Consider the following 72,089-nt stretch of genomic DNA (forward strand, 5'->3'; position numbering starts at 1 on the left):
ATTTCGAATTTGAATTTGAATCTTTTTGAACTAACGCGAGAGTAACAACAGTAATCGAAGTGGCGTGGCATCATTAGCAGAGGGTTACTGTAGCTTAATTATCCGGGCGTCACACGGGGAGAAGTAAGTGCATTTAGTCTTTTTTAACCTTTTGCCTTCATGTTTGTTCAGATTAATATCTAATGTGTTGGCCTTGTCATACTGCAGGGGTTGGATACACGCAGATAAGGTCCGCAGGCCCAACCAGGTCCTTGGTACTCTAGTCCGGCACCACTTCCCGGGGTGGGTCACGTTGCCCGGTGAGGGTGAGCTTCCACAGCTAGCACTGAACTAGGAGCTGTACGAGGCTGCCTCGGCCCCGCCGGGGGAGATGGTCGACAGTGTCGTGTGCAAGACGGTGGCCGACATTGTGAGACGGTGGTTTTGGGTAATTTCTCCTTTACAGAATTAAAAATAACGGTACCTAGTGATTGTACTAATCAGTGTTGCCTTGTTTGATTGCAGACCTTCTACAGGTGTCTTGAGGAACACGAGGCGGACGCGGCTATGGTTCTCGAAGCCGAGTGCAAGCGGCTACTTCAGAACCTACGACACGACGCTCGGGTGCAGTGTGTTCGAGACTACTACGCCTCGACTAACATCAGGAGGTAGAAGAAGAAGTGTCGCGCCAAGTATTTGAGTAAGGACAAGTACATGAAGGTAATTACCTATTCTTAAGGCCTTGTACTAGTTTCCTTGATTTGATTCGTAGGCGTAGCGCTGAAATTTCTCTTTGTCTAACTTAGGCGCCCCCAAGATGGTGTGCGGATAAGATGGACTATTGGGAGAGGTTGGTGGATGAGTGGTGCTCTCCCCAATGGCTAGTCGTCCACAAGAAGAACAGGGACAAGCGTGCCCAGATGCAAGGTGTGCCGCACCATCAAGGGAGCTCCAACCTGTTTGAGTACGGGGATCACTGGGTATGTGGTTCGATCCCTTAACGATTCATGCAATTTCATTCTTCATGCTAGCTTTAATTACTAATTTACCGTGTTCCTCTCTTTCAGGCGTGACACAACAAGAAGGAGGTGCCGCCACTGTATGACCTCTATGCCATGGCCCATAGTGCCCCGTAGAAGAAGGCCAAGGCATTCTCGGAGGATGACCTCGATCATCCAGAGAGCTTCACCAACATCTCCTCCCACGACAAGCTTGTGAGGTACAGAGACTGGGGGAAGAAGATGAAAGGTGAGGAGTTCAACCCGAGCCAGGGTCCTTTTGATCCTGAGCTCGTGATGCTATCTGGTGATGGGAGGAGACATGGCTCACTAGCCATTGGGGATGGACTCATACGTTGTCCTAGAAGTCTCCCGGAGATCAAGAAGCGCCAGACGAAGTCTCTTACCAAGATGAGGCCTCGACCACGGCCAATGGAGCTCGCTATCGAGGCTAGGGCCAAGGAGCTTGTGGCGGAGGCAAGCAGGCAGGCGGAGGAGAAGGTGAGGGAGATGGAGGAGAGGACGGCTATTCTGTTGGAGGCGGAGAGGAACCGAAACGACGCGAGCCACCGGGCCCTATACGAGCTCCTCGTGGTAAGTTTCTCCCGCATACTAGCCAAATCACGCACGTGATGTTCGTTTCATTACTAACTACTATGACTGACTCGTGAAAACAAAATGTGCAGTCCGTGTGCGAGAAAACCGGCCAGACCCCTCCGTCGATGCCCCAGATTGCTACAGCGGACACGGTGAGTTTCATTTCAATGGTCATTAGTTACTAGTATTCACATTTCAGTTGCATCATGCTAACTAAACATTGCAAATGATCTTTCGTGCAGCACGCCTCCCACAAAGGATTGACCGATCCTTCTCTGTCTCACGGTGGCGCAACCCCGACCGGTCCTTCACCTCCCGGATTATGGTAAGTTTTCCCAAGTGTTTTGCTTAACAAATGCTTTGTTAGCTAGAAAATGGCATAACCACCTAGGATAGCTTAATAATGATCTATAGCTAGCTTAGCTAGTTCATTTATGACATAATTAGCTCACTTAGGTAAAAAATGGCATAACAACCTAGGATAGCTCAATAATGATCTATAGCTAGCTTAGCTACTTCGTTTATGACATAATTAGTGCACTTAGGTAAAAATGGCATAACAACCTAGTATAGCTCAATAATGATCTATAATTAGCTTAGCTACTTCATTTTTGACATAAATAGCGCACTTAGGTAAAAAATGGCATAATGACCTTGGTTTAGCTCCAAACTATCATATAATTAGTTTATTTTCCTACCTTAGCTAAAAAATGGCATTTTTACCTACCTTATTTAGAAGAAGAAGAAGAAGACTTCTTCTTCTTCTAGCTAGTCTCTTCTTCTTCTTTTTCTTCTTCTTCTAGCTAGTCTCTTCTTCTTCTTTTTCTTCTTCTTCTTCTTCTTCTTCTTCTTCTTTTTCTTCTTCTTCTTCTTCTTCTTCTTCTTCTTCTTCTTCTTCTTTTTCTTCTAGCTAGTCTTCTTCTTCTAACTTTCATCTTTTCCTAATTTGCCAACTTGCTTGAGATGAGGAAGCAGCTAGCATTGATGGAAACTTGTTGCAAACTTGTTGGAAATGTTGTTGGAAACTTGTATATATATGTTCATGTTGTTGGAAACGTGTATATGTTGTTGGAAACATATTGTTGGTATGATTGTCGAAATTATGTTGAAATGTGTGTGTGTGTGTATGTGAAATTCTGTCAAATTGAATGAATTTAGGAAAAACAGGAAAAACAGGGGCTATATAGCCACTTTGCCGTCGGCTGGCTGACGGCAAAGGTCTTTGCCGTCCGCCAGCAGACGGCAAAGTGACCACGTGGCAGCTATCTGTGCAACTTGGGGTGTAGGCTCGCCTATTTGGCAGATTTGCCGTCGGCCAGCGGACGGCAAAGGCCTTTGCATCATTGCCGTCAGCCAGCTGACGGCAATGATGCAAAGGCCTTTGTCGTCCGCTGGCTGACTGCAAAGCACGCCGTTAAACACTTAATGGACCTGAACTGCCACGTGTGCCGTCCAAGCTCTTTACCGTCGGTCAGCGAATGGCAAAGACCTTTGCTGCTTTGCCGTCAGTCAGCGGGCGGCAAAGAGGCCTTTGTAGCCTATTCAGCCGGACCTGTTGCCTTCTACTGGCTGACGGCAAAGAGTCTTTGCCGTCAGCCATCCATGCCTTTGCCGTCAGCCATGGCTGACGGCAAAGTGCCTGATTCCTGTAGTGACTGCTGCAGGATACAGGGCAGGACTGACTATTAAATGTGTTGTCAAACTGTGATGTGTTTATGAGGGCGTGTGTGATCATGCTGATCTGGTGTATTTGGTCTCTTCGGTCAGATTTGGCACATGGCAAGGAAGTGCCTTCGGTGGCTACAACAGTTTCATATTTGCAGAGTTATATGCAGTCCTTAGATCTCTCCAGGAAATATTCTACAGAGGAGATGATCAAAGGAAAGATGCCTATGTGGCGAGAGGAGCCGGCTGTCGCGCAGAAGGAGGCCATAGTTCACCCATGGCCGAAGCCACCACCGGGGAAGGTGGCCCTTTCTGTTGATGGAGCTTTCCTACAATTTGATGGGTCAGCTGCGGCAGGGATGGCATTGAGGAGACATGATGGGAGTGTGATTTTCTCGGCATACCGATGCACCTTTAACTGCAATGAAGCACTGGAAGCGGAGTTGCATGCGTTAATGCAAGGTATGGTTCTGGCTATCCAGCATTGTGAGCTACCTATCATTGTCCAGTTGGATTCTTCTGTCACCCTTTCCGCCCTGTCTGGTGACAGTTTATCCCGATCTGCCTACGGGCATTTAGTCGCTGAGATTCGTCATCTTATGATAGAGAGAGTCTTTATTCCCTCGAAAATTAGTCGTGTGCAAAAGAGGGTAGCAGATTGTTTGGCTCTGTATAGTCGTACAGAGAGTACTACTGTTGTATGGCTTGGACGAGGTCCACCGTGTGTTGAGGATCTCTTGCCTCGTGATGGTAACCCTATGCCTATGGAATAAAATTCTTCTACCAGCGCAGAAAAAAGGTGCTTAGAAAAAGGCACGACCGCTTTGACAATTGGTGGTCGTGCTCAACCTTGACAATTGGTGGATGTGCCTTTTTTTACCCCGCAAAAGAAAAGGGCACGGCCACCAATTGGTGCTGATATTTTTCCAACATTCGTTAAACCTGTTAAGCTAAAAGAATAATTGAAATAAAATGAAATCCAAGGGCCTGGTGAGTCGTGACATGGGCAGCCCATGGCTTGCTCGACAAATTGTGGGTATCCAATTTATCACGCGGGTCAAAAAATAGCAAGCAAACGCGTCGCTCGCATATGGCCCTAGCCATATTCAGATTTTTCTTTTTCTCCCACCTTGTCTATGTGTTTTCTCTTTTTTATATTTTTTGTTTTTTATTAGTAAGATACCCGTGCATTGCACGGAACACCAAGATTGGGGTGGACGGCGCCGGCAGCAGCCATCACACCAGATTGTTACAAGGCCTTCTGGATGTGATGGGGAAGAGATGAGGCTGATTGTGAGAGATAAGGAGTTGTTTGTAAATATGATAACAAATGCGGGCATCTTTTTGCAAAACTGCATCAGTTTGCTTTGTATGAGTCAGATATAGATCCGACGGCTATTGGTGAAAGATGGCAGGCACACCATCATCACCAACTCAGATTTTTATAGGAATAGAGATTCCTATTATCTTTTCTTTTTCTTTTTCCATTTTAAATTTTGATTTTGTTATAAAACAATATAGATGCAGGCACTCATATAAACACACATACACTCATTCATATGAACTCATGCACGCACACCCTCTAGAAGATTGAGCGGACACATCGCCTTGAGATTGATGAAGTCACCATAGGCGACTTGAAGTCGACGGGAATGTCCCCTCCCGCTGAACGAATATTGCCGGCAATCCTAAATTAAATTCAGAAAAATGAGAGCACCCGTGTCATGATTAGAACTTGAATTCTGATGGCATGGTTCCACCACAAGAAACTTAACCAGCTAAGCTAAGTACAGTTCACATTTTTCTTGAATTCCGGAGCAATTTTGGAAATTTGAGAAGAATTTTGAATTTCTAGAACAATTGTTGATTTTTTTCAAATTTGAATCAGCAAACATCTTATGAATCAATGGATAGGCTTTTTTTGGGAGAAACTGAAATTCGTGAACATTTTTCGAATTCATGATTTTTTATCAATGAACACTTTTAGTTAATTTGGGAACTGAAATTCTTGAACACTTTTTGAATCGGCAGACATTTTTGAAATTTGGGAAGAACTTTCAAAATTCCTGAGCGTTTTTTTAATGTGTTAACAGTTTTTGGTCAATGAATATTTTTTTAAATGCATGAATATTTTTAATCGACAAACATCTTTTAAAATTTAGGAAGAATTTTTGAAATTCAGGAAAAATTTCTGAATTGACGAACATGTTTTGAACTCATGAACATTTTCTGTAAATTCGTGAGCATTTTTCAAATTTATAACATTTTTAATTTTTATGTTTTTTAATATTTGTACATTTTTAAAATTGCTAAGGTAGTGGTTTGTCTCCTTCCTCCTCCCGCCGGCACCGATCCGCCCCACCTCTGATGGCCTTTGGCCCGTGGAGGTGCGGAGGATCTCGTCCCGCCGCCGGCGGTGTGTGTGGGGGGGGGGGGGGGGGGGGGGGCATTCTCGTTTTTGTTAGGTTAATCGTCTTGCTTGGGGCCGTGTGGCGGTGAAGATGTCTCTCTGTAGGAATATAATTGTCTCCCACATCCTATCCTCATCCCAATGGTACGAATAGTGTCGGAGGTGGATGTGTGGCGGTGTGTCTCCGGTAGATCTCGCAAAAAAAGTAAAACAGACACATAACTAGTCTAATTTTTTCGTGGAATAAAAAACCAGTATATTTGCCTCATTTCATGGCAGAATAAAAAACAAGGAATCAAGTAAGTGAGCCGCCCCACTAGCATGCACCAGCCTGTGCGTTTGCTCAATACCCAGCGCGCTACACAATGTCAGCAAAATTGGAGAGCAACTAAGCAGTGGGGCGCCCTCCGCAATGGGCAGCTAATGCGCGCGGAAGTGCCCCGAGGACACCACATTACGCTCGATGGGCACACCTCACGGGAGCATGTGTGTTTTTTTTCATTTTTTGCGCCCGTTTCTAGAAGTTTTGTCTTGTGTTTTTTTCTGCTTTTGCCTCACATCCCTTAGGTTTTGGTGATTTTTTTTGTGAAGCGCAAACTATGATTTCCCGAAAAAAGAAAAAGCGCAGTCCGTGCTTTCCCAAAGAAAGTGAAAACTGCAATAGTGCATCCAAGCTTTGGTTTTTCTTCTTCTTGTTCTCTTTGTTGTTGTTGTTGTTGTTGTTGTTGTTGTTGTTGTTGTTGTTGTTGTTGTTTCTTCTTTATCCGATTTTTTGTGACAAAATGTTCATCGAAACATTTTTTTTATTAACGTCCTCCTCCTTTATTCAATCGTCACAAGGGTTGTGTCATTTACAATCATAGGTATCACCTCAGCAGGAGGTGATTCCAACCAAACACTAGGAGGAGAGAATCTAGCTATTCTAGGCAATGCATGAGCCACCATATTGTTCTCTCTATTTACAATGCTCATATATGACATGATTAAAATCTAAGGACATAAAGTAGAAGTCGTCAAAAATGCACTTGCCATTAAAGAACAATACCCTCCTTCAACGCTGAGACCACCTCCAAACTGTCCGAGTTGATCTTGATCTTGCTGTACCAATTGTACGGGCCATATTTATACCAAATCTTGTTGCTATTGTTTCACCAGTAAAAGAATCAGGACATATTTTGTCGAAACCCATTTACATGGGATCTAGTTCAAAGATCTCGACGCATGAAACTAAACGGTGAAAACGGTTTGGTGTTTGGATGCATGGTTTAATAAGAGATAAAACTTTTAAAATAAACGAATCTAAAAAAACTCTCAGGTTACCACAAGTCAGCACATCATACAAGGTGAGGAGTGATATGTTCTTCTACTAACTATACCAGACCAGTTAAGCCTAGACCCGCTATGCTTACTTTACCTCAAAAAAGAAAATAAAAACTCACAGCTTTACAAACCGATGAAAAACCTTTTTTGCGAATTAACTCATGAATAACCTATATCTTTGACCATTCTTCTTGAAGTAAAAAAGTAACTTTCAGCCATGCCAACCAGCTATACCCCTCTTCAATCCCTGAAAAATAAAAACGATACCATATTCAACCGCAATTGCGCCCGCTTATATCTGTAGTGCATTGGCCATTTATCGTCGGCCACTTCGAATGAAGACCAAACGCAAAAAATAAAAGTTTGAATGAAGACAAAATACACAATGGACCATCAATTAATCTTGTGGTTGCTTCCACTAGTGAGCACGCGGAAACTTTCAAAATACACACCGGATCATCAACAGATCTTGTGGTGGATTCCGTTTTTTTTATTTGAGAACAATTATGAATTTCTAGAACAATTGTTGATATTTTCATATTTGAATCAGCAAACATATTTTGAATCAGTACATATTTGTTGTTTTTTGGGGGGCGGGGGACTGAAATTCGTGAACATTTTTAGAATTCATGATTTTTTTTATCAATGAACATTTTTAGTAAATTCGGGAAAATTTAAAATTCTTGAACTTTTTTGAATCGTCGAACATTTTTTGACATTTGGGAAAAACTATCAAAATTCCTGAGCTTTTTTTTGAATATATTAACATTTTTTGAATTATTGAATATTTTTTTAAATTTGGGATTTTTGTTGAAATGCATGAATACATTTTTAATCAATAAACACATTTTACAATTTAGGAAGAACTGAAATTCGTGAATATTTTCTTAATTGATGAACATGTTTTGAACTCGTCAACATTTTTTGTAAATTCATGAGCATTTTCCAAATTTACAACATTTTTAACTTTTTTTATTTGTGTATATTTTATAAATTGCTAATAAAGTACTGGTTTATGGTAAAACAGACTCCGGACCAGTCTATTTTCGTCGTTGAATAAAAAAAAACCCAGTCTATTTGCCTCATTTCATGGCAGAAGAAAAAACAACAAATCAGGTAAGTGGGCCGCCCTACTAGCATGCACCAGCCTGCGCGTTTGCTCAATAACCGTCAAGCTAAGCAATGTCCCAACAATTTGGAGAGAAACTAATTAGCGGGCGCCCTCCGCACCGTGCAGCTCATGCGCGCGGGATGGGAGCTCCTATTGGGCGATGTAGGCGCCCGTTGGAGAAGTGGTGCCTATAGCGACCAGCCATGGGCCGCGGCCCATTAAGAAGATCGCTCCCTCGCTCCGTTCGTTTCGCTCGCTCGCTGAAGAAAAACACACTCACGTGTGCTACCGGTTCAGGAAAAAGACTGGCCTCTGGTTTTTTACAATTTTGAATATGTTTGTGAAAAAAAGTTCAAATATTATTAAAAAAGTTCATCAATTTTGAACAAAAAAGCTCACACATCTGAAAAAATTTCATCTATTTTGAAAAAGTTCATCGGATTAAAAAAAATTCATCAAACTGAAAATAGTTCATTGGATTTGAAAAAAAAGTTCATCGATTCGGAAAAAGTTCATGGGATTTGGAAAAAAGTTCATTTAATTTTATAAAAGTTCATCAGTTTTTAAAATAAGTTCATCAAAATGATAAAAAGTCCATTCATTTTCAAAAAAAGTTAATCGACTTTGAAAAAAAGTTCATTGAACTCGGAAAAGTTCATCTAATTGGAAAAGTTCATCGATTTAAAGAAAAAGTTCACCAATTATAAAAAAAATCATTATTTGTAAATATTTCACGCATTTAAGAAAAAAAGAAAACAGGAAACAAAAAAAGAAAGGGGGGGGGGGGGAACACATAAAACATAGAGCACATTTCCTAGAAAGGAGGTTTGTATTCACGAGTCAGGGCGGTTGTAGTGGTTTGTGGAGTTAGCTATCAACCGAGAAACCCTAAAAAAAAGCTATCAACCGAGAGATCGTTGCTTCGATTCCTGACTGCACTCAATTTCCCCTGGTCTCCTTTTTTTAGCTTCAAAACAGGGGGGAAATGGTAGTAGTTTCAAAACAAGGGGGAATGGTAGTTGGGCCGAGCCCAGCTAGCGCCGTTGCAGGCGTCGGTTTGCGGAAACATCTATAAGCGGCGCCTGCAGCGCCAAATAGGAAATGCCGCACAGAACTATTCCTAGCACGCCACATGATGACATGACGCGCGCTGGAAACACCCCATGGGCATTGTTTTTCATTTTCTGCCTTTTTTTTTGAAGTTTTGTTTTACCTTTTTTGGCTTTTGTCTGGCATCCCATGATGACATGACGCGCACTGGACACCCCATGGAACATGAGTCAAATATGGGTGAAGCATAGAAATAGCATCATTTTTAATAATAAAACCAAAAGCTTAGCCTATTGCATTACTTGCTTCAAAGAGCACTTTGATACCATCATCAAGAAGGCAAAACCAAGTTTGAAGGAAGGAATGCAATCATGGCTAGACTACTTGTGAACTAGATGCAATGTAGAACCCTCATTGTAAAAACCTTCTATATGTTTCACCCATATTAATGAAAAAGAGTTACCGTGGGGATTTTTCCCCACTGTGTTGGCTCAAAAAAATTGTAATCCTGGAAATCAGAACACCAAACTCTTCAATCCCGGTCTATTTCGAACTTTCAGAGCGTTTCCCAACAAGGATTGTCGACGTGGCAGGTCGAATCCCATGATTGTAGTCTGCGTTCGTGACTGGGCCGGCCCAACATACAGGAAACATGTATTTTTTTCTTTTTCTTTTTTTGAGAGATTTATTTTTTTGTAAGGCGCGAAGTAAAAATACCGAAGGGTGCGGTCGCTATTGGGCCGGCCGAACAGACGCGAGGCGACTTTTTTTCTTCTATTTCGCAAAACACACAAAGTAAAAACAAAAAAAAAAGAGAAACAAGGACTGGGCCGCCCAACATACAGGAAACATGTATTTTTTTCTTTTTCTTTTTTTGAGAGATTTATTTTTTTTGTAAGGCGCGAAGTAAAAATACCGAAGGGTGCGGTCGCTATTGGGCCGGCCGAACAGACGCGAGGCGACTTTTTTTCTTCTATTTCGCAAAACACACAAAGTAAAAAAAAAAAAAAAAAGAGAAACAAGGACTGGGCCGCCCAACATACAGGAAACATGTATTTTTTTCTTTTTCTTTTTTTGAGAGATTTATTTTTTTGTAAGGCGCGAAGTAAAAATACCGAAGGGTGCGGTCGCTATTGGGCCGGCCGAACAGACGCGAGGCGACTTTTTTCTTCTATTTCGCAAAACACACAAAGTAAAAAAAAAAAAAAGAGAAACAAGGACTCGAACTTGCGACCTAACATTGGTGAATTCCTCCCACTAGCCAGTAAAATCTTTAGCCGTTGCTGCTATGGTGTGAGGCCCGCACAATTAAACCACATATAGCAGCGCCGAGATTGAATCATTTTTTGAAGGGCAAACAAATACTTGAAACGTGCAGGCCCGAACAATTTTTAAGAGGGAACACTTTTTTAAAATTCTGAATAATTTGTAAAAAAAAACATTAAAAAACACAGTAAATTTTGAAAAAGTGAACACTGCTTGACACATATTTTGTTTAACATCAGAACAAATTTTCAAACCTGATTGAAAAATATAAACAATGTAAGAAAATTTTCGTATAGTTTTATAAAATCTTTATTGTCATTATGAAAATGTAAGACACATATTTGGAAAAATGTTATCGTGACACATTTAAAAAAAAGAATTTCTTGAATTATTTGTGTTAAAAAAGTATAATCGGTATTTCAAGATTGCTCAGAAAAAATTTCAAGAAATATTTCGAACATTTTCAGGAATGCTTTCATAGATGAACGCTTCTGTCAGTTATTTAAGACGACCCCCTTATCTATAATCACCAGCAGCCCTCGGGGCTATTGGCTAGGTGCGGTCTTCTCTGGTGTGTTGTCCTGAGTTCAAGTCCTCCTACGTCATATGGTTTAAAATAGACCGAGATAAAAAAGTTTGGTGTGATTTTCGGGATTACAGGTGCAGATTCGATTTAGCTTTTGTCTACAAGTTCAACGTTTGTTTTGGACTTTTTTTCATATGAAAAATGATAACGTCTTCAACCGCAGCTGCGGCCGCCTACATCTGCAGTGCGCCGGCCATTTATCGTCGCCCAGTTCGATTGAAGAGCACTCGCACAAAAAAAGGTTGGAACGAAGACAAAATACACGCCGGACAATCAATTAATCTCGTGGTTGCTTCAAGTAGCGAGCACGCTAGACGCCATGCCACGGCATGCAGCTAGAGTGACTGATTGGTCTCACCAACCTGTGGGGCTCCGTCCATTCGATGGAAACAACCTCGTAGCATAGCGCCACCCCAGCGGAGCTCCTGCACCGTGACAACAACGCCCACGCACGGACAATGATTTCTGCCGTGCGGCGATACCACGTAGTACTAGTACTACGTACAGTACATGGTCCATGTCTCGGATGTCGGATGCGATCCTTCCTTTGCGTCGATGCCACTGCTTTCCCCCAACGGACTCGTCTTCGTCGTCGCCCCGCTCGCACCAACACCAGTAAACATCCATCGATGGACCGATGGCATAAACATCTGTCTCATGTGGGGACGTACGTGGCGCAGTGAGCACTGAGCCACCGAGGCCGAGCTGCACCGATCCCGGCCGGCGCGGCGGCCGTGGGGTGGTGGAGCTGTGGAGCCAGGATGCCACTACTCTCAACTTGAAACGCACTCCTCTGAAGCCTGAACCCGGCCGGCGACGTCCACCGGTAATCATCGCTCGCAACGGCTACCACCAACGCCCGATGAGCCGGCCAACCGCCGTGGAGCCGATCGAGATGATGGCCAGGCCGCCCCTTCCCGCCACGTACGTCGTCGGCCGCGTACCGTACGTATCATGGTACCAGCTAGAGCACGCGCGTCCTGCTGCTAGGGTACGTAGCGTACACATCTGCTGGAGTATACCAACGCGCACGTACGTACGTACGTACGTATACATCGTCATTATTCCTACTGCTAGGAACGGTGGACGGGATTCGAAATTACAAACCGGAGTCGACGCCATGCGAACCCCCGGCGCGGCCGGCCGGGTCCCGCGAAAATGAAATCGATCGGCGCCGGGAGAGGAGGAGAGCGTCGGCCCTCCACCGCTCCAAAAACAGAAAAGCTGGAGCACAGGCGACGGGAGCAACAACGGCCGGTAGCAGCTACCGGCATTAATTTCGTCGACGGTCTCGCTCCGCTGCCATTACTCCGACGACCCGTGCTCGATCCGCTGCGCTGCTTTTTTGAAAGAGTGCCAAGGCTCAACTCCGTCACCCACTCGCACGCTCCAAACCTGCACCTGCAGTTGGGTCAATGACATGTGGGCCAGCCGTCTGTTAGGCCCACATGTCACTGACCCAACTGCTGCAGGTGCAGTTACGGCACTGAAGCTCAGTCCTCCAAACCGCGACAGGCTCTCCACGCTCCAGAGCCGAGAGGAGGGGCAAGCAACTGAAGCAAGAGTGCAAGACGTCGACGGGCGCTGAGATCCCCACCGACGCTGACACGCGGGGCCCTCCCACGGTTAAGAAAGGCACTGTTGTCCCGTTGCAGTACAGGCAGGGAGGGAGGTTTTTGCCGTGGCACGCAGGAGATGCCAAAAAGGCATGCAAGAGTCGCTGTCGTCCGGATTTCACCGGATCGCGGCAGTAGTGGTGATTCGCCGAGATACGTACCGCGCACCAGCAGCCACTGCACCGTGCACGCACGAACGCATGCGGCGCATCATTGTCATTTGTACACATGTTTAGAGCAACTCTAACGCGCCAACTTATTTTGTCCGCGCGCGTTCGTTTGGGTCGGCGCGGAAAAAGTCGGCCCAACGCGCCGACCCAAACGGACGCACGTCCATTTTTTGTCCGCCCAATGATCCGTTTTCGGCCCAAATTGTGCCCTCATTTGCGTCGGCGCGGACACGCGGCTAGCGCGTCTACTCCTCCCCTGGCCCTCCAGTCGGCGACACAACCCGCCCTTTTTTATCCCCTTCCCCCGCACGCCCTCTGCCCGTGCACAAACCCTACCCCCCTTCCCCGGTCGCCGCCGCCCATCTTCCCCGGCCACCTTGCTCGCCAGCCCCTCCCCTCCTCCTCCCAGTACATCCACCGGCTTTGTGCCTCCCTACGGCCGGTGCGGGGCGCGAAGCGGTAGATCTGCGACTGCGGGATTTGGCGCATCCTGCCGCCCGGATTTGCCGATTCGGCCGCCGGCGAGTGCGCCTTGCCATGGATTGGCCGGGTAACGGACCACACAACCTCGGCAGTGCCTCCGCGCTGTATGCAGGTGTTGAGGCATCCTCTAGCCGCTCGGATCTACCCCGTCGTCGGTTCGCCTGCAAAGCCACGGTCGGCCTTCGCCCTGGCTCGATGCTGGCCCAGAGTCTTGCTGGCTCACCGTTGCCGCTCATAAAGTGCGATGACTGCCCGCAGCAGGTCGTGCGCCGAGTCTCTTCGACGCCGGACATCCCAAATAGGTGTTCATCAAGTGCAAAAATGATGGGGTACGTGCTTATCTTGGTTCGGTTTTGTTCTCGGTTTCGGCACAGTTTCGGCAGCTTTATATTTGCTTAAATTTGATGTAGGAGGGATGCAAGTTTTGATTTTGAGAAGAAGAGTACATCGATATTTTGATCGAAAGGAATTTGCTAGATGTCCGTGAACTTGTAGCTAGAATTGAAGCTAGAGATGAGACTAAAGAAGAGACCAAAGGTGAAGCAGTGTCTATTTTTTTAGAATCGAAGAAGAAAGAAGTTGTGAAGCTCAAGAATCCGCAAATCAACAATGAAAACATAGAGTAGATATTAGTCCAACTAGTAGGAGCGGTTATGAAAGTTGGACATCTTCTAAAATGTCTAATTATGATTTCTGTTTTTTTTTTGGTCTTTGGTCTTGCTCTCGTAGCAAAGAATTGATGAATGCATGTATCAAAAATGTGTTTGATGAAACAAAAAAAATGTTGAATGGCGACCAAACATACGTGTACTGAATATAAACAGGAGGATGCAGGCCGTAAGGACGAAAAACGCGTCGGCGCATTGGACGCTCGTTGATCCAAATGTAAATGGGAGCGGACATGCCGACCCAAATGAACAAAAGACGGACCCAAACGGATAAAAGACGGACAAAATCATCGTCCGTTTCGGTCGGCGCGTTGTAGTTGCTCTTAATGCAGGCATTGTTAGAGCTGTATTTTCTATGTATATGTGTATTTGTTGTATACCCGTTGTATTTCCTTGTTGTACAAGTTGATCTATCAATATAAAGAGATGCCAGCCGGTTGGGGTTAAACACGGCAAATAATTTTTTTTGACTTGGTATATAGAGCGGGTCGATTCGACCTAGGGTTTTGCCCGCACACGCACTCCCGCTGCCGCCGTCTCTTCTTCCGCTGCCGCCGCCGCCCGCGCGTCGCCGCCGCCGCACTCCGACGCGATGGCCTCCTTCGCCGCGTTGCAGCTCTCCGCTTCCACGAGCACCTTGTCCCATCCCTCCGCATCATCCATCCCCGCCGGAGCCATCGTCTCCGCCCCTACCGGCCAGCACATCAACACCATCACGGTGCATCTAGATCGCACCAATTTTCTTCTCTGGAAGATGCAGGTCGTCCCCATCATCGCCGGCCAGGGCTGGTACGGCTTCCTGGACGGATCCTACGGAGCGCCTCCGGCCACGATCACCGAAGGAGACGGTGCCAAGGCCGTGACCAAGCCCAATCCGGAGTACGCCTTGTGGTTCTACACGGATCAGCGTGTTCTCAGCATCCTCGTCGGCTCCATGACGGAGGAGATCCTCGGCCATGTCATCGGCCGCACCACCGCGTCTTCTGTGTGGGCGTGCCTCGAGTCCATGTTCTCGGCGCAGAACAGGGCAGGGGCGCGCCAGATGCGGCGTCAACTCTCGACGCTGAAGAAGAACAACCTCACCGCCGCCGCCTACTTTCACAAGATGAAGGGTTTCGCGGACGCCATGGCCCAGGTGGGGTCGCCTCTCTCCGATGCTGAGGTGATCGACTACATCATCGTCTGTCTTGGGCCTCAGTACGAGTCCCTCCAGCACTCTCTCACGGTGTTGGCTGCCGCCGGCGCTGACAACCTCAGCCTGTCGGACTTTTATTCCATGCTCCTCTCTTGCGAATCCCTCAAGGAGCAGAACGCCGTCGCCCCCGAGTTCTCCACCTCCGCTAACGCCGTGGCGCGGCAAGGCGACGGCCGTGGAGGGGGCACACCTTCGCCAACACCACCAACGACGGCCGCTCCGAGGGTCGTCCTACTGGCCCGCAAGGAGGCGGCTAGTACAACGGCGGCCAGCAGGCCTCCCGCGGTAACAACCTCTCCAACCAAGGGGGTGGTGGTGGTGGCAACAACGGAGGAGGACAGGGCAACGGCGGCGGCAGGTGCAACAACCGGCGCGAGTGCCCCCGCTGTCAAGTTTGCCGGTACTGGGGGCATGAGGCTCTCCAGTGCAAACAACGCTACAACCACGCGTTTCAGTACGACAAAAATCGTGCTGGCAATTCTGCCTCTTACCAACCTGCCCCCAGTCAACCTTGGCTCTTCGACACCGGCGCCACGGATCATCTCACCAACGACATGAGCCAGATGAACATCTAGGAGCGCTACACCGGCACGGATCAAGTGCAAGTCGCCAACGGTGCAGGTTTGTCTATTACGCATGTTAGCCACTCTCGTTTACCTGGTTCATCCGCCCCAATTGAACTCAAAAATATTCTTCTTGTTCCTGAACTTAGCACTAATTTGCTCTCCGTCTATCGCCTTGTTTCTGACAATAAAATCTTTGTTGAATTTCATAAATTCTTTTTCTATGTCAAGGCCAAGCTCACGAAGAAAATCCTTCTTCGCGGTAGGAGCCGTGGTGGCCTCTACCATCTGCCATTTAGCCGCGCCATCGCTTCTGGACAGCATGCGTCTTCCGGCGTTAGGCTGACTACCGAGCAGTGGCATCGGCGTCTTGGTCATCCTTTGAATAAAATAGTTCATACCATTGTTAGCTCAAATAAATTGTTGTGCTCTCCAAACATTGAGTCTTCTGTGTGTGATGCTTGTCAGCGTGCTAAGAGTCATCAATTACTATATAATTATTCTACTCGTGTTTCTACATCACCACTTGAGCTTATTCATACCGATGTTTGGGGGCCTGCTTTGCCATCTTCCGGGGGTTTTAGGTACTATGTCAGCTTCATCGATGACTATAGTCGTTACTGCTGGATATACTTGATCAAGCATAAATCTGATGTTGAGAGCATTTTTTTACACTTTTCAAAACCATGTTGAGCGTCTCTTGAATGCTAAGGTTTGTTCTGTTCAGTCAGACTGTGTGTGTGTGGGGGGGGGGGGTTGAGTATCACCGTCTCCATGCTTATTTTCAGCGCACCGGCATTGCTCATCGTGTGTCTTGTCCACATACTCCCAACAAAATGGTATAGCTGAACGCAAGCACCGTCATCTCGTTGAGACGGGTCTAGCTCTCCTAGCGCACTCCTCACTACCTCTTCGGTTTTGGGACGAGGCGTTTCTTACTGCTTGCTATCTCATCAATAGGATGCCTACGCCTGTTATTAACAATGCCGCACCCGTGTTTCGCCTCCTCAACATGCTTCCTGAGTATTCTTTTCTCCGCACCTTTGGTTGTGCGTGTTGGCCTAGTTTGCGTAAGTATAATTCATGTAAACTCGAGTTTCGCTCTAGGATGTGTGTGTTTCTTGGTTATAGTCCCATGCATAAAGGCTTCAAGTGCCTTGATCGCTCCACTGGTCGTATTTACATCTCCCGTCACGTCGTGTTCGACGAGAAGGTGTTTCCCTTTGCCACTCCCGGTGCCAGTGTTGATGTCTCCAAACTCCTTCCCGTGTCGTTTCCGTCAGATGAGCCAGTTACTCAGAGTACCGACACGCGTAATTATGACATTACCTTGTTACCGGCTAATGCACCTGGTGTTGTTGTTGTTAGTTCTCCTATGCAGGTTCCCGCGGCATCAACCCCGCCGCTCGACGTCCCTGCTTCATCGGCGTCACAACCTCTGCATGCCTCGGACGGCACGCCAGGGCCCCGCTTGCATGCAGGCGCGCATGCCACTCCCGAGTCGGCACCGCCTCTGCATGCCTCGGTCGGCACGCCCGGGCCCCGCTTGCATGCAGGCACGCCCCGCTCGCCCGGGTCGGCCTCTCGTGCCGCTCCTGGTGCCGACCCCGCCCAGGCCGACACGCCTGTCCCGGTCGTTGACCACGGCCCGCGGTCTCGCTCTCCGTCGCCCGAGCGGTCATCTGCCTCGCCAGCTCGTGACGGGTCTTCGCCTGGCCCGTCCCTGCCCGCGTCTCCAGCCGTGACGGGTCCGCTTCGTCGCACTCGTCGACGTCCTCTTCACCACCCGCGTTGCCGCCTCCAGCTCCTCCCGCTGCTGAACCAGTTATGAAACAGTTATGAAATATATATCATGAAGCGAATTCAAGGAAACAGTTATGAAATAGAAGCAACATATATAGTAAACATAATTAACAAATTTCATCGTACCGAAAGTAATTAACTAGAGTGCGGCACCATACATCTAATAGTTTCGTCGTACAGAAAGTAACAAGTAACTAAACAGACACATTGTTTTTAAGCAGTGCACTCTTCCCATCTGTCCATATCTGGAAGGGTGGACCCAAGCTTAGTGAAAGGCGTCATGTCCTGACGCTGTAGGGCAATGCGGGCTCGGACGTCAGCTCGCGATATTGGGCCGCCGTAGAACATCCCATTATCTTCGAGGACATCTTTCATGATGATGGACGCAATTTCCTGCTGGATCCGGTAGAAATCATTTCGAAGTTGATTATCCGGCATGGCTCCAAAGGCTTCGGCCCATATCTGGACATGGGTATCGGATGAAGATTTCATGCAAAGTGATTGCACATCCCTTCTGTACTCCATCATTAGATGGATGACATAGAACCCATCAGTCTCTCTTCTTGCCGGTTGCTGGATGCAACAGAAGTCAGTCTTGTGGCCGAAACAAAGCCCGACCTTATTTGTTTTTTTGCATTGGATGTAGCCACCCCGCATGCTGAAGCCCAGCATAGTTCTATCCAGAACATACTTTATGTGTGTGTAATCTTTCTTCTGTATGTTCTTTGATGGGTCCAAATATAGAGCGTGGGAGTAACGCGGGTAAAGAATAATGAGAACGGCATGACTACACCCCCCACTGCGCAAAATACACGATCAAGTTAGCCTCCATGCGTGCAAAGTAACTATTGAAATGCACGAAAGGATGTATGTGTTATAGTGCTATCCACGGATGACTTACCTGGGATGATAAGGTAGGAGAATCGTTTCTTTGCCCTTATTGCTGACCAAGAATTCTTCGATGTACTGACTCGCATATTGACGGTTGGCGTCGTTGATTGACAAGAAGCCCCTCATGCATGTAGTATGGGTCCGCGACCGCAAGACCGGTGACTTGCTCTCTCCTGAGGATGTAGTTCATGTGCAGCGCATACAGGCGGACGAACGTAAAATCGAGTGTCCTCATTTGAAACATCTGGAAGATGTAATCAAACCTCAGGAAGAAGAGGTCCGCGGGGCATGTGTGGACGTACATCTTGCAACTGCTCGGCACATGAACCGTATAAAGTGGGTATCCTAGATCATCCGAGGCGAGGAGGCTTCTCTCTGTCGAAAGCACATGGTCATGGAGTCTCCTGAGATCCCCTGTTATGGCAGCTAGTGCATTCGCCGGTACCATTGGCTCTCCCGCGACATGTATTAATGGCGCATGTTTCATTGGTACACTATCAACCTTGGTCGAAGGCGGCTGGCTGCTAGAACCAACATTGCCAGCTTTATTGGATTTTGTCGCCGTCGGTCTCTTCCTCTGCTTCTTCTTGGTGGGCTCAGGTGCTGGTGGGTCTGTCAGACCCTCCCTGAGCACCACCCCTAGTGTTGTCGGGCTCAGCATTGGACGACTCTGGCTAATTAGTTGAGCTTGGGTGGAACCAGCATCTGGAGGCGTGTCCTGCGAGGATTGCATGAACAAAGACTTCTTGCACTCCCGAGGACGTTCCGGCTCTGGTACATGCATCTCATATTCATATGGTTGACTCATTGTTACTTCGGTGTCATAGCCGGTATTGAAATAATGGAGAGGGTCATCGACGTCCTCCATGTCATGATCCATATCCTCTTCCATGGGGCAGATGTCATCATCTGCCGGAACAGTTGGCCCTCCTTCCTCGTGTCTCTCGATCTCAGCAATCAGCACAGACGATGGTTGTACTTGTGTAGGTGGGGTTGTGGTCATACCTTCCTGAGGTCCCGTTGGTGTGCTCCCGGCCACCTCAACACGAAGAAGATTTTTCGGCCACAGGATCGGCCAATTTTTGCATTGGCCAAGCTGCGTGGGGGTCTCGTCATCCTCTCCATCGGTTTGTATCGGATGAGGGAAACCCTCGTAGCCCGCTTTCACACTCGCCACGGAGACCCTTAAGGCGTTATTAGGCATCTGCCGGCGGTGGAACAATCGATCCTTGGGCTTCACTATAGTACCCTTCCCCACATCCACCAACCCGCCCTTCATGTGGTAAAGGAGGGTGCACGGAGTGGAGTCAGCCTACAAAGACATATACGTGCAGCGTCAGAGATCCAAAAAGAACGGCAACTGAATATTAATTAATTAATTGAGTTGATGAAGGTGCGACGCGTATTTACCGTGAGGGCTTCGAGCTCAGCCAATGTCAATGGGCCGACATTCAAGCCAGAGACGGAGCTAGGGCTGCTGTGACAGCTGGGTGCAAGAGCAGGTGCTGGAGGAGGTGCGGGTGCGGTTGCCATACTAGGTACGGGTATGGGTGCGGTGTTCATTGAGTTGCTCCCAGTGAAGCTGGGCATGGGAAAATCACTTGGTGGCGCGTTTGGATTTTGTTGCGCCCATGTGACCACAGTTGGAATGAAGCTTGTAAAGGTAGCCACCATATCATCTCTACATGCAGTGATTATCTCAGCTTTGGTCTCAGCTTTTGCTTTCTCCATCGCCCGCGCCACCTTCTCGTCGATAGTCACTTGACCGAACTTCTTTCTCTGTCTTTTGGCCTCGGGGTCCTCGCTATAATAGTACTTCCACGTGGCGCCATCCCCGGCGTCGTGCACACGTCCATATTGCGGCCGCTGGCCAGGCGGGTGTCCCATCATTATGTTCATGGCCCGGTTGAAAGGATTGTCCCACTTGTACTTTGCCGACGACTGAGTCGACTGAGTTGACGAGTCGCTTTCGGCCGCAAGCTTGTGTTGCTCTCTCTGCAAAATTGACCGTGAATCATTTACGAATGCGACTAGAATGTAGTAGACTTCATTGATTAGAAGCTAATATGTAAGGTGGTAAAAGGATAATTACCAGTAATCTCATGAATTTCCTAGTCGGCCCGTCGGTGAAAAAAAAAACCTTTTTTTGGGGTCCCATGAGAATCGGGCCTTGATGAAGTCGTGCTCCTGCTGGTTGGTGAACTCAGCCAATGGGTCTGGGATCCCCTGACGTTCATGTTCTGCGTCCTCCTTAGCCCACACGGGCCTCTTTCCCGTGTAACCACGACTTCCAAGGCGGTGGTTCCCCATGTTCTTTGCCTGCAGCTGCTTGCCTCTCTCCGACCTGGCCTTGGCAGCTTCTTCATTGCAAGTCTCCTTGAACTTTTCAAAGTCCTCTATTGTAATTTTCGGATTTTCTGCAACAATCTCGGCGTAGGTTTCATGGTCTACTTCAATCGCCTTTTCACCCTAGTTTTCCAAGCGCTCAATGCGTTGCTGAACTTCCCTAGGGCTTTGTTGTTGATTTTTTTCATGGCATCATCATCCCATGGGTCGACATTGTCATTCCGACCGGGGAACAGGAATCTTGCGTGCAACCTAGTTAGGAGCAGCTTCTTCAATTTTCCATTCTTTCGTATTTTCGTGGTGTTGATGTTAGCTGTATCTCGTAGGATACATGCTAGTTGGTTGCCGTAACACGTTGCCACTTCCCGCGGCTCTATTAGCTCGAACTCGCCAGGGTGCACCGCCGTGACCACCAGTCTTCCAGTGCCGATCTCATTTGGGCGTCGTGCCCTCTTTTCCTTCTTTCCCTCACTCGCTTGGGAGGTCCCACCTTCCGTGCTGTAGTTAGCAACATCATCAGCGCCAGTCTCAGTGCCGGTGTCGTTGGTGGCATCAGTGTCGGCGCCGGCGCCACCACCGTCGTCATCCGTCATGACATGGGGGTCCTGACACCAAGCCTGCTGTCTCTCCTGATCCGCCAGAAAGTCGAGGTAGGCGTGTGCTCGACCTAATTGGGACTGAGAACCTCCGGCCTCATCGGTGTCGTCATGTTTCCTAGGGTTCAATGTCGTAGTCGTTTAATTATCGAGCTTTATATAATAAAGTGAATAATGAAAAAAAAGTGACCCTTGTTTGGCCAAAAATGTCGTTTCATTCCCATCGTGACAAATCTCGAGCACTCGATATGTCCAACTTTCTAGCACAAGTCATGCTGAAATTCACGGAAAATTTCGGCATGACCTTTGCTAGAAAGTGCACATATAGAGCGCCTGAAATTTGCCGGAATGGAAATGAATCAACATTTCCGGCAAAATATAGGTCACTCGCAATCGGTTTCCCTGCAAATGACAATAAGCACTATGTGCTGAAGTAGCATTTCACTAACAATCACGGAGATGCAGCCCTCACAAGAAAATTTCACATACTCATCTGCATGTCAAGTGATGTGTGTCATCACATGCATGTCAAGTGATTTGTTTAGAAATAAGCACAGACATATAGTGGCAGTAACAAATGGAGAGCAATCAATCTAAACTAAACTTCCATTAAAAATCCTCATTTTCAAAATGGACAACAACATAAGCTAATTTTCATTTTCATTTAAAAATCCTCATTTTCAAACACTATAATTTTCAGTGTTTTCTTTTCTTCTTTTTAACTTCAGTAATGTGCCACTTTCAACTGAATATCTATACTCTATTTACTAAAGTTATAGTGTAATTAAAGTCTAAATTCAAGTAGTAAATACATTTGGCATTTATTCTATGTAATTTACAGTGTAACTATAGTAATTCTACAGTGTAATTCTAAGTTTTCACTGTAATTACTATAATTTTTTCTAAAGTCTAACATAATGTATAGTAACCCTCTAACTTACTAGGCCCTGTTGGTTGCGAAGTATTTTTAAAGTATTTTGGCAGTATTAAAAAAAGAGGTTGGGACCTCATTTTGGCTACAATATCCACACAACATTGCCTCCAAACAGAGCCCTATTCTCTGTTCCAAAAATTATTGTAAAAATTTCTAATTTTACAGTGTAATTCTACTGTGAATTACATTTTTGCAAATCTACTGCAAATGCACTGTAAATCTACTGAAAGTCTAACATAATGCTAGAAGTAGGAGAGGGGCTATTTCTCACAGGAGGTAGAAGTGCTTAGTGAAATTTGGTCAGAGAGAAGTCAGCCGGGTCGGGGTCGCCGGAGCTGAGGGGGTCGGCGTCGTCGGGGTTGAGGAAGTCGGCGTCGTGGTCGGGATCGCCGGGGCTGAGGGGTCGCTGAGCCTTGTTGATCTGCAGAGACCAAATTTGGTCAGAGAGTGAGAGAGAGAGAGAGAGAGAGAGAGAGCCGCATAGGGCGGGATTGGAGCCCGGGGAGAGGAAGGAAGAGGGGGCGGGGGCCCGTACCGGAGCGAGAGGGGTCGGTGGCCAGCGTCGAGGTCGGGACTGAGGTCGAGTCCGGCGTCGGCGGCGGCGTGGGTGGTGCAGCGTGGGCGGTGGCGTGGGCGGCGGCATGGGTGGTGCGGCGTGGGCGGCGGCGTGGGCGGTGCGGCGTGGGCGGTGGCGTGGGCGGTGTGGCGTGGGCGGCGGCGTGGGTTCTCTCAGAGAAAAGGGGATCGACGAGCGGCGAGTGAGAGAGAGGAAAGAGATAGGAGCTAGCGGACTGGTGCTGTAGGCAACTTAGCTATAGCGCGTGTTGGCAAAACGCGCTATAGCTAAGTTAGCTATAGCGCTGCCCTACCCAAAACGCGCTACTGCTATTTTTTTTCTTTTCCTTAGCTATAGCGCTGCCCTAGCCAGAACGTGCCACTGCTAACTTTTTTTTTCTTGTTTTTCTTTTTTTCTTCTTAGCTATAGCGCTGCCCTTGCCAAAACGCTACTGCTAACTTTTTTCTTTTTCTTTTTTTCTTTTTCTTTTTCTTTTCCTTTTTCTTTTTCATATTCCACAAACTTCCTTCCTTTTTATTTTATTTGTATTTCTCTTTTTATTTGTATTACTCTTTTTATTTTTATTTTTATTTTTCATATTCCAAAAACTTCTTTCCTTTTTATTTTTATTTTTCTTTCATTTCATTTTCCACAACTTATTAGTTCCTTTTTCTTTTTCTTTCATTTCATTTTGCAAAACTTCCTTTCTTTTTCTTTTTCTTTCATTTGCACTTTTCTTTTTCTTATCTTTCTTTTGCACTTTCCTTCCTTTAATTTGGTCTGTCGTTGGAGCAATACCACTGTTACCCTCCGGATAATAATTAGTATAATATATATTACATCATTTGACCTTTAATGGCGGTATACAAAATAGACACACACAAAATTTGTGGATTAGTTTGTCAGCTTGGGCGACGACGACGCTTCAGACTGATCTTCTTCCCTCTTTTGTTTGTTGTTGAATAATTGAGCCCATGGTCGTGACAGTCCTTCTCCAGGGATTACAATCTTTCATAGGTAATGTAGTCTTCATTCTTCTTTTGACGTATGTTTCATCGTCAACAGCGTCATCTTCCCTCATCGGATCACCGTACTGCTCGTAGTCTTCCTCGTTGGCGAGTGCATCCATTCTGGCGATGCTCCTTTTGCTTCTCCTCACGACAACACGACTGGGATTGATCGGATCAATTATGGAGAAACATTGTGACACGTGTTTAGCGTGTACCCATGGCTCATTTTTGGCAATGGCGTTGACGGTACCTACACATGGTAGTGAAATGTCAGTTTTCTCTCTGTACATTCTTAGCCCATCTGACATGGAACATCATCGTGCTATGCAATCCAGAGTAGTTAAGCTCCCATATCTCTTCGACCCTTCCGTAATATCTTTCAATTACATTCCCGGTCATGGCTTCCATCGTCACCCCTGAGTTTTGGTCATCACTGATTATATCTTTCTCCTCCGTGTAGAACGTGTATCCATTGATATCGTATGCTTGATAAGTCGCGAGATTGGTCGAGGGGCCATGTGCTAAGGCGTATATGAGCATTCCGTTCGGATAGCCCTCTTCCGGGGGATTAGCCAGAACTCGCTCTTTGAACCAACGCAAGAAAGTGGAGTTGTGCTCTCTAATAACTTCAGCGTCCGTCCTGTGCACCCCACGGTCACGGTACTTCTTTGCAATGGTCTCTTTGTGCAGTGTCACGAAAACTTCTAGCACATCTAGCTGTTGTAGCACTACTAAGTTTGCCCTGTCAAGGTCGTTTTGTCGGCCCGAGCGTAACACATTCACATCCCTATGCCGTTGGTGTGACCTTCGCCTTCGAGCCTTCCACAGTGCTTGTTGACGGGCAAACCAACAACAGGGTGTCCGGTGTTGGAAATATGCCCTAGAGGCAATAATAAATTGGTTATTATTATATTTCCTTGTTCATGATAATCGTTTATTATCCATGCTAGAATTGTATTGATAGGAAACTCAGATACATGTGTGGATACATAGACAACACCATGTCCCTAGTAAGCCTCTAGTTGACTAGCTCGTTGATCAATAGATGGTTACGGTTTCCTGACCATGGACATTGGATGTCGTTGATAACGGGATCACATCATTAGGAGAATGATGTGATGGACGAGACCCAATCCTAAGCCTAGCATGAGATCGTGTAGTTCGTTTGCTCAGAGCTTTTCTAATGTCAAGTATCATTTCCTTAGACCATGAGGTTGTGCAACTCCCGGATACCGTAGGAATGCTTTGGGTGTACCAAACGTCACAACGTAACTGGGTGGCTATAAAGGTGCACTACAGGTATCTCCGAAAGTGTCTGTTGGGTTGGCACGAATCGAGACTGGGATTTGTCACTCCGTGTAAACGGAGAGGTATCTCTGGGCCCACTCGGTAGGACATCATCATAATGTGCACAATGTGACCAAGGAGTTGATCACGGGATGATGTGAGTTACGGAACGAGTAAAGAGACTTGCCGGTAACGAGATTGAACAAGGTATCGGGATACCGACGATCGAATCTCGGGCAAGTAACATACCGATAGACAAAGGGAATTGTATACGGGATTGATTGAATCCTCAACATCGTGGTTCATCCGATGAGATCATCGAGGAGCATGTGGGAGCCAACATGGGTATCCAGATCCCGCTATTGGTTATTGACCGGAGAGTCGTCTCGGTCATGTCTGCATGGTTCCCGAACCCGTAGGGTCTACACACTTAAGGTTCGGTGACGCTAGGGTTATAGAGATATTAGTATGCGGTAACCCGAAAGTTGTTCGGAGTCCCGGATGAGATCCCGGACGTCACGAGGAGTTCCGGAATGGTCCGGAGGTAAAGATTTATATATGGGAAGTCTTATTTTGGTCGCCGGAAAAGTTTCACACTTTATCGGTATTGTACCGGGAGTGCCGAAAGGGGTCCGGGGGTCCACCAGCCCCGGGGGGCCACATGGGCTGTAGGGGGTGCGCCTTGGCCTATATGGACCAAGGGCACCAGCCCCAAGAGGCCCATGCGCCAAGAGATAAGAAAAAAAAGGGGAGAGTCCTAAAGGGGGAAGGCACCTCCGAGGTGCCTTGGGGAGGAAGGACTCCTCCCTGGCCGCACCCTTCCTTGGAGGAAGGGCCAAGGCTGCGCCCCCCCTCTCCCTTGGCCCTATATATAGTGGGGGGGAGGGAGGGCAGCAAGATCTAAGCCCTGGCGCCTCCCTCTCCCTCCCGTGACACATCTCCCTCCTCCCGCAGCGCTTGGCGAAGCCCTGTTGGGATCCCGCTACTTCCACCACCACGCCGTCGTGCTGCTGGATCTCCATCAACCTCTCCTCCCCCCTTGCTGGATCAAGAAGGAGAAGACGTCGCTGCTCCGTACGTGTGTTGAACGCGGAGGTGCCGTCCGTTCGGCGCTAGGATCATCGGTGATTTGGATCACGACGAGTACGACTCCATCAACCCCGTTCTCTTGAACACTTCCGCTCGCGATCTACAAGGGTATGTAGATGCACTCCCCTTCCCCTCGTTGCTAGAGTACTCCATAGATTGATCTTGGTGATGCGTAGAAAATTTTGAATTTCTGCTACGTTCCCCAACATCCGGTACCTACTAGATAACTCTCACAGAAAGAGATGCACTCTTTGGTCAGATATCCCTGGGCTACGCATCCATCTGGACGGGACATGTTACGAACGAATCCTTTGATGACCCCATTCATCCTCTCGAACGACATCATGCTGTGTAGGAATGTCGGCCCTAGGTCGATGATGTCGTCCACGATGTGGACACATAGATGCACCATGACATCAAAGAACGCGGGCGGGAAGTACATCTCTAGCTCATTCAGTATGACAACGATCTCTTCCTGTAGCCTATGGAGTTGCTTCACACTGATCGACTTTCGAGAGATAGCATCAAAAAAGTGGCATAGGTCAGTAAGCGTCTCACGCACATGTGTGTCCATAATCCCTCTAAGTGCAACTGGGAGTAATTGCGTCATCACCACATGACAGTCGTGAGACTTCATCCCACTGAACCTTTTTTTCTTAGTGTCGAGATATCTGCTTATCTTCCCACAGTATCCGGAACTAACTTTGATTCCGGCAAGGCACTTGAACAATTGATCGACCTCCTTCGGATCTAAGGTGAAGCAAGAGGGGGGGGGCAATATTGTTCTTCCTTCTTGTTTACTTTCTTGCCCCTATCTTCCGTCTCCGTCTCCTCTGACGACCTTTTACCGGGCATTTGGAGATCTTTCCTGATATTCAAAAATTCCAAGTCTTTTCTTGCCTTCGGCCCATCCTTGGTCCTCTCCGGCATGTTCATCAATGTTCCAAGCAAACTCTCAAGGATATTTTTTGTGATATGCATTTGATCAAGGCTATGAGGCGTCTCGAGTATGGGCCAGTATTCCAAGTCCCAGAAAACAGATCTCGTCTTCCATACCTTCAGCAGGGGCTCCGGCACCTTTTTCTTCGTCTTTCCCCGCGAGGGGCACTCTTCCCAGTTCTTCAATAACTCATATATTTCTGCACCGCTACACTTACGTGGTGGACCTCGATGCCCAGCCTTACCATTGAATAGATCTCCACGCTTTCTCCACGGGTCATCCTTCTCGAGCCATCTTTGATGCCCCTTGTACACGATTTTCAAAGACCCGCCATCTTTCGGTAGCTGTAGAGAAGTTGTATCATCCATGCACCTCGTGCATCCGCAATATCCGTGGCACACCTGGCCGGAGAGATAGCCGTAACCGAGATAGTTCTGCACCGTCGTGATCAGCGCGACTCTCATGTAGAAATACTCTCCTTTGCTTGCTTCCCATGTCTTGGCCGGTGTTGTCCATAAGGTCTGTAGCTCCTCTTTCAGTAACCCGAGATACAGATTTATATCATTTCCTGGTTGTCTTGGCCCTTGAATAAGCATAGCCATGTGTATGTATTTTTCCTTCATTCACAACCAGGGGGAGGTTGTACATCCATACAAACACGGGCCATGTGATATGATTGGTGTTCTGGTTGCCAAATGGATTCATTCCATCACTACTAGCGCCAAGCACGATGTTCCTTGGATCATTTGCGAAAAAAATCAAATTCAGCATTTAATGCTCTCCACTGGCTAGCATCTGCGAGGTGTCTCAGCTTCGGCTCATCTCCGTCATCTGGCTTCACCCTCTCCGCGTGCCAGTGCATAAGCTTTGCTTCCTTAGGATCTACGAAATACCGCTGTAGACGCGGAGTGATCGGAAAGTACCATACAACTTTCTGTGGAGCTTTCTTTTCGGCCTTTTTATATCGTGAAGCATTGCACTTTGGACAGATGGTTTTTTCCGCGTGCTCGTTCCGATATATGATGCAATCATTGATGCATGTGTGATATCTAATGTGTGGCAGATCAAGAGGGCACACGATTTTCTTTGCCTCCTCGACACTAGTAGGACACAAGCTTCCCGCGGGAAGAACCTTCTTTGGATACTTCAGAAGCTCATCCAGACTTGCATCTGTCCATTTGTTTTTTCCCTTCGTCTATAGAAGTTCTAGTGTGAAACTCAAGCGGGTCACCTCGGGATTGCAACCATCATACAAAGGAGTCGTCGAGTCAACCTCTAGTTGCGCCAGTTTGGCCTCCTCTCTAGAAGCAGCTCTGTCGCTAGTCGTCTTCTTGCAAAGCAGGTCTCGAACATGCGGGTCCCGCATGGCTGAACTTAGTAGCGACGAAGACGGCAGCGTGTCCGCGTCTTCTATGCCTTGAACTGCCTCTTCGCCATCGACATCTCCGAGGTTGTCTTCCTCTTCGGGCACATAATCGGTCATCTCTTCGTCTGGTGGCCCCATGTCGTTATTTCCTGCCCCGTCAACGTCCTCATCATCATCATCATCATCATCATCATCATCATCATCATCATCTTCACTTTGTTGGAAATATGCCCTAGAGGCAATAATAAATGGTTATTATTATATTTCCTTGTTCATGATAATTGTCTATTGTTCATGCTATAATTGTGTTATCCGGAAATCGTAATACATGTGTGAATATATAGACCACAACGTGTCCCTAGTAAGCCTCTAGTTGACTAGCTCGTTGATCAACAGATAGTCATGGTTTCCTGACTATGGACACTGGATGTCATTGATAACGGGATCACATCATTAGGAGAATGATGTGATGGACAAGACCCAATCCTAAGCATAGCTCAAAGATCGTGTAGTTCGTTTGCTAGAGCTTTTCCAATGTCAAGTATCTTTTCCTTAGACCATGAGATCGTGTAACTCCCGGATACCGTAGGAGTGCTTTGGGTGTACCAAACGTCACAACGTAACTGGGTGACTATAAAGGTGCACTACGGGTATCTCCGAAATTATCTGTTGAGTTGGCACGGATCGAGACTGGGATTTGTCACTCCGTATGACGGAGAGGTATTTGTTGGGCCCACTCGGTAATGCATCATCATAATGAGCTCAAGGTGACTAAGGAGTTAGCCACGGGATCATGCATTACGGTACGAGTAAAGTGACTTGCCGGGAACGAGATAGAACAAGGTATTGGGATACCGACGATCGAATCTCGGGCAAGTAACGTACCGATTGACAAAGGGAATTGTATACGAGATTGATTGAATCCTCGACATCGTGGTTCATTCGATGAGATCATCGTGGAACATGTGGGAGCCAACATGGGTATCCAGATCCCGCTGTTGGTTATTGACCGGAGAGGCGTCTCGGTCATGTCTGCATGTCTCCCGAACCCGTAGGGTCTACACACTTAAGGTTCGGTGACGCTAGGGTTGTAAGATAATAGTATGCGGAAACCCGAAAGTTGTTCGGAGTCCCGGATGAGATCCCGGACGTCACAAGGAGTTCCGGAATGGTCCGGAGGTGAAGAATTATATATAGGAAGTCCAGTTTCGGCCACCGGGAAAGTTTCGGGGGTTATCGGTATTGTACCGGGACCACCGGAAGGGTCCCGGGGGTCCACCGGGTGGGGCCACCTATCCCGGAGGGCCCCATGGGCTGAAGTGGGAAGGGAACCAGCCCTTAGTGGGCTGGGGCGCCCCCCCTTGGGCCTCCCCCTGCGCCTAGGGTTGGAAACCCTAGGGGTGGGGGCGCCCCACTTGCCTTGGGGGGCAAGCCACCCCCTTGGCCGCCGCCGCCCCCTCAGATGGGATCTCCAGGGTGGCCGGCGCCCCCCCAGGACCCCTATAAATAGTGGGGGGCGAGGGAGGGCAGCAACACCACAGCCCCTGGCGCCTCCCTCTCCCCCTGCAACACCTCTCCCTCCCGCTTGTGCTTGGCGAAGCCCTGCCGGGATCCCCGCTACTTCCACCACCACGCCGTCGTGCTGCTGGATCTCCATCAACCTCTCCTTCCCCCTTGCTGGATCAAGAAGGAGGAGACGTCGCTGCTCCGTACGTGTGTTGAACGCGGAGGTGCCGTCCGTTCGGCACCCGGTCATCGGTGATTTGGATCACGGCGAGTACGACTCCATCAACCCCGTTCAGTTGAACGCTTCCGTTCGCGATCTACAAGGGTATGTAGATGCACTCCTTTCCCCTCGTTGCTAGTATACTCCATAGATGGATCTTGGTGATGCGTAGGAGATTTTAAAATTCTGCTACGATCCCCAACACACTTATCCACCGAGTATGGCCATGCATGAAACCATGCATGAGCAGGTGCGCCTTGAATGTACCACCCTCAAAGGGGTCGAGCCTGACTATTCCTTTGCATTTTTGACATGGGCATAAAACATCCTTCAGTCTTTTTTTCATACATGTCATCCAGAGCGGATTGCCAGTATCTTTCCACCATCCTTCCATTGACCTTCATGATCACCTGCGTGCGGAGCAAATATTATAACCACGTATATATGCATGCATGGATCAAATTCATACAAAAATTCGGCATGACCTTCCCTAAACATAGGACATATTGAGTTTGCCCGAAATTCGTCGAAATGGAATTGAATCGACATTTCGGCAAAACATAGGCAACTCATGTCACCCACATTATTTCATCAAATACACAATGTAGGCAACTCAAATTATGCCACACACAATTCGGTACATATATTCTCATATCACCCATATATATATAGTTTCGGTCCTATCCACACAAACACCTTTTTTTGCTCGCCTATGTGTCGAGAGGGATATCGAGCACCTTTCTTCTTAATTACCTAGTAGCTCTAGATATATAGCTCTAACTAGCTAGCTAGGGAGAGAGAGAGAGCTAGGGAGATAGTGGGAGAGGAGAGGGAGAGAAGAGGGAAGGCATTAATGGAAGGGGGTGGAGGGCAAAGAAGAGGGGGAGGGAGGGCATTAATGGAGGGGGTGGTGGTGGAGGGCACAAAGAAGAGGGGGGGTGGTGGAGGGCAAAGAAGAGGGGGAGGGAGGGCTCTAACGGAGGGGGGGTGGTGGAGGGGCAAAGAAGAGGGGGTGGTGGAGGGCAAAGAAGAGGGGGAGGGAGAGCTCTAATGGAGGGGTGGTGGAGGGGGAGCATTGAAAGGAACAAGCAAGGTGCAAGGAAAGGGGGAGAAAGGAAGGGGGAAGAAGGGGAAAGGTGGTAGGTGGCTGGCGAGCATAGCAGTAGCGTGGGTCACCTATACGCGGTACTGCTATGGCAGCTTGCAAAATATTTACGGCTAGTGTTGCACTACCTATAGCGCGGGCCATAAACACACGCTACTGGTAAAATGTTACATAGAAAAATTAGCAGTAGCGCGCTTAGGTAAACAGGCGCTATAGATCCTAAACTAGCAGTAGCGCCGGTTGGACGACAAGCGCTGCTGCTATTTTTTGATATGGGGTGTGGTGTGTTACACTTAGCAGTAGCGTGGGGCTAGGTAACAAGCGCTGCTGCTAACAGATACCAATAGCGCTCTTTATAGCCAGTGCTACTACTAACTACTAGTAACGTGGAGTCATAAACAGACGCTACTGGTAAACTTCTATCTATAAGCATTTTCCTAGTAGTGATAGATTATCATGATACTTTCAGTCCTGTGGTTAAACCAGTCACCGTTCGCCTGGTGCTTTCCCTTGCTGTCTCTCGCGGTTGGTGTCTTCGTCAGATTGATGTGAGTAATGCCTTCCTTCATGGTTTTCTGTCTGAGGAAGTATATATGCAGCAGCCCCCCGGTTTTGAGGATTTACGGTACCCTCGGTATGTTTGCAAGCTGCAGCGTGCTCTCTATGGTCTCAAATAGTCGCCTCGTGCCTGGTATGCCCGCTTGAGTGACAAGCTTCATCAGCTCGGTTTTGTTGCTAGCAAGGCCGATACCTCTCTGTTCATCTTTGATCATCATGGGGTTATCATATATATGCTCGTCTATGTTGACGACATCGTCTTGGCTGGATCCTCTTCGTCTGCTGTTGAGAACCTGGTTACCACTCTTTCTGGTTCTTTTCCTATCAAGGACCTTGGGCGCCTGGAGTATTTCCTTGGTATTAAGGTCACTTATAGTTCCGCGGGTCTGGTTTTGACACAACACAAATATGCTCTTGATCTCTTGCACCGGGCCAACATGGAGCAATGTCGGTCTGTTACTACTCCCATGTCTACTTTCGAAAAATTGTCTCGAGATCAAGGACAACCGCTGAGCTCCGAGGATACTTTCAAGTACAGGAGTCTTGTTGGGGGTCTCCAGTACCTCACTCTGACACGTCTTGACTTGTCCTTTGCTGTTAACAAGGTGTGCGAATACTTGTCGCAGCCTACTATCACTCACTATGAGGCAGTGAAGCGAATTCTTCGATATATCCGAGGCACTGTGTCTACTGGCTTGCGTTTCCGGCGCTCCGCTTCTATGGGGCTGAGTATTTTCACTGATGCAGATTGGGCGGGCTGTCCTGATGATCGCCGTTCTACGGCGGTTTTGCCATTTTTCTTGGATCCAACCTGGTCTCTTGGAGTTCTCGCAAGCAACCCACGGTTTCTCGTTCTAGTACCGAGGCAGAACACAAGGCTTAGGCCAATGGCACTGCTGAGGCTATATGGATACAGTCGGTGTTGAAGGAGCTTGGTCTGTTTCTTTCTCACCCTCCTGTTTTGTGGTGTGATAACGTTGGCGCCACATACTTATATGCCAATCCAGTTTTTCATGCCCGCACGAAGCATATCGAGGTTGATTTTCACTTTGTGCGTGAGCGGGTTGCTTTGGGTGCTCTTGATGTTCGGTTCATCTTCACTGGCGATCAGTTGGCTGACGTATTCACGAAGCCTACTACTCAGCTCACACCTCGTCGTTTTCGTTCCAATCTCAACCTTGTTCACGACGGTTCAGATTGAGGGGGGTGTTAGAGCTGTATTTTCTATGTATATGTGTATGTATTATATACCCGTTGTATTTTCTTGTTATAAGTTGATCTATCAATATAAAAAGATGCAGCCGGTTGGGGCTAACCACGGCAAATAATTCCTTTTGACTGGCGTGGGCATGGGCCCGGGCCAGATATACATACAGTGATGCACCACTCGCCAACCGTCGCATCCTCCGTCCGTCCGTCCGTCCCAGGGATTTACGTCCTGCGTTTTGCAAAGATTTCAGAAGATTCAAGAGTTTAATGTGATGCGAAGCACACGCACGTAGTAGCAGTAGTAAATAAAAGCAGGAGACTCTGGATGTCGTCGTCTTCCGGAGGATCATCAATGAAGCAGCAGCACGCCGAAGCAAAACGGACATCCTCAAGACTACTACTCTCTATTTTTCTTTTTAGCCTGCATTTATACAAGTTTCATTCAAAGTCAAAATATCTCTACTTTGACCAAATATATCAAAAAAGATCAACATTTATAATGCGAAATCAATATTGTCAGATTCGTTATGAAATGTAGTCTCATAGTATATATGTACTATTATTGTAGAGCACCACGCCAACGGGTCCTGGTCAAATCCACTTCAAACCCGAGACCTTTTCTTCTAGGTGTAGTAGAGTTGAGTCACTCCGCGACACTCACCAGAAGCAACAGAAAAAAGCTACCACTCGGCAGTAAAGCAGATAAACCCTACACTTTTCTGCCTGCCGAGACTGATCAACCGATGATAATAATAGAGTAATCTACACCTCAAAGAGCTGTTGAGAAAACGGGATATGCAAAGCGAAAAAGGTCAAGATGTGTAGCATAGATATAGATAGATAGTTCCAGATTCAGATCGTGCATCGAACGCTCCAACGTTCACATTCCACCACCTCACCTCACTCCCCGACCAGCTCCTCGAGTATTTTACCGCTCAGACCGGCCGGCCGGCCACCTCACTCCCCAGCGCTCAGACCAACCGAGCCACCACCCAGAGACCGTTCCTCGGACGCCGTGCCCACCTCCCTCCTCCCTCCGTCCTCGAGCTCGACACCCCCACACCTCACCTCGCCGCTCAGCTGCCAACCAGAAGCACACACGACTCGCACGGCCACGGAGTGAAGCCAGCAAGCCGCGCGAGGAGGAGCATGTCCGTGGCGCAATCCTAGCTGCCCATTTCGTATTCTTCCACGGCCGGACGCAGCAATGGTGGCCGGCAGAGTCAAGGCGGCCATGGGCTTCCAGCGCAGCCCGGCCACGCCCAAGACATCCTCCCGCAAGGCACCGGCACCGGCGCCGGCGCCGTCGCAGAACACCGCCCCTGTCCCGGCGGCGGCGCGGCCGCAGACGCCGACGCCCGGGCGGCGGCCCTCGGGCTCACCGGCCCCGCCCAGCTCGGGGGGCAAGGGCGGCGGCAGCTCCTTCGCGCGCTCCTTCGGGGTCTACTTCCCGCGCTCCTCCGCGCAGGTGCGGCCGGCGCGCGCGGCCACGGCGCCCGAGGCCGCCGAGCTCGCCCGCCTCGTCGAGGAGCTGCAGGAGCGCGAGTCCCGCCTGCGCACCGAGCTGCTCGAGCACAAGATCCTCAAGGAGACCGTCGTCATCGTGCCCTTCCTCGAGACCGAGCTCGCCGCCAAGAGCAGCGAGCTCGGCCGGTGCAGGGATGCCATGTCACGGCTCCAGGCCGAGAACGCCCGCCTCCGCGCCGAGCTCGACGCCGCCGTGGCGAATGTCTCCAGTAAAGAGCAGAGGATTGCCGAGATGGAGAGGCGGATGGCGGAGATGGCGAGGCCCCAGCGAGGTGGCGCCGACGATTGCTCGTCGTCGGACGGCTCCATGGCGGGAGGAGGCGACACGGCGGCTAAGCCAGCGAGCAAGCCCGTTCTTCCTCCTCCTCCACCACCACCTCCGCCGCCGCCAATGCCGGCACACGCCAAGCCCAAGTCCTACTTCTCCGGCTCATCCCGCGCTTCGCCGGCCAACTCGTCCTCATCCGGCTCATCGACGCCGTCCTGCTCGTCCGACACGGCGGCATCCACGGGCCGCAAGCCGGAGCTCTCCAAGCTGCCCCCGATACCCCCGCCACCGCCGCCGCCCCCACCGTCAATGCCGGCGCGAGCAACCCGGAGCGCGAGCGCGAGCTCGTCCCCGTCGACCTCAAGCGGCGCCGCGCCGGCGCCCCCGCCCCCGCCTCCCCCGCCGCCGCTCTCGGGCCCGTGCGTGCGGCGCGTCCCCGAGGTGGTGGAGTTCTACCACTCGCTGATGCGGCGGGACTCCAAGAGGGACTGCGGCGGCGGCGGCGCATGCCCCGAGGCCGGCGGCACGAGCGGCTCCGGCGCCGCGAACGCCCGGGACATGATCGGCGAGATCGAGAACCGCTCCTCCCACCTCATCGCGGTAAGTCCAGCCCAAAATCCACCCAAAACAGTCGCACATTGCCCCTCGTTCTCAATCACATACATTTCGTTCTCGTTTACTTTCATTTTCTTCCGAATCATCGTCGCGTTAGACAAAATCTGAAACCGAAAAATGGCTTTCGCGAGAACCGACGCGGAGTAGCTGCCAACCGCTAGTTGGATGGATCAAATCAGTCGCCGATAAGAGTGGTTGCTTTGCACGCGGTGCTGAACAAGAACGCAGCACCAGAAAGTTATCGTCTTTTGGTGCGCGAACTGTGCACGCTCACAGGCACACGGCACACACCAACATACAGATGCAGATAAATGCAGCTGAATAACATACAGATGAATACAGAGGTGAAAAGAGAGAAACAGCGGCCTTTTCCCTGCTCATCTTTCTCGAGCTCGCCACCCCGCATTCCATGGAGAAACCCACCCCTCTCACGCACGCGTTCGTTTCTTTCTTTCTCTTGGATTTTTGTGGGTTTTGGAGGAGCTCAACTCACTAGGATAGGACAATTCGGTTGGGAACAAAAAAAAAGAAGAGGAAAAAACAATGGCATGGCAGCATTGGTTGCTGTGGATCCAGGGCATAGCAAAGGATCCAAAGTTGCTCCTTGTCAGACTGGCTCGTAGGGCCCACGGAGGAGCACGCTGACCAGAGAGAGAGATTTTCTTCTTTTTTCAAAAATTATTACCGGTAGCGGCAGTGGCGTGGCACTGCTGGAGCGGTCAGCTGCGGCGCAGTCTCGTGGACCTGTCTGTCTACTAGCCGTTGGAGCCAGGTGGTGCTGAAGCTTTGACTGTTGCTTCGCGCCATTTCCTCTTGAGAGCCGCGCGAGCAGAGTTTGAATTGAAATCAAACCATGTGCCACTGCTTGCCTAAAAGCTGTTGATCATGCTTGGTTGGTTGGTTTGATTTGATTGATGGGGGAAATGGTTGATTAAGCCTGACGGAATGTTTGATGTGTGTGGGGTTGCAGATCAGGTCGGACGTGGAGAGGCAGGGCGACTTCATCCGCTTCCTCATCAAGGAGGTGGAGGGCGCCGCGTTCGCCGACATCGACGACGTCGTCACCTTCGTCAAGTGGCTCGACGTCGAGCTCTCCCGCCTCGTACGTGCTAACCACCAAGCTCGCCGGCTCCCTCCGTCGTCCCAAGTTCAGTGATTCTTGTAACGGGTTTGGTGGCTGATGCATTTTCAATTCCAGGTGGACGAACGGGCGGTGCTGAAGCACTTCGACTGGCCGGAGCAGAAGGCGGACGCGCTCCGGGAGGCGGCGTTCGGCTACCGCGACCTCAAGAAGGTCGAGGCCGAGGCGGCCGCGTTCTGCGACGATCCACGGCAGCCCTGCGCTTCTGCTCTCAAGAAGATGCAGGCCCTGTTTGAGAAGTAAGCCGTCCTCTTCCTGTACTACCATTCATCTTCTTCTACCTATGAGCAAATCATCATTCATGGTTGTTGGCAGGTTGGAGCATGGGGTGTACAGCCTGTCCCGTGTGCGCGACGGCGCCATGAACCGGTACCGAGGGTACCAGATCCCATGGGAGTGGATGCAGGACACCGGAATCGTCAGTCAGGTAAACTCAGTTCTCTGGTAGCACATGACAGACATACAGACAGATCAATCATTTGAACAAGCATAATTTCTTGTTAGAACCTAGCCCCAGTATAGAATGATGCACTAGGTAGGAAGGTACCAATATGGATCAATCATTTGAATAATATTAGCTATATGGCACATGGTCTTGGCACCAAGAAGCTGCTGATTTCGGCGCATTGAGAATGCCATGGCTTGTGTCGGTGTTCGAATGTAGTGAATTTGTTTTTTGTTTTTCGCAGGGACTAGTGGCAAATAACGATAGTACCCCTTTCAGAGACTAAGACGCAAATCTGAACGAACTGATCATATTGGTGCTAGATTTTTCTTTTACCGTATTTACAACCGTCACAGGAAATTAAACAAAAAGGCAAACAAATGGCATCAAGCCATCTAACTATTGGTCCTAGATACTAGATAGTTCTTTATGTAGCAGATGGATTTTCAGTAGGATAGAATATTTTGAGTTGATCCTCGCTATGCGCAAGTGTACCCAACATCTGTTCATTTGTCGAAGCTGCTGCTACTAGGCTAATATTCTCATTCATAAACTTTCTGAAAAATGTCCTTTGCGTACCTGCTACATGTGCATTGTCTCCATTGGGATTCTGCTCTTAAACTGGGCAATGATCCTGGTCTGCAACTTTGGGTACGAAAATGTTTATTTTCCTAGGTAGCTCACAACTGGTCTGTAAATTTACTGGATAAAAAGCTCTGTAAGCTGAGCATGAGTAGCAAGTGACAGTCACCACTAGTTTCTCTGAACAAAATGGCATTCGGTTAACAAGTTGAATGTCTTGATGCTGCAGATCAAAATCCAGTCAGTGAAGTTGGCAAGGAAGTATCTGAGAAGGGTTTCCTCCGAGCTCGAGGCTACGCAAGGCGGCCCCGACGAAGAAGAGCTCATGCTTCAGGGAGTCCGGTTCGCCTTCAGAGTACACCAGGTAGACCCCACAGCTCCTCCACTTTCTCATACACTCACTCTTATCCCCATGCACGGACATGGTGCTCAATTCTATCGCTTCGTGCAGTTCGCGGGTGGATTCGACGGCGACACGATGCGGGCCTTCCAGGAGATCAAGGAGAAGGCGAACGCGCTCCAGTCGCAGCGCGACCAGCAGCACCTGCAACAGCAAAGGCTCGCCGCTGGCAGAAGCTGAGACCTGAGAGTACCTACCATATACTGTTCGTTGTCAGAGGAAAGTCCATATGTTTCCTGTAACGAAAACACTTTCACACAATTTATCATCAATGAACACTTCTTTGTTCTCACTGAAGTCTTGCAGAGTCTGTGTGTTTGCTATAACTTGTGAACACCGGCGAAAGGGCGACCCCGCTTAGATGATATGTACTCCCACCGTTTCTATATATAAGTCTTTTTAAAGATTCTAATATGGACTGCATACGGGGCAGAATGAGTGAATCTACGCTCTAAAATACGTCTATATACATTCGTATGTAGTGCATATAAAAATCTCTAAAAAGATTTATATTTAGGAACAGAGGGAGTATCTATCTGATTTTACATGCTAAGATGAAAATCGGTGGCAAATTTTGACAAACTACAAAGAAACATACAAGGAGAATTGAGCACTTTGCACATTGTTCAGCAAGGCAAGCTCTTGGAGCTAGAGCTGGCCACCAGCTGCTTAGCGTTGGTCATGTCCACGGACGCCGTGGCTCGCCGCATGATGGATCTCATGTTCATGTCCAGGCTCTGCTTCACTATCCTGTCCACGGCGCTCCGGCAAGCCTTCGTCCCGTCGGCACCGCCGTCGTTGCCATGGCACGGCTGCGACGCCGCGGCTTCCATGCGCGGGCCGGAGTGCGCCCTGATCCTGTCCTGCCCGTCGTCCTTGAACCACTGCAGGATCTTGGCCGCCCTGCTCCGCGCGAGGGGGCTCCCGAGCAGCGACACCTCGAGGAGCGCCTGCACGGCGCCGAGCTGGCGCATCCGCCACCGCAGCGCGCGGCCGCCGCCGCCGCCGTGCGCGAGCGCCATGACCAGGTACGTCGCGTGCTCCTGGCACCCCGCGCTCTCGTGCCGCGCCATGGCCTCCACCAGCGCCCTGGGCGCCTCCTCGTCCTCCGCCATCTCCCGCCTCCCTGCCGCGCTCGCCGATGCCACGTCCGCGAGCACGCCCAGGGCCGCCTCCGCTGCAGTGGTCTCGGTCCGCTCCAGTAGGGAGAGCGCCAGGAGCGCGCGCACGGCGCCGCTGGTGACCACGGCCCGGACGTGCTTGAGCTTGGCGGAGAGGTTGCGGAGCGCGGCCAGGCACGCCAGCCTTGTGTCGGCCGGGACGTCGGCGGCGGTGAGCGTTGCGACGAGGAACGGGAGGAGGTCGGCCGTGGAGAGCGGGAAGTCCGTGTTGGCCAGCGAGGAGACGGAGAGGAGGAGGAGCGCGAGGTCGTGGCTTGTTGACAGGTCCATGAGCTTCGGCAGCTTCTTGAGCAGGCCGGCCTTCACTATGTGCACCTTGTTTCTGAAAACCAAAAATCAACAGTAGCATGCTTCTTCAGAGGATCAACCGTGCCACGATCACACAACACAAGTACTGAAAAAGAGATTAATAGTTCTAGCATCTGCTGAGCACAAGATCTCTTATGGCGTGGTTAGATTTGTTTTCTAAGAAATTTTGATGGAAAAAAAATACAAGGAAGAAGAACTGATTGAGAAATGTGGGAATGGGATTAATATACCAAACACTAGTTGGAGCAAGCAAATTACTAGCTAGATGGGTTCTGCGTGCGTAGACTCGATACCCAAAAAGGGTTTCCCCGCTTTGTATACAAAGCAACCAATCGAGACATCCAACGATAGGTGCTGGGACGGAAGTAGCATTGTCACGCCCAAAAAAAATAAAAGAGAAAATACAAGAGAAACAAATGCCGACAACGGTGAATCGACAAAAAACGAAGAAGCCTCGTGGCCGATGCACCCACTGGAGATCGCCCACCAAGCTCCGAGCCTCCGAAGCACCGGTATCAATCAACACCTCCAAGAAGGGACGCGACGATGACGACGCTGCTGCCAAGGGTTTCCCCGGTACGCGGTAAGGATAGAGGAAAGGTAGCCCCGACGCCCTCCAGGAAGGTCCGACGACATCCACGTGCGCCACCGCGTCGGTGTCGGCCAAGCCAACAGGGATTTCTCCCGATCCTAACCTCCACCTCAGGCACTCCAGAGCTCGCCACCAAACAGACCCCCACCCTGCGCAATCCGGTCACGAAGCTTCCCACACTGTCTCACCACGGCACCGTGAAGCATGGCCTGCACAATGAAGAAGAGGAGCCGGGACTCGGGCAGCAGCACCGTCGGCACGCGGGAGGGCCCCACCTCCACCTTCGAAGACGGTAGCTGACCGGACGCAATAGCAGGAACATACCAGGCCCGTGGCCGCACAGGCCCGGCCGGGATCTCCGAGGCCCGTAAAGTTCCTGCCTTCGCGCTGCAGCCGGCACGCCGTTGGCGCCGCCGCCCCTGTCCAAGCCACTCCCCTTCCTCCCCGCACAGAGAGCCGCCAAGTGGAAGCACCACCACCACACGCACCACCGCCCACCACCACCAGGTCGCCGGACCGCCACCGGCCGAGCCGCACGCCCGCGATGGAGAGGACCCAACGCAGCCGCCAGCAGCCCGAAGCCGGGCCCCAGCCGCCGCCCACGGCCCGCGCCGCCTGCCGGACGGATCCGGCCGCCGCGGCGAGGCGCGCACCACCACGCAGCCGACCACGTAGCTCCACGCCCGCCAGGGGGCCGCGCGCCCGCACTCGATGAAGATGCCCGCGCCGCCCCATCGCGCGGAGGAAAAACAAGCCCCGCCGCCGCTGGCGCCGGTGCGAGGGTGCGGGAGGAGGAGGGGAGGCCGGCGACGGGAGGATCTGGGCGCCCTCCCTGGCCGCCTCTCGGGTGGCAGCGCGGGAGGGAAGGGTTTCGCGAGAGGGTCGAATAAGTGCTGTTTAGATGGGCCGACCCCTGTCACCTCCCCCTTTGGTGCGTAGACTCGGTCATGGGGTCTTCGTGCACAGCTGGGATTCGTTAGGCACGGCACTTGGCGCCATGGTTTTGAATTTCGGTTTCATAAAGATTTAGTTTCAGCGACTTTGTTTTGAATTTTTGAAATTCATTTGAATTCTTGTGCACAACTGAAATGGCTGTAATATTTTGACCGAAAGATAAATATGCTGGTGTCTAAAATTACTGAATTTCAGTGAATTTGATCGCCATCTCGCCGAAAGTGAAAACCCTTGTCGATCACTGTCGTATCGTGCACTTCAGTCTCACCACTCAACTGAAGCACGATGTTTGTGTATGTGGGGGGGCGTGGATGATGTAGGTGCAAAACGCATGAAGGTCTCCATCATCATAACATCCACTTCCTCTAGCCTCTGCTTGACATATCTTATCCAAACGGGGCACATGTGGTTACTATAGTTAGGTACGAATTCCATTGAAGGAGAGTGGAGAAAAGGGAAATGAATGAATAGAACTAATATTAGATGGCACAGTTTGGTATGTAGCGTCACAAGTCAAATTGCAGCAACCCTGCTACCAAACATTGTACCTACGTCTGGCCTGCCTAATCATCATCCAACGAACTACTCTAAAAAATGAATTATTGTATGCGGAGTCGGGATAGGGTGCTGACATTTCCTCTCAAAGTCAGCATATGATTCTCTGACACCGCAACTAATCCAACACTAGTCTCCAAGAAGAACAGCCAAAGGTTAGCACGGGCGCCTCGCCTAATATGCAAGGAAAATGCTGTGCATGTTCAGGAATTCTTGTGGCCGACGACTAATTGTGCATGGCGACACTGGCTGCAGAGCATGTGAAAAAACTGTGTCATTGTCAAGGCTGGGTTAGTGCCTTCCGTGGAATTATACTAGGAGGAAAAAAAGAAGATCACATGCGAAAACACTGTGTTCATGTCGCGGAGCATGCAAGGACGACCGTGGTACACTGCTCGATCGGTTGGTTTCTTTGCTAATTCACCGGACGATTAGCACGGGGAAGATCATGGGGCAGGGGATGGATCGTAGCATACTGGACACGACATGACAGACGACACGGCGAGAGTTCGCGGCGGCGGCGGCGAGCTGGGAGGCAGTGACTGACTGACCTGTGGGTGCCTCTGGCGAGCTCGAGCAGCGCCCGCGCGGCGGCCAGACGCGCACCGGCGCCTGCCCCGGCGTCCGCGAGCATGGACACGAGCGGCGGCACGACGCCGAGCTCCGGGAGCGCGCGCTTGGTCCGCTCATCCGACCGCGCCAGCCTCCCGACCTCCCGGGCCGCCTCCGCCCTCTCGTCCTCCGTCGCCGCGCCCAGGCTCAGCCGCCTCACCGCCCTCCTCATCGCCGCCCCGTCGCCGTCGCCCACCGGCGCCACCTCTCCCATCGTCCACGTGAGGTCCACCCGACCAGAGCTCCGGAGGGTACGTGTTTTCTGGCGGGGGAAGAAGAAATGAAAGTTGGGCTGGGTTCGGCCGACGTGTAGAGCAGAGCACCTGGGTGGGTGTGGGTGGAGAGGGAGGGTCTGGGCATGCATGCACGGTAGCACGAAAAGGCTGGTTGATTATAAGCGGGGGTGCGCCGCCATGACCGGCCGGACAGCTATCGTCGCGCCGCCGGGGGGTGGTACGTGGCCGTGCACTCCGGCGGTCGATCCACTGTAGTAGATTATGATGCGGTGCACCGGAACATTGGGTAGTACACTCATGGCTGGCTGCCTGAACGGCGTCGTTAAACCATGTGTTACCTGGCTGAACTTAGGCCAACCACAAGGACAACCAAAACGGTGGCAGTAGCACTGCTTCATCTGTTTTCGGCTCAACCAGCTCCAAACTTGTGTACGTGTGGCATTCATAACGTGGCCGAACTCGATCGCCTCCTGCGTACTAGGCCAGCTGTTTCCGTTACGGAGGAAATCAAGTTCAACTCAAATGCAACCATCGTACACTACCATCTAGCTAGAGTAGTACTCAATTTGATGATGATTAGAGAGCCTCGCTAGGGTGGTTAGGTATCATTCAATTCAATTCAAGATTGATCGAACCAGCTGATAAACGAAGACGTAAAAAAGCTCAAAAATTCATCGCACGCATGATATATATATGAAGAAAAAGAAAGTAAGGTGACGGCGTGACTCTACGTGTGTACGTGGAGAAACACAATGTATAGTGCACGTCCACTTCTCATCGACGTCCGTAATCTAGCTTGAGGATGCATGCGTGCAGCGTGCATGGGTCCACTGATTCGAGAAAGAAAACGCAAGTGCTTCCACGAAACTCTGGTACGTGGTGGTGATCATATCATGACAAGGTAGGGCGGCTCGGTCGGTGGAGCATTAACCCAGCTAGCGAGCGTACGTGAGCACACTTGATTAGTGGAGTATCCTGTAACTTTTATTTTTACTTACCATGCGTAGTGTGCTTTGCGAGCATGTGTTGGACCTTACCAATGGCTAGGCTAACCGTACGGACACGTGCATGCTTTATTTTCTACTAGCACAAATGCCCGTGCGTTGCAACGGGACATGCATATTCTACTGCACAATACCAATTTTGTGTGACAAATCTTTAGGATACATATTCTACGGTTCGATATCAACTGTGTCTATCACATATATTTCTTACTATCACGTACATCAGGCGACAATGCCGACCTATTTTACTGTTGAATTACTCCTTCCTCCACCCTACATATATGTCTCTGTGTTCTGCATCATCTTAGAACGACTCTCTTTCTCTATCGCGCGATCTTTCGATGACTCTCTAAAGAAGTTCATGTTACCTGGAGTTGCTCGTCTTGATTCGATATTGAATGATGGAGGTTGCCTCATGTTGTAAGAAATGTTAAAATTTCCATTATTTTAGTTTTGTTTTTGTCCGGGGGTGGTTGGTAAATGTGTCTACCGTGTAGCAATCTCGAAAAGCCGTCTGAGTATTGTAGGAGTTCCAAGGCACATCTATAATAGCTTTAGGAGATAGCTTAAGCCACTATTGAATACAAAATAAAATTTGACAATCACTTTAATAATGTAAATATTCCCTCATACCATTTTTTGTGGGTCAAATATTCCCCTATACCTGGTGTAGAGTATGCAAAGTTCATACATTTAGGTTTCTACGTAAATTATTAAATATATAACTGAAACATTCATGTAATGAAATGCATGAAAAAAATTATACAATAGAGCGGGGGTGATCGATTGTCTCTTCAACTAAGGGAAAATGAGATAGCAAAGAGATAGATTCCCAAACTATGATTTTAGGCATAGAATGCTATTACTGTTCATCAGATAAAACAAAATTTCATATGATAATATAAAATCACAATAAGTAGCAAAATCTGTAAGTAAGAAGTGTTCTGATATTGTACAGATTTTTAATAATTGAAAATCATTCAGCAACAAACTTGTGTGCCTAAAACTCCATGCTTGTTCATTTTATAAGCTCCACGATTCAATTGCTCCTCATAGGCATGCGGCCCCAGCCTGAACTCTTTTGGCATGTGTGTATGTGCGCAGGCCATGCGTGTTTCTCGTCCTTCAATCTGAATCCATATTTGATCTTCTGATTGCTACTTGCTGATTCTAGTACAACTCAATATGTATATAAATTGGTGGGATTTGATGTAAAAAAGCGATGCAGGAATAATTAATTTAGAAACATGCATGTTTTTTTAACATAATTGTAAGGCAGCTTAGTCAGCTTTGTCCTTCCTGCAGGAATAATTGTTTTTTGCTGCAGACCAGGCCCAACATCGGCCCATGTGCGGGATAGAGGGTCCATAAATTTGTTCGCGTTAAGTAGGTACTAACTCTATTTTCCAACACAATTGAGAAGTAGCTTTACTGGTTGTGGTCACTGTGAAAAAGTGGGAGGTCGGGAGATCGACTCCCACCCTGCACCTTTTCCTTTTTCTATTTCGTACGCGCTCTATGCTCGAACGACGGACGAAAAATTAGTTGACTTACGATTACGAAAGGACCTGATGATGAAAAAAAAGTGGAGAAACAAACCTTCCTTTATTATTAATAGATAGATTTAGGAGTTTTTTTTTCATATTTTTACTCAATTTAATTAGGATATGGCTAGATATCACTTGACTAGGACTTGTCAAGTGACACACTATATATATAAAAAAGAAGCAAGAAAAAAAATTAAAAGAAATCTTTGCACGGATCTCCCACACGAATATAGCATCGAGTAAGACTTCGTTAAGTCTCAGTCGACTGAGATTTAGCAATCCTGATTTAATTAAACTTGTGTCACTGTTTAACTCTTAATTTTTTAGGTGCTCTCACTGGTCGGACCCACTTATTCGTGCTGAATTGGCATGCTAGATAGATCGTTTTATATGGCTACCGGTTTTCTGTTTGGTACGTTTCGGCTTTCACCGCTGTTGTTGGCTCGTTCGTCAAGGCTACCGCAGGAACTTCACACGACCGGTTCCTTGCTGCTCCAGCGGAGTGCCGCCACCGCGCATTCTCTTCTAGCCACTGATCTCTTCACCTTCTCCGAAAACCCTGACGACTCCCACCAATGTGTCCTCCTCCCTGGTCATCGTATTTGTCGAGCCAGCGGAGACAACAGAGACATCACCACTAATGAAGTCACAGCTATCGCCCATGAAGGGAAAGGGGAGGGCGGTTTTTGTCGTGATAGCGATGGCAACAGCGACCATCCCTTCACTGGAGTAGCTGAGGCGAGACAACACAGAGGATAAGTGCGACCGTGGTCCGTGGAGTCAGGATGCTCCCACAGATGAAGTGCATGAATGGTGTTAGGCTCAATGAGATCGGGAAGGTACCCTTGATGGAATCACCACCTCCTTTCCATGATGCGAGCAATTCAGGGAAGCTCTAGGAGAACGATTGATCCAGTCATCGTTGTAAATTTCAAACAATGTCATCTGTCGATAGCAAATGCGTGAGAGATTCGGATGTTGCACATGGCGATAATTTACCTAGGTTCAGGCCCTCGGATTGAGGTAAGACCCTACTTCCTCCTTGTCTGTAGTGCGAACCTCACCTCGTATGACAACTAGGGTTTTGTATTTAAAAGGTGGTTGATTGTAGATCGTCTAGGGGTTGAAGCCTTAGATGTCTTGCTAGAATAAAGTGTCTATTTGGGGAGGGGGTGGGGGGAGTCCATGTCGGGCCTTACGATAATCCTACACTTACGAATAGCTATGTAAGGTTTTACGTAACCTTCCTTGAATGATTCTCTCACCCCCTGATTCTAACTGTGGTGGGCCCTTCCTTCCTCTAATCCCATCATAGATTGACATGTGACTAATCACGTAAGATTATGTTAAACTTCTTCGTAAGTGTAGCATTACCCCGCCTCTGACGCCGTCAGAGGGCATCGCCGGACAAAGCCCATGTGGAGTCGGCAGGGCCAATTTTCTCTTCCTCTCGCTTCAGATGGGGTGGAGCGGGACGCTAAATCTGGCTGAGGCTCATGCGGCGGCGGAGTGCGCACACCGCTGAGCTCGGGGCGGCTTAGGCGGGAAGAGTTGTGCCGGTGGAGGTCCGGGTGGAGGCGGCGGCTCGATTTGGGGATTTCCTCCATCGAGATTTGGCCTCTGCAGGGGCCGAGACTAGGCTCGCCGCGGCCGCGGTTGGAGGTTTGCAGGTGGTTGCGGCTCCTAGAAGAGGGTGGTGGGGTGAGCGCTTGTGCCAGCAGTGCCTTATCTCATGGCTTGTCTGGGTCGGATTTGGGTCGGTGAGTCAAATGTGACGATGGGGCTTCCTGTCGACATGTGGCTTCGGTGGCGGAGGTTGGTTGTGCTCCACCCTTCAGCAAGACTCGGGGTTGGTTGGAGGTGGTCTTGGAGGAGGTGGGCTGGCGATGGACGTACTTGGCTTTGTCCCAGTCGACCATGGTGAACGAAGGTGGTTGGATTTGGGCCCCGACGCCCAGATCTGACGGTGGCATCTTCCGGGCACGATGGTGGTGGTGCAGGCTCGATCCGGGTAGAACTGAGGTTGCCCTGTTCCATATCTAGTTGACTTGGTGGTGGTGGCTGCTGTGCTGTGAGATTCGTCTCCTCCTGCGGAGGTCGGCCTCCTTGAGCAGCTCCGATGGACTTTGGGTTTTGTGATCTTGGGTTGGGATAAATCTCTACTTCACGATGTTTGAGGCAGACAACGGCGATGCCCGCGGGCACCCTCCCCTCCCTAGAGGTGTTGTTTTGGCCCTGATTAGACTCTCTCCCTTGTTCTGGGGAGGGGGGACTTGGTCTGTCCTCCGAACTAGGCGATGGAGGCGTCATGACGGTATTATCTCCTTGGAGCCGACGTCTTGTTGCTCGAGGCGTCATGGTGGCATGACTTGCTCTGGGCATGAGCCTCCGAGGCGCAATGTACACCAACGACGGTGCTCGCTCGACAATGCCTTCTCTAGGTCCACCCAAGCCCTGCCCTCCACTTACCGACTTCCTCTTGGCACAGTGAGTGGGGATATGCTGTTCTGTGTTGTCAGCGGGGCTTGATTGCTCTATGGTTTGCCTACTTGTTATTGGCACGTGGTTGGACTAGGTGGATCATGTGTATCGTAGTACACGTGGTGGGTGTGGCTGCTAGTTCTCGAGATTAGCGTTGTAATGGCCAAAAGACGTTGGACCCAGCTTCTTTTCGGATTCTTCCTTCATATGCGCTTATGTGTATTCTAGAAAAAAAAATATTTTATTCGCAAAAAAAAGAAAAAATAATATTCATAATTTTCCATCACCTGATGAAAGCACTAATTAATTGTAAATTCTAGCCGATCCACCGTAAGAAATTATGTTGAACTCAAATAATGTAGTGACCAATTGTACCTGTACCATAAATGAAGTGAGATAAACTGATCACGTTTGTATTATGGTCAGTGGGCTCGTGATAGAAAGTCTACGTGACACCCAGTAAAACACGCAGTCAGCCTCACATCGATCAATTAATAAAGAGAAAACGTCACATGGATCTGTAGCTGCAGGTCGCAATCTAGCTCGAGAATGGATGCACATGCTGATTGAGTTGAGAATGGGTGGTGGGCGGCTCGACCGATCGGGTAGGAAAACGGTGGAGCATTAAGCTGTCTATCTATCTTTAGCTTGCTAGTTGCTAGCGTGAGTGTCCACTCGATTAATTTTTTTGGAGTACTTACAAGTGGATATCCATGGATCGTGCAATTCGCCGAGCCTGTAGTTGCGCACGTGCATGCTTCGGCTTCATGTTACGTGTCAAAGTTTCCAGGGAAGGAAGAGTGTTGTGCGCAGAAATCCTTTCGGGGAGTTTTGTGCTTTTGGGCCGAAACCGAGGTTTGGCCTATGATGCCTATAAATCATTCTCGCTATCATTTGACTCGTGGCCCTGTAATAAGTATCCCCTCCGCAAGACCCTCTTATATTAGTTTGCAAAGAGAGAGTACAAGGGTACGCCAAGAAATTGGACGTACTTGATGCCACAATGCTATATCAAGAACAAATGAAAATTTAACACTTGATGGTTGTTGAATTCATAAGAATAAACAAGCAGTGACAAAGATTCGAGAACAAACCCCCTCATAGATATTATACATACTTAAGAGTTTTCTAGTATACTGATAGCTATCCATTCAATTTTACTTGCACTTACCTAAAATCATGTGCTCTAGAACCCTTTACTAGCTTCCGAGCACTCTCCCGTGATATTTAAGGATACTATAACAGACATGACCATATACATATGTTTGCAGTTCATCGTAGAGATACAAACTAATATGTAATGACTTCAAGTCTTGTTGCTTTTATTTTTCCTTGATCTAGAGAAAATCAATTTAACCAGAATGTCTGAAGAAAACTATCCACAAGAAATGAAATAATGTCATTTTGCTTGTATGCTTTAACTTTAGTGCGGGTGCATTTCCAGATTGATGCTAAAATTGTATTCAGAAAATTATCTATTAATATTAAGCTGGATTATGTGGCTAATTTTGGTGATTGAAATAAAATTATAACCACTAAGACCACATGTGAAGAATGAGTTATAAATAAGTAAAAATGTTTAGTATAAATAAGTGATAATTGCTTATTTTAACTTATTAGACTCTGCATGTTAATTATAATATTTAGATGCTATTTAAAATAATTTAGAGAGATTGCTAAGTTAATATGATTCTTAGTTAAGTACTGCTTAAGTACTAGGGACGTTTTTTTAATCTACAATTTGTAACCATTGATCCCTTATATAAATGAATTGAATATTTACATTATTTTCATTTATTTTTTATTTATGTGATAATATCAAGTTTTTATCTACTAGTGTTCATTTTTATATGATGTCCATGTATGATCTTCCTAAAGGTATAGAAAAAAGAATGAATTTCTTTCGAGTAGAATGTTTTGGGAAGAAGATACAACCATTAGAAGATATCACTTAATAAATTGCAAGGAGTGTCAACATAGGGATCTAGGGGGTTTAGGCGTAACCGATATATCTATTGTGAATACATTTTTGTTTTCTTAGTAGACGGTTTTCCAGATTAGAAAATGAAGAAGGGCTAGAAAAAATATCTGAGTGATGTCACATTATCTCAGTGTAAACTAAAGCATATTAATTCCCATTTCTGGTTTGGGCAAAGAACTAGATTTTGGGAAGATGAATGCCATGCAAATATTACTTTTGTTGTTAAATATCCCAAATTATATGATTTGTGTAATAATAGGAATGTTAGAGGGCTAGTTTTAGTTTCAGAACAAATCATTGGGGGGAGGGGGGATTGGCTATCCTATGGGAAAAGTTGGAAAATGATTATGCTTCTGTGGTGCTTAATTATGAGTTTGCTAGATATGTATGGACCTAATTGTGGATATTTAAAGTGAAGTCGATGTATAATGCTACCAACGATAGGCATGTGCAGTATCCTTTAAAATAATTTTGGTTTATTAAGGCCCCCATCAAAATAAAAGTCTTCTTATGGCTGATTAGTATGAAAATCATACAAACTCAGGATGTATTGTTACATAGAGGATGGAAGGGTAGTGCAACTTGTATATTTTGTAACTCTAGAGAGGGGATTGATCTTCTCTTCTTCTCATGTCTTGCGGCTACATATGTGTAGAATGTGATCAATTGTGCTTTTAATTTGCAAGAAACTCCTAGTGCGTTTCAAGATATACCGATTTGGCTTGGTAAGTCTCATGTTAGTAGTAGATGATTTATTGCTTGTGGTGTATCTGCTGTAGTGTAGTCAATGTGGAAGTACATAAACAATGCATGTTTTGATGGGATAATGCCATGAGACCCTACTAAAATTGTATGGTTGGTAGCATATTACATTTAACTATTGGTTTGGATTGTAGAGACAAAAAATTCAAAGCCTTTGCCGCAGCGAGACAAGCATGTTGGTCATGGCAACCCATGATTTCTTCGACCACAAGAACGGATGGGCGCTTGCCACTCCTAGACATGGAGGGCCCTAAAAACAAAGATATTTGATGGACACAACGACAGTTTGGAGCTGTTGCTTGAGTTCCTAGGCTCTGCTTATATGCGTGCCTTGCTGGTTGTTCGTAGGCCCTGCTTTTCTACATGTACCTTGATGGCTGTTACTCGGCGTTGCTTATATCTGTCGTGTGTGTGTCTGTGTGTGTGACAAATAACTGTCTCCTGGGTAGTTCAGTTGTTCTATTCATTGGTTGTTTTGCGGCTGGTGTTTCTTTAGGTTGGCAGGCTGATTTGTAGAGTTGGCCATGAATGCATTTCGGTGGAACTTGAAAAATTTGCGATTGCTTTATTAGTTTCATGAAAATGAAATTTGGAGCTTGAGTTCCTTTGATCTAAAAAAATACAGAGAGCAAGTCGTACACCATATTGAGTACGCACACATGCAATTGCTAATCATTGATCATAAAAAGAGGGCACTCAAGGCAATCAAAAGATCATCCATCATAGTCAGCCACCACAGGGATGTGCCTACGATGTCCTATATGTCTAGGACGCTCCTGCAACATCTTCCCAGAAAAGTCCAAACCGCTGGAGAGTGTCACGACAACCGACGTGGCCTTCCCTCTAATGGACCTACTGCCGATTCTAGTTATCCGTTTCCTATGTGTTCAAGTGTTCTATTAACGAGATTTAAACCCCTTTTGTGTTTTAGCATAAAGAGATTACAATTTTATCCCGTAGGGATTTAGGTATTGACCAGGCCATTTCCCTCCCAGCATTGAACCTTATCCCTTATCATCTCACTGGCCATCGTCTGACATTTCCGGTCTATCAAGGCGGTGGTGACATCAACTGCAAGACCGAGTTTGATTTGATTGGTTGTTATCCTATTTCACTCTTTTGTGTTCTTGGCATTGTTTCTCGCTAATACAGCAACAAATCAATTGGGTGCAAAGATGGGTATTTTTACCCACGGGTATTACCCGCACCCGGCCAGGTATGAGTATGGGAACAACATGAAACCGAGGGTGCAGGTAAGGGTTTGTGACGGAGTCCTGGACTAGGGGGTACTCACCATGTCGTCTCGTGGCCAGGAGGGTAGGCCGAGGACCCCGTGGTGGTTCATTAGCAGGCCACTTCGGGAAGCCCATGATACATACAAGGCTGATTCCACAAGACTTGGTGTACAAGAGAATGACTCCTCTCCACCGGCGTAGCCGACTAGGACTCCTCTTATTCTAGGCCTCGGGTACATTATATAAACCGAGGCTAGGCTAGTTGATAGATCATCTCATAAAAACTCATTCATACACGATCTCGAGGTAGATCAACCTGTACTCTATGCCCCATCTACTATCAATACAAACAAAGCATGACGTAGGGTTTTACCTCTTCGGGAGGGCCTGAATCTGGGTAAACATCGTGTCTCCTTGTGTCTTGTTACCATCATGCCACAACTATTCAAGCATGGCGTACCCTAGTTGCTAGCATGAATGTCCACTCGATTAATTTTTCGGAGTGCTTACAAGTGGATATCCATGGATCGTGCAATTCGCTGAGCCTGTAGTTGCACACGTGTATGCTTCGGCTTCATGTTACGTGTCAAAGTTTCCAGGGAAGGAAGAGTGTTGTGCGCAGAAATCCTTTCGGGGAGTTTTGTGCTTTTGGGCCGAAACCGAGGTTTGTCCTATGATGCCTATAAATCACTCTCGCTACCATTTGACTCGTGGCCCTGTAATAAGTACCCCCTCCGTAAAACACTCTTATATTAGTTTGCAGAGAGAGTACAAGAGTACGCCAAGAAATTGGACGTACTTGATGCAACAATGCTATAAACAAATGAAAATTTAACACTTGATGGTTGTTGAATTCATAAGAATAAACAAGCAGTGACAAAGATTCGAGAACAAACACTACTGCAGGATGCTGCTAACGCAACACTACGATCAGAGACCCTTCAACGAAACTGTGTGCAATGCCATAATCGCAAACGGTGGTGTAAAAAAACCGTCAAAAAAGGTGCAAAACGTTTGCGATGGAGGATGCATCAAACACGGTTCAGATTTTAGTTGTGTGTGCGATGCGGCGCATACGGTTCATCTCAATTAACTGTTTGCGATGAGGAGGAACAAAAGAAACGGGCAGCCAGATGAAGGTGTGTGCGATATACAACATACGGTTCACTCGGATGAGCTGTTTGTGATTAGGCAACACAAAAAAACGGGCAGCCAGATGAAGGTGTGTGCGATGTACAACATATGGTTCACTTGGATGAACTGTTTGTGATTAGGCAACACAAAAGAGACGGTCGGCCAGATCAAGGTGTGTGCGATATACAGCATGCGGTTCACTCGGCCTTGTCGTCAGTGTGTGACCTCTGTGGCAACCGTTCGCTCCCCACTAGCCTCTTCTTGTACCATGGCAACCGTCCACCGCCTCTTCACCTTTCCCTCTCGATTTGGAACTGCTGTCGCACGCTCTTCCTCCCTCCATTTTCCTACACCCTTCCTTCTACCACTGTTCGATCATCTTCTCCATGGAGGGAACAGGCCGGAAACGACCCCGTTATTCTTGCCCCGATCTAAAAGATGACGTGGTGGAGGAACTCATTGATCGGTGCGACGTCATCACCTCGGCTAGCATCGCAGGTTCGTTCAAGACCATTCTCGACTCAACTAATAACATCATTACAAGGAACCCAAGGGTCCAGGAGCGGTTTGATCTCCCCTATCTTCTTCGCCGTGACCCTGCTGACTGGCGCGGGGACGACGGAAGCCTCACCTTGTGCAAGTTGACGCCGCTTGATAATGATACGTGTGATGTTAAGATGCCACCGCTTGAGCGTAAGGCTTGGGCAGGCGCAAATGGAGATTGGGTTGTTTATATTGGGTACAACTGCGAGTGGGAACTTGTGAATGTGTACACTCGTCACCGGGTTCCACTTCCAAAAATCTCAGACTGCCCAGAGGTTGAGCACACCGGTATTCTACGTACGTTCAAATACGATCATGGTGACTGTCGTCTACGGAAGGTAGCAATTTGTCGAGTTCCCAACCGCTTGGAATTATACGAACTATGAAGTTGTTGCTATCTTCGACAAGCTTGTTGTCGTCCTTGCTTCCACGACTCGATGGATATTGCTCAAAAATCAACTTTTGTACACGAATGAGTACTGTGATGCAATTCAATACGAGGGTCTTGTGTTTGCTGCCACCACTCGTGGCACTGTTTTTGCATGGAATCCTTATGGTTTCGGTATGTTTGTCTTCCAGCGTAATTATAATTGTTTCATCCAGATGCATGCGGGTTAGCTAGCTAGTTTCCCTTTACTAATTAACCTTCTTGTGTTTCCAAGGTCCTGTGAACATTCCACCATCTATACTTGAAATTTTTTATAACCAAGGGGGAGATGACGACGGTGATGATCTTGAGCATGAGGACGAGTAGGACCCATATACTCAGTGGCGCCTGGCAACTTATTCCGATGGATCACCTCTTCTTGTCTGTATACAAGGCACTGCTGATGTTACTAAGGAAGCAGGTGTTGTCTCGCATGGTCGCACTCTTCGGACCTATTCCAACATCCATTGCAGGGTATTCGGGATGGATACTAGTATGCTAGCGCCAACACCTTCTCCCTGGTTCAGTATTGAAAGTCTTGGAGGAAACTCGCTCTTCCTTGGACAAAACTATCCAATGATGGTGAAAGGTGAACCAGCTGCTGTTGACACAACGTTACTACCATTTATGAGAAGCAACTGTATCTATACCTCGGACATTGCTATGGTTCCGTACCGTGGCTATCACAATATGCGTCCTGACATAGGCCACTTCAACCTGGATGATCAGTCCTGCGTTGGTCTCGAGATTGACAGTAGCTGCCCCTTCCCAGAGAATCACTTCTGGTTCAAAGCAAGCATTTCCAACACTGACGAGTGGTTGAGCTGAAGTTCATTTCATCGCTTTGTTATTTGTTGTGTGAGAAAAACTTTACTTTACTAGAATGTTTTGTTGGAAATGATCTATAATCTAACGTGTATCCTCGTTGTCGTTGTGGGTTGATGACTTGTTGTATGTAATCAATGGTACATTTGCATATGCGTCCATGAACTCACGCCTGCTTGTGGTGTCCATATGAATAGTTCTAGTGATTTTAGTTGCAAAAATGAGATAGTGCTAGTGATTTTAGCTGCATATTTTGACAAATCGCAGTGTTACAAGGTTGACAAATGGCAATGTTACTAGATAAACAAATGTCAATCTTTCTTGTTTGACAAATGGCAACATACCAAAAATGACAGATGCAAATCTTACCCAATTGTTTGTACGTGGTTGCACACGGGTCATGCAAAACAACCATTTGCGTTAAAGGGATGCACAAATCCTGCACTGCGAGGACAGACCTGATACGTCTCCAACGTATCTATAATTTTTGATTGTTCCATGCTATATTATATTCTGTTTTGGATGTTTAATGGGCTTTATTATACACTTTATATTATTTTGGGACTAACCTATTAACCGGAAGCCCAACCCGAATTGCTGTTTTTTGCCTATTTCAGTGTTTCGAAGGAAAAGAATATCAAACGGAGTCCAAATGGAATGAAACCTTCGGGAACGTGATTTTCGGAACAAACGTGATCCAGAGGACTTGGAGTGGACGTCAAGCAATCAACGAGGAGGCCACGAGGCAGGGGGTGCGCCTACCCCCTAGGCGCGCCCTCCACCCTCGTGGGCCCCTCGTAGCTCTCCTAACCAACCTCCTTCGCCTATATATACTCATATACCCTGGAAACATCAGATACGGAGCAAAAACCCTATTTCCACCGCTGCAACCTTCTGTACCCGTGAGATCCCATCTTGGGGCCTTTTCCGGCGCTCCGCCGAAGGGGGCATTGATCACGGAGGGCTTCTACATCAACACCATAGCCTCTCCGATGATGTGAGATTAGTTTACCTCAGACCTTCGCGTCCATAGTTATTAGCTAGATGGCTTCTTCTCTCTCTTTGGATCTCAATAGAAAGTTCTCCTCGTTTCTCTTGGAGATCTATTTGATGTAACTCTTCTTTTGCGGTGTGTTTGTCGAGATCCGATGAATTGTGGGTTTATGATCAAGATTATCTATGAACAACATTTGAATCTCCTCTGAATTCTTTTATGTATGATTGGTTATCTTTGCAAGTCTCTTCGAATTATCAGTTTGGTTTGGCCTACTAGATTGATCTTTCTTGCAATGGGAGAAGTTCTTAGCTTTGGGTTCAATCTTGTGGTGCTCGATCCCAGTGACAGTAGGGGAAATGACACGATTGTATTGTTGCCATCGAGGATAAAAAGATGGGGTTTATATCATATTGCATGAGTTTATCCCTCTACATCATGTCATCTTGCTTAAAGCGTTACTCCGTTCTTATGAACTTAATACTCTAGATGCATGTTGGATAGCGGTCGATGTGTGGAGTAATAGTAGATGCAGGCAGAATTCGGTCTACTTGTCACGGACGTGATGCCTATATACATGATCATACCTAGATATTCTCATAACTATGCTCAATTCTATCAATTGCTCGACAGTAATTCGTTTACCCACCGTAATACTTATGCTATCTTGAGAGAAGCCACTAGTGAAACCTATGGCCCCCGGGTCTATTCTCTATCATATCAATCTACCATTATTTCTATCGCCGTTTATTTTGCTTTCTTTACTTTTAGTCTTTATCATAAAAATACCAAAAACATTATCTTATCATATCTATCAGATCTCACTTTTGCAAGTGGCCTGAAGGGATTGACAACCCCTTTATCGCGTTGGTTGCAAGGTTCTTATTTGTTTGTGTAGGTGCGTGGGACTTGAGCGTGGTCTCCTACTGGATTGATACCTTGGTTCTCAAAACTGAGGGAAATACTTACGCTACTTTACTGCATCACCCTTTCCTCTTCAAGGGAAAACCAACGCAGTGCTCAAGAGATAGCAAGAAGGATTTCTGGCGCCGTTGCCGGGGAGTCTACGCACAAGTCAAGACATACCAAGTACCCATCACAAACTCTTATCGCTCGCATTACATTATTTACCATTTGCCTCTCGTTTTCCTCTCCCCCACTTAACCCTTGCCGTTTTATTCGCCCTCTTTTTTCCGTTCGTCTCTTTTTCGCTTGCCTCTTGTTTGCTTGTGTGTTGGATTGCTTGCTTGTCACGATGGCTCTACCTAGATTTGGTGATCTTCACCTTAAAAGGTTAGAAGAGATCGAAAGCAACGTCAGAAGTTTTCTGACTTTACAATTTGAGCATAATAATTTCTTTAGAAACGAGCTTAAGGAACAAAAAAGCTTTATGGGATACATGAATAAAGAGCTCGATGATATGTCTAAGGAATTTTATGGTTTGAAATCTCAGATTGCTCATCTCGAAAAATTAATAGCTGAAATTTCGGATAAGCAGGCCACCTTAGTTAATAAGATGGCCGCTAAACCGGAATTTTTTAATGAGAATAAAGATGAAGATCTAAAAGTTATTGATGTGTCCCCTATTAAATCTTTGTTTTGCAATATGAATCTTGATAATGATGGGACTAGAGATGAGTCAACTTTAGTTAGAAGGCATCCCAAAAATTCGGAGTTTTTAGATCTTGATGCAAAAATTGGTAAAAGTGGGATTGAAGAGGTCAAAACTTTAGATATCAATGAACCCACTATCTTGGATTTCAAGGAATTTAATTATGATAATTGCTCTTTAATAGATTGTATTTCCTTGTTGCAATCCGTGCTAAATTCTCCTCATGCTTATAGTCAAAATAAAGCATTTACCAAACATATCGTTGATGCTTTGATGCAATCTTATGAAGAAAAACTTGAGTTGGAAGTTTCTATCCCTAGAAAACTTTATGATGAGTGGGAACCTACTATAAAAATTAAAATTAAAAATCATGAATGCTATGCTTTGTGTGATTTGGGTGCTAGTGTTTCCACAATTCCAAAAACTTTGTGCGATTTGCTAGGTTTTCGTGAATTTGATGACTGTTCTCTAAACTTGCATCTTGCGAATTCCACTATTAAGAAACCTATGGGAAGAATTAATGATGTTCTTATTGTTGCAAATAGGAACTATGTGCCCGTAGATTTCATTGTTCTTGATATAGATTGTAATTCTTCATGTCCTATTATTCTTGGTAGACCTTTCCTTAGAACGATTGGTGCAATTATTGATATGAAGGAAGGAAATATTAGATTTCAATTCCCGTTAAGGAAAGGCATGGAAACTTTCCTAGAAAGAAAATAGAATTACCTTATGAATCTATTATGAGAGCCACTTATGGATTGCCTACCAGAGATGGTAATACCTAGATCTATCCTTGCTTTTATGCCTAGCTAGGGGCGTTAAACGATAGCGCTTGTTGGGAGGCAACCCAATTTTATTTTAGTTTTTTGCTTTTTGCTCCTGTTTAGGAATAAATCTTTGATCTGGCCTCTGGTTAGATTTGTTTTTGTGTTTTAATTAGTGTTTGTGCCAAGTGAAACCTATAGGATCCTCTTGGATGATAGTTATTTGATCTTGCTGAAAATTCCAGAAACTTTCTGTTCACGAAAATTTTTGTTAAAAATCACCAGAACGTGATAAAATACTGATTCCAATTGAAGTAGATCAATAAACAAATTATCTAGGTATTCCTATTTTTGTAGATTTTTCTGAGTTCCAGAAGTTTGCTTTAGTTACAGATTACTACAGACTGTTGTGTTTTTGACAGATTCTATTTTCCGTGTGTTGTTTGCTTATTTTGATGAGTCTATGGTTAGTAAAATAGTTTATAAACCATAGAGAAGTTGGAATAGAGTAGGTTTAACACCAATATAAATAAATAATGAGTTCAATACAGTACCTTGAAGTGGTGTTTTGTTTTCTTTCGCTAACGGAGCTCATGAGATTTTCTGTTGAGTTTTGTGTTGTGAAGTTTTCAAGTATTTGGTAAGGATTTGATGGATTATGGAACAAGAAGTGGCAAGAGCCTAAGCTTGGGGATGCCCAAGGCACCCCAAGGTAAATCCAGGGACACCAAAAAGCCAAAGCTTGGGGATGCCCCGGAAGGCATCCCCTCTTTCGTCTTCGTCTATCGGTAACTTTACTTGGAGCTATATTTTTATTCACCACATGATATGTGTTTTGCTTGGAGCGTCTTGTATGATTTTAGTATTTTCTTTTTAGTTTACCACAATCATCCTTGCTGTACACACCTTTTGAGAGAGACACACATGATTCGGAATTTATTAGATTACTCTATGTGCTTCACTTATATCTTTTGAGCTATATAGTTTTTGCTCTAGTGCTTCACTTATATCTTTTAGAGCACGGTGGTGGTTTTGTTTTATAGAAACTATTGTTCTCTCATGCTTCACTTATAATATTTTGAGAGTCCTACAAAACAGCATGGTAATTTTCTTAAATTGTGAAACTAGTCCTAATATGTTAGGCATCCAAAATTAGTAAGAACTTTCTTATAGGTGCGTTGAATACTAAGAGAAGTTTGATACTTGATAATTGTTTTGAGATATGAAGATAGTGATATTAGAGTCATGCTAGTTGAGTAGTTGTGAATTTGATAAATACTTGCTCTAAAGTTTGTGATTCCCGTAGCATGCACGTATGGTGAACCGTTATGTGATGAAGTCGGAGCATGATTTATTTATTGATTGTCTTCCTTATGAGTGGCGGTCGGGGACGAGCGATGGTCTTTTCCTACCAATCTATCCCCCTAGGAGCATGCACGTAGTACTTTGTTTCGATAACTAATAGATTTTTGCAATAAGTATGTGAGTTCTTTATGACTAATGTTGAGTCCATGGATTATACGCACTCTCTCCCTTCCACCATTGCTAGCCTCTCTAGTATCGCGAAACTTTCGCCGGCACCATACACCCACCATTACCTTCCTCAAAAGAGCCACCATACCTACCTATTATGACATTTCCATAGCCATTCCGAGATATATTGCCATGCAACTTACCACTGTTCCATTTACTATGACATGTTCCATCATTGTCATATTGCTTTGCATGATCATGTAGTTGACATCGTATTTGTGGCAAAGCCACCGTTCATAATTTTTATACATGTCACTCTTGATTCATTGCATATCCTGGTACTCCGCCGGAGGCATTTACATAGAGTCATATTTTGTTCTAAGTATCGAGTTGTAATTCTTGAGTTGTAAGTAAATAAAAGTGTGATGATAATCATTATTAGAGCATTGTCCCATGTGAGGAAAGGATGATGGAGACTATGATTCCCCCATAAGTCGGGATGAGACTCCGGACGAACAATAAAAAAAAGAGGCCATAGAAAAAAAGAGAGAAGGCCCGAATAAAAAAAAGAGAGAAAAGAGAGAAGGGACAATGTTACTATCCTTTTACCACACTTGTGCTTCAAAGTAGCACCATGATCTTCATGATAGAGAGTCTCCTATGTTGTCATTTTCATATACTAGTGGGAATTTTACATTATAGAACTTGGCTTGTATATTCCAATGATGGGCTTCCTAAAAATGCCCTAGGTCTTCGTGAGCAAGCGAGTTGGATGCACACCCACTTAGGTTCTTTTGTTGAGCTTTCATACACTTATAGCTCTAGTGCATCCGTTGCATGGAAATCCCTACTCACTCACATTGATATCTGTTGATGGGCATCTCCATAGCCCGTTGATACACCTAGTTGATGTGAGACCATCTTCTCCTTTTTTTCTTCTCCACAACCACCATTCTATTCCACATATAGTGCTATGTCCATGGCTCACGCTCATGTATTGCGTGAAGATTGAAAAAGTTTGAGAACATCAAAAGTATGAAACAATTGCTTGGCTTGTCATCAGGGTTGTGCATGATTAAATACTTTGTGTGATGAAGATAGAGTATAGCAAGACTATTATTTTGTAGGGATAACTTTCTTTGGCCATGTTATTTTGAGAAGACATGATTGCTTTGTTAGTATGCTTGAAGTATTATTATTTTTATGTTAATATTAAACTTTTATCTTGAATCTTTCGGATCTGAATATTCATACCACAAATAAGATAATTACATTGAAAATTATGCCAAGTAGCATTCCACATCAAAAATCCTGTTTTTATCATTTACCTACTCGAGGACGAGCAGGAATTAAGCTTGGGGATGCTTGATACGTCTCCAACGTATCTATAATTTTTGATTGTTCCATGCTATATTATATTCTGTTTTGGATGTTTAATGGGCTTTATTATACACTTCTATATTATTTTTGGGACTAACCTATTGACCGGAGGCCCAACCCGAATTGCTGTTTTTTTTGCCTATTTCAGTGTTTCGAAGGAAAAGGATATCAAACGGAGTCCAAACGGAATGAAACCTTTGGGAACGTGATTTTCGGAACAAACATGATCCAGAGGACTTGGAGTGGACGTCAAGCAATCAATAAGGAGGCCACGAGGTAGGGGGTGGGCCTACCCCCTGGGCGCGCCCTCCACCCTCGTGGGCCCCTTGTAGCTCTCCTGACCGACCTCCTTCGCCTATATATACTCATATACCCTGGAAACATCAGATACGGAGCAAAAACCCTATTTCCACCGCTGCAACCTTCTGTACCCGTGAGATCCCATCTTGGGGCCTTTTCTGGCGCTCCGCCGGAGGGGGCATTGATCACGGAGGGCTTCTACATCAACACCATAGCCTCTCCGATGATGTGTGAGTAGTTTACCTCAGACCTTCGGGTCCATAGTTATTAGCTAGATGGCTTCTTCTCTCTCTTTGGATCTCAATACAAAGTTCTCCTCGTTTCTCTTGGAGATCTATTTGATGTAACTCTTCTTTTGCGGTGTGTTTGTCGAGATCCGATGAATTGTGGGTTTATGATCAAGATTATCTATGAACAATATTTGAATCTCCTCTGAATTCTTTTATGTATGATTGGTTATCTTTGCAAATCTCTTCGAATTATCAGTTTGGTTTGGCCTACTAGATTGATCTTTCTTGCAATGGGAGAAGTGCTTAGCTTTGGGTTCAATCTTGTGGTGCTCGATCCCAGTGACAGTAGGGGAAACGACACGTATTGTATTGTTGCCATCGAGGATAGAAAGATGGGGTTTATATCATATTGCATGAGTTTATCCCTCTACATCATGTCATCTTGCTTAAAGCGTTACTCCGTTCTTGTGAACTTAATACTCAAGATGCAGGCTGGATAGCGGTCGATGTGTGGAGTAATAGTACTAGATGCAGGCAGGAGTCGGTCTACTTGTCACGGACGTGATGCCTATATACATGATCATACCTAGATATTCTCATAACTATGCTCGATTCTATCAATTGCTCGACAGTAATTCGTTTACCCACCGTAATACTTATGCTATCTTGAGAGAAGCCACTAGTGAAACCTATTGCCCCCGGTCTATTCTCTATCATATTAATCTACCGTTATTTCTATCGCCGTTTATTTTGATTTCTTTACTTTTAGTCTTTATCATAAAAATACCAACAATATTATCTTATCATATCTACCAGATCTCACTTTTGTAAGTGGCCGTGAAGGGATTGACAACCCCTTTATCGCGTAGGTTGCAAGGTTCTTATTTGTTTGTGTAGGTGCGTGGGACTTGAGCGTGGTCTCCTACTGGATTGATACCTTGGTTCTCAAAACTGAGGGAAATACTTACGCTACTTTACTGCATCACCCTTTCCTCTTCAAGGGAAAACCAAGGCAGTGCTCAAGAGGTAGCAAGACCATAGCTCTCACTTTGCATACGGGTTTTCTATCTAAAACATTTGTGATGAAGAGCTGGAGAAATCCTGCTCGGCACATTTTCCCTTGGCTTCCTGGGGAAGCTGTCGGTTTGCATACGGGTGTTCTAACTAAAACGTTTGTGATGAGTGTTTTATAATTAAATACCATTGACATTTTTTTCAAAAGAAAATCGTTTGATAAGTCTGTACATTAAGAGAGAAAAACGCAAGTTCGTTCAAATCATATCTTTATTCGGTCACACTGCAAATTTATGTTCATATGATCGAGAATTCGAGATACAGTATTAAACCCCAAAAAAACTATTTCCGGCGGCGGCGGAGGCGGCGTGCCGCGCCGTCGTTGTCGTTGTCGTCCTCCATGACGCCGTTGTTGAAGTCTTCAAGGCAGCACAAAATGTTCTTCACTTGTAAATCAAACATCATGTCGTCACGCGATCGACGGGCGGGGCGCGGGAGGACGGCAACTGGCGCCACTGAGAGGTAGTGGTCGACGGCAGCGTCCCATGCCGCTGAGGGGGGCGCGCGCACGGGCACGGGCGCGGCGGGAGCAGCCAAACGCACCGGGACCATCGTCGCGGTGGGTGGTGGGGCGCGCACGGGCAGGGGCACGGGCGCGACGGGTGCAGCCAAACGTACGGGGGCCGGCGCCACGGTGGGTGGAGGGGCGCGCACGGGAACGGGCGCTGGCATGTACACGAGCTCGATCGGGTCCATGGAGACGTCACTGACGCCCGCGGCTTCCAGCTCTGCGATAGTGCTCGGCGACCAGCCCGTCAATGCTACGGGGATGGTCGCTGGCGCGGGCGCGGGGATGGGAGCTGGGACGGGAGCGGGGGCAGCAATCGCCACGGCCAGCTCATTCTAGGCCTTGTCCATGAGGCCCCATTCCTCCTTATTTTCTATCTCCTCCGGCTCGGAGTCGACTTCACCAAACTTGAAGACTAGTGGCAGATGATCATTCTGCGCCATGGCGTTGGTGGAGGTCTGCGGGAGGGAGGGAAATGGGAGGCGAACAGTAAGGCCGCCCGTATTAAACAGCGGCTCGGGTGCTAAGGCGAGCGGCCATGGAAGTCAAAGGGCTAGCTTTCCAGTGAGCCTGCACAGCGTACAACTCGCACACTTCCCGATGAGCCTGCGCATTCGAGGACAGTTTGCACGCCTCTCGGTCAGCCTGCGCACCGGACTGCGCTCGCACGCCTCCCGTTCAGTCAAGGTCAAGCAGCTGTCCGCACGACACCTCCTACAGCCATTAAAACCAAGACACGTGGCGTCACGTGAATGGTTAACAGAATGCACACAGTTTGAATTATACAAACGTTTGAGATATTAAAGTGGCAGCTATTTTTTCAAAATGCCTTTGTTGGCTGTCGTTATTTGAGTGCGCCTTCTCTCAAAATGGACACGAAAAATACCATAGCATATCGGGTGCCATTCCATGATAGCATGCCAAGTTTCATGAATTTCAGACGAGTTTTGGATTTACTAGAATTTAAAAACCAGGTATCTCAACATTTTGCCGGCAATCAACGGTGCCCTGGTGATTGAAATTCATTACCATTTATTGCATGGGACCTAAGCATGCACCCAAGGAAACATATTTGATTTTTCAACCAATTTATATGCACTGGAGCATGTGCATGTAGTTCAACTTTGAATTATGCACATAAATGCATTGAAAACTCAGTGAATGCATAAAAATGTCCAAACGAACCCCGAAAAATCACAAAAGTTGACACAACACTCCTGTTGTTCTATGTTGACACAAGAAAACATTTGAAAGCAATAAGAGGCAATGGATATCATTTCGTCCCCAAAGGTGGGACGTTCCCTATCGAAACCATCATGCTTGTTGTGAGAAGCTCTGGTTTGTGAGAAACATATACCCAAACCTGCCCCAAATGGGACAAAAAATTTACCACAACATGTTGACGCCGCTCCATGATAGCATGCCAAGTTTCGTGAATTTCAGACGAGTTTTGGATTTACTAGAATTTAAAAACCAGGTATCTCAACATTTTGCCGGCAATCAACGGTGCCCTGGTGTTTGAAATTCATTCCCATTTCTTGCATGGGACCTAAGCATGCACCCAATGACATAGATTTGATTTCTCAACCAATTTATATGCACTGGAGCATGTGCATGTAGTTCAACTTTGAATTATGCACATAAATGCATTGAAACCTCAGTTAATGCATAAAAATATCCAAACGAACCCCGTAAAATCACAAAAATTGACACAACACTCTTGTTGTTCTATGTTGACACGAGAAAAAAATTTGAAAGCAATAAGAGACAATGGATATCGTTTCGTCCCCAAAGGTGGGACGTTCCCTATCGAAACCATCATGCTTGTTGTGAGAAGCTCTGGTTTGTGAGAAGCTCTGGTTTGTGAGAAGCATATACCCAAACCTGCCCCAAATGGGACAAAAAATTTACCACGGCATGTTGATGCCGCTCCATGATAGCATGCCAAGTTTCATGAATTTTAGACGAGTTTTAGATTTACTAGAATTTAAAAGCAAAGTATCTCAACATTTTGCCGGCAATCAACGGTGCCCTGGTGTTTGAAATTCATTCTCATTTCTTGCATGGGACCTAAGCATGCACCCAAGGACACAGATTTGATTTTTCAACCAATTTATATGCACTGGAGCATGTGCATGTAGTTCGAATTTGAATTATGCACATAAATGCATTGACAACTCAGTTAATGCATAAAAATGTCCAAACGAACCCCAAAAAATCACAAAAATTGACACAACACTCCTGTTGTTCTATGTTGACACGAGAAAAAATTTGAAAGCACTAAGAGGCAATGGATATCGTTTCGTCCCCAAAGGTGGGACGTTCCCTACCGAAACCATCAGGCTTGTTGTGAGAAGCTCTGGTTTGTGAGAAGCATATCCGAAACCTACCCCAAATGGGACAAAAAAATTACCACAGCATGTTGATGCCGCTCCATGATAACATGCCAAGTTTCATGAATTTAAGATGAGCTTTGGATTTACTAGAATCTAAAAACCAGGCATCTCAATGTTTGCGGCCGAGTAACCGTGGGAGGGTGTTTGACATTCATTCCCATTTCTTGCATGGGACCTAAGCATGCAACCAAGGACACAGATTTGAGTTTTCAACCAATTTATATGCATTAGAGCATGTGCATGTAGTTCAAATTTGAATTATGCACACCAATGCATTGAAAACTCAGTTAATGCATAAAAATGTCCAAACGAACCCCAAAAAATCCTAAAAATTGACACAACACTCCTGTTGTTCTATGTTGACACGAGAATTTTTTGAAAGCAATAAGAGGCAATGGATATCGTTTCGTCCCCAAAGGTGGGACATTCCCTACCGAAACCATTAGGCTTGTTATGAGAAGCTCTGGTTTGTGAGAAGCATATCCCCAAACTTGCCCCAAATGGGACAAAAAATTTACCACGGCATGTTGATGCCGCTCCATGATAGCATGCCAAGTTTCATGAATTTCAGACGAGTTTTAGATTTACTAGAATTTAAAAACAAAGTATCTCAACGTTTTGCAGGCAATCAATGGTGCCCTGGTGTTTGAAATTCATTCCCATTTCTTGCATGGGACCTAAGCATGCACCCAAGGACACATATTTGATTTTTCAACCAATTTATATGCATTAGAGCATGTGCATGTAGTTCAAATTTGAATTATGCACATAAATGCATTGAAAAATCAGTTAATGCATAAAAATGTCCAAACGAATCCCAAAAATCAAAAAATTGACACAACACTCCTGTTGTTCTATGTTGACACGAGAATTTTTTTGAAAGCAATAAGAGGCAATGGATATCGTTTCGTCCCCAAAGGTGGGATGTCCCCTACCGAAACCATCAGGCTTGTTGTGAGAAGCATATCCCCAAACCTGCCCCAAATGGGACAAAAAATTTACCACGGCATGTTGATGCCGCTCCATGATAGCATGCCAAGTTTCATGAATTTCAGACGAGCTTTGGATTTACTAGAATTTAAAAACCAGGTATCTAAATGTTTGGGGCCGAGTAACCGTGGCAGGGTGTTTGACATTCATTCCCATTTCTTGTATGGGACCTAAGCATGCAACCGAGGACACATATTTGAATCTTCAACCAATTTATATGCATTAGAGCATGTGCATGTAGTTCAAATTTGAATTATGCACATGAATGCATAGAAAACTCAGTTTATTCCAATTCTTTTACGACACACATATAGTTGCAAGTTCACTGCAGATAAAAGGTATAGCAATTCAAACACGTCCATTGCCGCTGTGACCCCATTATGTAATTCAAATCAAGATGAAAATTCAAGTAGATCGCACAAAGTTTATTATCACCAACCGTTTGAGATGCAACACAAAATATCCTGGAGCACCGTCGGTGTATAGTACGCCCATGGCTTACGCAAGAAGGTGCGTTGGTTACAGTCCTCAGCCGGCGTCTCAAGCACACTAGCTCGCTCCCCAAATATCATTTCACTGTTCAATCATCGCCGGTGAAAGATGGGCACGTGGACCCGCGTCGTGAGGGCAACTTCGGTGGCCCACTCCGGCGAGAGCGCGACCGCAACCGCCATGCGCATGCTAACAAGGTGCATGAGCGCGGCCGCAATCTGCGACCGGGCGGCTATGGCAGCCCAAATGGCCACTGTTGCTTCTCAGGTGGCGGCAACAACATCTGGCTCGGGGATAATAACTGGCGAGAGCGGCACAACAGCTATCCGTTCCGCAGCAGCGGCCTTAGCCCTGATGGAGGCCGCCCACGACCATGTCAATTCCGCCCACGCCCAGCTCCTTGCGGTCACCGCACAAATCGAACAAAACTTCTCCGACAACGGTCGGCAACCCATGGCCGAAGAGCTGGCAATCGCCGAGAGCATTCGAGCAGCCGTCCGTTCCTTTGTCGCATACCTTACAACGACGGAGCCCGTCCAACCCCAGATCGCGGCCGCCCACGCCTAGCTCGTGGCGGCCTTTCCAAAGAGATGGCGGACGCGGATGGCAAGATGCTTGCCGAGTATGGTGCGATGGATGCCATGGAGCCCCTTCCCCAGGAGACCGTCGGGCGCGAGCTGTACATGGAGGCGGCGGCGGAGATCGACGAGCACCATCTGTAGTAGTACTCTTTGTTTTGTTTACTTAAGAGCGCCGGTCTTTAATTTGTTAGAGTAACGTTTAGGTCAGCTAGCTCTGTCTAATTGCTGAACTTGCTCGATTAAGAAGTGTGGGTGTGCTGTAGTCTCCTTTGTGCACCCAAATTATGCAATGACGTGGATGACCACTGTTACCATGGAAATTCGAACCAAAATTTTTGACGTTCAAACTCATCACACACGGGTTAAGCAATCTGAATCGTTTGTGATGTTCACATATCGTACACAGTTCTGAATAAGGGACCGTGTCTGATGACACTTTGCGCGCCAGCTTTTTCGCTGAAGCGATTCAAAATTTTCGGCTTCTGCGGAAATATCTACCTCCCTGCCCCCTCCCCCTTACCAAAAGCCACATTTCCCCTGTTTCCGCCTTCCTTTCCAAGTTGAAACCTTCACTCCTTGCTTGCAGCGCCGCCTCCTCGCCGGCGACCCTCCTTCACGCTGCTCGGCCTCGCCTATCCATACAGGTAACCCACACCCGACCCCCATCCTCCTCCTCCTTCCACATCCCACATGCCCCGACCGCCGGCGCGAGCGCGACACCTTCCACCCAAATCATCGACCCCTCCACCAAATAAGCGCCACCCTAAGCCATGGTGCACGCAGTATAGCCAGGATCTCAAGGAGCATTTGGCAGCAGAGAAGCAAATCGCGACCGCACGCACGGATGAGGTCGCGATGGCTGCCATTCATGCCGACCCCCAGATCTTGGAGGAGCACCTTGCCGTCGAGGCCACCGTAGACGCCTCGCACGCCGACGCCGTGACGCGGTTGGCTGCTTTAAACGACAGTTCGTGGCGTTTTCTCGAGGCCATCGTCGGTGCCTTCGACGAAGACTACAAGGTGTTTTCTCAGCGTGCACGTGCTTACCTCATCTCGAGAGCCAGCAGGTTGGTGCCTTGAGCGGCTCAGGCAACTCACCACTACGACGAGGGCACCCACGAAGCGGAGGCCTCGCCCTCTTCCATGTCCAAGGAGCCAATCATCATCGATATCTCCGACAACGAGGAGTAGCTTGTCTTATTAGCTCACTATAAGGACCCATGTTCAGTTTGCTAGCTACTGCCTTTCCTTAACAGATTCTAGTGAATTGTGCTATCTACTTTTACCATGCAATCTTCTGCTCTAGAGTATATGTTCTATATGTCGTGCAATGTGGTGTTCAGTTAACTGTTTGGTTCAATTCCACAAATGTGATGTTCAATTCTTCAGGCTGCAATTTTGTATTGTCTTCCATGTGAGAAATAAATCGAATTTATCTTTACGAAATACATGAGAAACGAATACAATTGCTATATTTCCAAGTTGTCAAGCATGCTTGGTTTGGTTATACATTGTGCAATATAGTGCTCAGTTAACGTTTGGTTCATTTGTGTTGTGGTGTTTAGTTAACTGTTTGGTTCAATTCTGCAATGCGATGTCCAATTGTTGTGGCTGCATTCTGTTATTGTATACCATGTGAGAAATAAATCCAATTTGGCTGTACTAAATACATGAGAAACAAATACAATTGCTATATTTCCAAATTGTTAAGCATGCTTGGTTTGGTTAACTGTCTGATCTTCTATTAGGAGTATGTTATATTGCGCAATGTGGTGCTTAGTTAATATTTGGTTCATTTGTTGTGGTGTTTACTTAACTGGATGGTTCAGTTCTGCAATGCGATGTCCAATTTTTGTGGCTGCATTCTGTTATTGTATACCATGTGAGAAATAAATCGAATTTGGCTGCACTTAATACATGAGAAACATATACAAGTGCTATATTTCCTAGTTCTTAATCATGCTTGGTTTGGATAAATGAGTTTTCCATGTGGCTTGAATTAATCTGATGAATCTGCAATGTGCTTATTTTCCATCAACATATTTTACTGATAGCATGCGAACCCTTACTTAACCTGATGACTAACTACCTTATATGTGTTGCAGGGAAACAATGGGAAGCACTGAGGTTTACAATCGAGGTTAGCACGTGCATGGCCCGTTGTCTAATAGCACATTATTGTGCAATTGCAGGAACCATTCTAATATTTAGGGTTTTAACAATTTGGTCTTGCACATGTAGGTCCTGCTGTCAGAGGTTTTGACCCACTGTTCGACCCTTTTTGCATATGGGGAAATGAGTTGTCCATGAATATTAGTCAAGTCAAGAAACTCTGAAAGATTGTTAGGATAAAGAAATTAGCGATAAAAAAACAACAAGATCTTTGTCTGCACAATGAAGAAGACATCAGTTCACTACAAGATGGTACTAACTATTATACCTTGCCTTTGTTTATTCCTTTGCCCCATTTCCAATATAGAGAAGATATTTATGAACATCCTTGTTTTCAGGCCTTTCCAAAGCAGTTCACTGATGATTACCTCTCAAACCACCTCTATGGTCAGGAGGTGAGGAAAGTTTTCATACAACACCCACGGTTCAATATTGAAGTGTTTCTGAAGAGGACGAAGGACGGATGGTCAATCATCCACAGGCACTGGCCTAAAGTTGCAAAGACCATCAACATGAATGAAGGATCAATATTCGCCTTCCGCTTCAGTAGTTTTCCAGATGAGATGCATCTGTCTATATACCGTCTATGATGCTAATTTTGAGAGGTTCTACATGTTGCATGTGAAACTTGGTGCTGGTGCAGTTGTGTAATGGGGCAGCTGAGTGCTGAAGCTATATCATGTTGTACTCTGATGTATTTTAATTATGATATTCTGCTTCCTTAATATGGAAATGAAATATATTATGTACTTAATATGAATGTCAATTAGATTAATAAATGGATTATTAATAATAGGGCAATTAGCCAGCTAATTGAGTTTTGCTGTTGCAAACGGTTATTGAAAAAATACCGTGGGCGATGACCTCAGGCAACGCACACAATTTCTAGGAATAAACCGTGTTGGATCAATGAACAATCACACACGACTTTCTCTTGAAAACTGTTTGCGTTAGACCACCTTGCGCAAGCGTTTATCACATAGAAACTGTGTGTGATGGACAACCTTTGCCACCAGCCTCTTCTACGGACCGTGTGTGATGCATTCATAACGCAAACGATAAAATTGTTAATATCGTCTGCAATGGCAACACTATCACAAACAATTTAACGGGAAAAATTGTTTGTGATGTACCTGCGAACGGAAACGTTTCCCTTGGGGCGACTGTGTGGGATGTGCATGCGAACGGAAACGTTTAGCAGGGACTGACTATGTGGGATGTACTTGCGACAGGAAACAATTTCGCCTGTATAATTTTTGTATTTTTTTAGCTCTACTGTACGTATTTCCGTATTTGAGCGCTTGTCGGTCGCACACGACCTCATTTTGCCGAGCGTGTGTGCCAGGAGGGCATATCCTTGATGGTTTCTGGGTCGTGTGGGAAGGACCCCCTATCGCCCACACTCACTAGGCGACGGTTCCAAATACCGTCGCGGAAAGGGGTTAAAAACCGTTTGTATAGCACCGACGCGTACCAGTGAAACCCCCTCATAGATATTATACACACTTAAGAGTTTTCTAGTATACTGATAGCTATCCATTTAATTTACTTGCACTTACCTAAAATCATGTGCTCTAGAACCATTTTCTAGCTTCCAAGCACTCTCCCGTGATATTTAAGGACACTATAATAGACATGACCACATACATATGTTTGCAGTTCATCGTAGAAATACAAACTAATATGTAATGACTTGAAGTCTTGTTGCTTTTATTTTTCCCCGATCTAGAGAAAATCAATTTAACCAGAATGTTTGAATAAAACACTATCCACAAGAAAGGAAATAATCTCATTTTGCTTTTATGCTTTAATTTTAGTGCAGGTGCATTTCCAAGAGTGATGTTAAAATTGTATTTAAAAACATTTATCTTAATATTCAGCTAGATTATGTGGCTAATTTTGGCGATTTAAAATAAAATTATAACTATTAAGACTGCATGTGAAGAGTGAGTTATAAATAAGTAAAAATGTTTAGTATAAATAAGCGATAATCGCTTATTTTAACTTATCAGGGTCTGCATGCTACTTGTAATGCTTAGTTGCTATTTAGAAATTTAGAGAGATTATCAGGTTAATAGGATCTTTAGTTAAGTAGTGCTTAAGTACTAGGGACGCTTTTTAATCTATAATTTATAACCATTGATGCGTTTTATAAATGAATTGAATATTTTCATTATTTTAATTTCTTTTTTATTTATGTGATAATATCATGTTTTAATCTACTAGCGTTCCTTTTTATATGATGTCCATGTATTATCTTCCTAAAGGTACAAAAAAATGAATTTCTTTCGAGTAGAATGTTTTGGCAAGAAGATACAACTATTAGAAAATATCACTTAATAAATTGCAAGGAGTGTCAACATAGGAATGGGGGGTGGGGGTGTTAGGCGTAATCGATCTATCTATTATGAATACATTTTTGTTTTCTTAGTAGAAGGTTTTGCAAATTAGGAATGAAGAATGGCTAGAAAAAACATCTGAGTGATGTCACACTATCTCAGTGTAAACTAAAGCATTTTAATTCCCATTTCTGGTTTGGGCTGATGAAGGTGAAAGACATGTTCTTCAATTCTATAGAAGAAAAGTAGGGAATGGGCAATGAACTAGATTTTGGGAAGATGAATGGCATGTAAATATTACTTTGTTGTTAAATATCCTAGATTATATGATT

General features: G+C 46.7%; 2 protein-coding genes across 2 annotated transcripts; one reads left to right on the top strand and one right to left on the bottom strand.

The window, feature by feature from the left end:
* Positions 1 to 34,050: 34,050 nt before the first annotated feature.
* Positions 34,051 to 38,368, top strand: LOC109759801 (protein INCREASED PETAL GROWTH ANISOTROPY 1). Its single transcript, XM_020318640.4, has 6 exons — positions 34,051 to 35,488; positions 36,474 to 36,605; positions 36,702 to 36,883; positions 36,960 to 37,071; positions 37,901 to 38,035; positions 38,123 to 38,368. The coding sequence occupies exons 1-6, from the start codon at positions 34,301 to 34,303 to the stop codon at positions 38,249 to 38,251; spliced, it is 1,878 nt and encodes a 625-aa protein (XP_020174229.1). The 5' UTR covers positions 34,051 to 34,300; the 3' UTR covers positions 38,252 to 38,368.
* A 197-nt stretch (positions 38,369 to 38,565) lies between these two features.
* Positions 38,566 to 42,616, bottom strand: LOC109759802 (uncharacterized). Its single transcript, XM_020318641.4, has 2 exons — positions 42,214 to 42,616; positions 38,566 to 39,574 (listed from the first exon to the last, which is right to left on the bottom strand). The coding sequence occupies exons 1-2, from the start codon at positions 42,486 to 42,488 to the stop codon at positions 38,698 to 38,700; spliced, it is 1,152 nt and encodes a 383-aa protein (XP_020174230.1). The 5' UTR covers positions 42,489 to 42,616; the 3' UTR covers positions 38,566 to 38,697.
* Positions 42,617 to 72,089: the final 29,473 nt, after the last annotated feature.

Source organism: Aegilops tauschii, chromosome 1 (genome assembly GCF_002575655.3).
Source record: "Aegilops tauschii subsp. strangulata cultivar AL8/78 chromosome 1, Aet v6.0, whole genome shotgun sequence".
NCBI lineage: Eukaryota > Viridiplantae > Streptophyta > Magnoliopsida > Poales > Poaceae > Aegilops > Aegilops tauschii.

Excerpts from the sequence above, each read along its gene's own strand:
- LOC109759801 (XM_020318640.4), top strand. The coding sequence starts at position 34,301 with ATGGTGGCCGGCAGAGTCAAGGCGGCCATGGGCTTCCAGCGCAGCCCG. Across the intron at positions 36,606-36,701 it reads ACGTCGAGCTCTCCCGCCTC|GTGGACGAACGGGCGGTGCT; the intron begins GTACGTGCTAAC and ends TTTCAATTCCAG. Across the intron at positions 37,072-37,900 it reads ACACCGGAATCGTCAGTCAG|ATCAAAATCCAGTCAGTGAA; the intron begins GTAAACTCAGTT and ends TTGATGCTGCAG.
- LOC109759802 (XM_020318641.4), bottom strand. The coding sequence starts at position 42,488 with ATGGGAGAGGTGGCGCCGGTGGGCGACGGCGACGGGGCGGCGATGAGG. Across the intron at positions 39,575-42,213 it reads CTCGCCAGAGGCACCCACAG|AAACAAGGTGCACATAGTGA; the intron begins GTCAGTCAGTCA and ends TTTGGTTTTCAG.